Source organism: Procambarus clarkii, chromosome 49, assembly GCF_040958095.1.
Source record: "Procambarus clarkii isolate CNS0578487 chromosome 49, FALCON_Pclarkii_2.0, whole genome shotgun sequence".
In the NCBI taxonomy this organism is placed as follows: Eukaryota; Metazoa; Arthropoda; class Malacostraca; order Decapoda; family Cambaridae; genus Procambarus; species Procambarus clarkii.
The window spans coordinates 11,536,337-11,608,425 of NC_091198.1; the positions used below are offsets into that span (position 1 = coordinate 11,536,337).

The window sequence follows — 72,089 nt, forward strand, 5'->3', positions numbered from 1 at the left end:
AGCAGACACGTGATTAGAATCTTATTAACACTTGTTGCAACACTATCCAAGCCTTCTTCCCTGTGTGTGATGGGGAGTTTTTAGCAGCACCTAGTTAGCTTTTTTGACACACTGTACTCCACTTCATATAGTCTAGAGTAGCTGCACAAATGCAGATGTACCTCATGTATTAAAAAAAAAGTGTATCAGCAGCGTATAACAAAGATGTGACACTTGTTTCAGGAGCAAAAAGTTAGTTCAACAGAAGGAGTCCAACAGATAAGATATACCCCTTGTATCTTGACTGTTCCTCTAAGCTGTTTTAAGATATCACATCACATCCAGCATCAGTCTGGATGACGGCACCCTGTCAGGTTCAAATCTTTGCTATCAGACCTATCAGATGGTGAAATCTCAGGGAGAGATAATGAGTCTCATTCTCAGCCTTTCCAAGTGTGAGATAAAGGCATACAGTAATTAGGGCAGTGAAATCCTTTTTACCCAAAGCCTCAGTCATTTGGCCACTAACAGCACAGTGTACTTGGATCACCGTTGGGTTCCAACGCCAAGCGTACTAACCTTTAGGGAAAATTTAACAGCGTTAATAGGATGGAACAGAAAATGCTAAATTAGGATGTCATTACAAGGAGCAAGCAACGCTGCCGATCAGACTAAGCGGGTAACAGAACGCAAGGCAACGTAGATTTTTTTAAGTTCTATCGCCATTCATATCGTCGTGCATTGGTGCAAATGAGGTGGCGAAGAAGATTTTTAAGCAATTAATCATACAAATAACAATAGTTTGTATTCGTAAGAATGTATACAGTACATTATGACTAGGTTAGTCAAGGTGTCATGACTAAGCCAGTCAAACTTGAATGTGTTAATTTACATACGTAGTTTGCATACTGGAGAGTTAGTAAGTAATTACAGATGTTGTTATTAAGGTGACATTCTGAATGCAAATTATCATCTTGGGTATGTAAATGTAGGGTAAATATTGATAGCAATATATATATATATATATATATATATATATATATATATATATATATATATATATATATAATTATAGTTATATATATATAACTAATTATAATTATTTGTAAATAAATGATAATGGTATCTCGTATCTCAAATTATTGGGAACAGAAAGTTTGTTAATGAGGTTCCTCACGATGTAACCCAGAAGAGTTGCATAACCTACCTACTAACCTTTACTGCTAGGTGAAGAGAGGCATCAGGTGAAAGGAAACGCTGCCTAAACGCTTGTCTTGCCGCTATGACCCGACCGCGCTGACTACTATAGGTGCTCCAAGCTTACAAATTAAAAGAGCAAAAGATAAAGTTTAATAATGTTTTAAATATCTATAACTTGTATTGCCAGTTAAAGCCATTTAATTGCCAGTCAAATTGCCAGTCAAAACCTTTTTTTTAAATTTTAAACTGCACAAATTTCATTTATGTTACATTAACGAAGGCAGGTATTGCTAGCTGTATAGCATGCAAGTGTTATCGTTGATGGCAGCGGGAAGGATTCATGTACTCGTAAATTTTAAGTTTTAATAATCTATTCCAATAACGCGGAGTAATTTACCCGCCATTTTATGAATAACAACTTCGATTCAATTTGTCCGTCACAGATATGACCGTTGTTCGCGGGATCCAGTGGCTTCGATTACTGTGGGAGGGGAAGGGGGGTAAACCGGTTACATCCTGTTACGCCGAGGACTGACAACTAAATCCGCCTTGTGTTGTCGAGAACGACACAACATTTTATTTTATGAGTATATTATATATATGTGTATTATAGACGCTTTCGGGGATGAGTATAAATGTTGCTCACTCTCAGATTTAAATAAGATTTTTTTTCCATTATTCGTGAAAATCTAGTGTTATATTGCGTAGGAAAAGTCGGCACTTAATACAATCAAACTATTGTGAATTATTTTGTGGACAATTGTGAAGATGTGAGTGTGTCTTCCGGTGTATAATTGTAAGAAAGAGCAATACAATATTATATAAGCCAGCCCAGCCAGCAGGCGTCTTTGTGACCCCCCCCTCAACACCAATCTCCCTCCGCGCCATGGTGCCATATCGTTAATCCCAGTAATGAATTTACCGCGCGCCACTCGGCATCCTTACACTATATAACACCATCAGGAGAATTAGAGCTAAAATATTTTAGTATTAACATATGAGAAAGATAGGAAAGTTTAGCGAGTTTGATGATTTGTGTTAAAAAGTGAGAGGTGGCAAGAGGCAGGAAAAGTGGCGGGAGGAGGAGCGGTGTAGCGGCCCACTACGACGCAGACTCTCACACCGTCAACATGCCCACCACACGCAGCAGTGGACGCAGGAAGGCGCCAGAAGCCAAGGAGGCCGTTCCCACCAAAAAGGGAAGAAAGGCTCCTAAGGCCAGAGCACAAGGTGGGCACGACGAAGGGGTTTTATCCATTTGATTCGGCGAGCGCCGCCAGGAAAGTGTTAGTGGTTAATGATGTGAATTGTGGCGCGGGGTTTGCGCATGTGAGCGGGACGCCGCCGCCGCCGCTACTTGACGCACTAATATTAGTATTGGTACGCAAGTACTCACTGTGTTACACTGTGTGTTGATGGGTTTGCTACAGAGACTTATTGTTTTTAAACTCCATTGAGGATATTAATAGTGTTCCACTATAGAACGGGGGAAAAAAATACTTGAATTTAAGACTTAAAAATTAATGTGGCGGCGCAGCCGACTACTGCTGGCCAATATTACCCATTATCTCTACTTATTTATTGTATTTTACGCATCAAATACTTCAGTTCACTGTACTGATTGCTTGTGTATGTAATTGTGTAAGATGAAATATCAAATTGAACTAAAATCCGACGATTTATGAAATGTATCCAAGATGGCTACCTTGACGGAGGCTGGGGGGGGGGGGAGGGGGAGAAACGGTTTCCATTGTTCTTCAGGGATTTTTGCCGTTAAAAGTTAAAAGTTCAGGTTATGGTAGTTGATAAGAGCCAGGAGTGTGGTAGACTGTGGTGTGGGAATGTGGTGGTGGTGGTAGAGGAGGCCGGCCACCGCGCACCCCACGCCGCACACCCTCACTTACACTTATATTTTTTCCCATTTTTATGTGAAAGTACGCGATGACACGCTGTGAGAGCGGGGCCAGCGAGGGTGCCAGTGTGACTGTATTGTTGTTGTGTAAGTGTTGTTGTGAGGGGATTGTTTGGTGGTGAGATATAGTGTAATATAGCGGGTGTGGAGAGAGTACAGGGGCGGCCCCCCACGTGGGGCTGTGACCCTCGCCGCCCACCGCCACTCTTCCTTCCCGCCGCTTGCCGCTCTCATCCATTGTATTTCAAAAGTGGCTAGTCCAGACAGGCCTTGTTGGGCCGTTGGACTTGTTTTGTGGCCTTTTATAGTGCTTGGTGACGCTCTAGAGTAGTGGAAGTGAGTGTATTGAGGTGAAACGCAAATTTGCGTAAGATTTTTCCACGTGCATTTCGCCGCAAAACTTTGCAAAGTTTCGCGAAAGGCCTGTTGATATTTTTTTTTTTTTTAACGATTGGAATGGTTAAGCGTTGATGGATCCTTTATACTGTATTATGCATCTGAGAGGGACTGAAAGTGACCCATACACGTGAAGTCTCTTGTATAATCTGTACTTGTTTCAAGGTTTGTGTTGCATGGCAATCTTTTTTTTTTTTTTTTTTTTTTTTTTTTGGAAAGGAAACCTATGCATACTGCACAATGTGCCCAACCATTTGTCTCGCCTGGTTATTGAAGCCAACAGTATTGAGACTGATGCTAAGCCTGTGTTTTTTATATTAATTTTGTTATTGAACAAATCAAAAAGGCCTTGGCAAGGATTTGAGTATCTGGGAACTGAATGTTCCCAGATACTCTTGTCAACAGTACCATGACACGGTATATGAATTACAACCTGGAGTGCTACTGCCCAATTCTTATACTGTGTCATGGTACAGTTGACTAGAGTGCGTCTAGGAATATCCAGTGCATAGGTTCAAATCTTCAGACAGGCCCTTGTGAATTTGTACATTGATATCACATAATTGTGATTTATGTGAATTGCACTGAAACTTGTATCTGTAATCTACAAAGTTTTTATTCTCTTAACCACTGCACTTTGAATTTTTTTTAATTACGCTGTATTTTAATGTTTTCATCGCTCTGTTTTCGAAATGGAAATCGTTGAGTTTGGAAACATTTTGACATTAACTTTAACATTTATAAAAACAATAAAAATGTCCTTGCTCTTAAGAAGTTTGTCAAAACCAGGTTAGCAGTGCAGTGGTTAATTCTGGTAGCTTTGAACAGTTACCTTACCAGCTGTAGTCCTTAGCTTTTATACATTTTTTAGTTTTTTGCACCATTTTGCACTTTTGAGACCATTAAACCACTGGCAGGTATAAAATTCAAATGCAACAGCATATTTGACTAAGCTCTTGCCAGTAAAGTCTGGCCCTGAGCCAGGCTTGGGGAGTAGAACGCCACCCCAAACCCCATTTGGGTACAATCTAGGTACAAACACTGGCAGTTAAAATCAAATTATTTAAATATTTCAGACCCCTTGCACAAATATCCTTATTGCCTAGTAAGCAATTGTAAGAAGAGAATTTGTTCACTAGACTTTATATCCATATAAATGTATTACAGCCGTATTTATAACACTTGTGTAAATGTGGGTTGTTGATTTGTGGAACCAATTGCCACGTAACATTGTGGAGGTGGGGTCCCTCGATTGTTTCAAGCACGGGTTGGACAAGTATATGAGTGGGATTGGGTGGTTATAGAATAGGAGCTGCCTCGTATGGGCCAATAGGCCTTCTGCAGTTACCTTTGTTCTTATGTTCTTATGTTCTTATGTAAAACCTCAGTTACGATGAAAATATACAAATTTCTTTTTGCCATTTTAATGCAATTTATGACTAGCTGGTGACAGCTGGTTGCCTTATGCCCCATCTCTCCTAAATTATGAGATTAATTCAAAAATCACAATTAGTTGTTTACATCACTTGATCATACCTATGAGTTAGACTAATTTCTCTCCAAACTTGAACTTCACAAACTGAAGACAATGTACATTACTGAAAAAGAATTAAATTAATAAACATATTAGAGAAAGCATACCTGCAGGAAATCTGGTTCATCACACTCCCGGCATAGCAGGCTTACTATACGACACCTTCCTGAAGCTGCAAGAGATTGTGCACTCCCCACCCCAGTCTTGTTTACCCTAGTGTGGCTTGTCAATTGATGTACGAGGGTTCACAAGAGATCATTGTTGCATGCATCATTATTCATCAAACTTGCATCCGTTTGCTTTTTAATTAGAAATTTAGACAAATAAGGTGATCATAATTCCTATGATATGAATTTAAAATCTAATTTTAGACCATACCAAATATTTTTCTTGACTATTTACAAGCTTCATTGTTTTTTTTTTGTCCCCTATTTTTATATTTTGACATGAATCTAATCCTAAATGATAAATGTAATAATTGGTATCTAAATTTAAATATATAATGTGTCAAAATTTAAGTTATTTATATCAAGCATTTGTAGATTTTTAATTTTAATTTGGATAACATTCATTTGTTTAAAAAAAAATTTGTCTAGGGTGTACTTGGAGTTATTGAGGTTAACAAAAATTGTCAAAACAATAGCTTTCCTCCAAACCACTAGACTTGAACTAACCTAATAGATGACCAGTATACACCACAGCACTAACTTTTGAAGACTAGTGATTAGGTCGATAAGTGTTGCCTCTGTAACCCCATCCCTTCATTTATTTAATCTTTGGATCCCTTGAAATGCTTTCTTGCAGTGAATGATAATTGTACACACAATGTGCACAAGCATTTATTGTAATTATATACACAATCATTGATTTTTATTCCCACGTCTTTCAGAACCTGAAGAGAAAGAGACTGAGGTTGCTGAAGTTAAGGACAAAGACTCGACCAAAGATAATGGTAAATATTTTTGTCCGTTACCATTCATTTTGGTTTGTTTAATATGTAGTGTTACTGAATGCAGAATGTAAGATTTTCTTTTTGGAAATGTAGAATAATTGCATGAATGTATAATTAACCCCAATTGGGCTGCATTATATCTAAAGTTTTTCACTTAAATTTGTGGTCATCTAAAAAATGCCTTCTTGTACTGGCTTGAAACTAACAGGTGAGATAGATTATTTAATAATTTATTAAATAAATATAAGATCTCTTGTCAGGTGACTACCTGGTCAATAACAATTTAGAACCATTAGTCGTGTAGAGGTGCAGAGTACGTCTAACAAAACATACAGTAAGTGTTGCCGTTCCAAAATTTGTGACCTGATGCTGGGGGGGGGAGGGGGGAAATGATCTCGTTTGTAAATAAGCTAGGAAGGCTTCTTACTACCAGTACTATTATTTAACAAAAAATTTAGCCTATCACTTTTTTTTTCACAGCATTAGGCTTGAGAAAGTTTGCAAGTTGTGTCAATCTCTTGCCTCGGTGAATGATAGCATAGATTTGTCCTTGTCTATAAAATTGATAGCTCATATTTTTTTAACCACATCTGTTTTTGAACTGCCTGATTCAAATTAAAAAACTAGGCACTTTGTAATTTTTCCCATTCATTCTACCAGAACACACTTGTAAATTAATTTTTAAACATTTTATTTTCCACTTTTAGATTCTGCTTGTACCATTACTTACCAACCATTATTTTGTTATTCATTTTATCTATTCATTGATATTAAGATACCTCTTTCTCAAGCCAGACTAGTACTGTTGGCAGATCTTAACCCCTTAAACTGTGCACATGGCATACATATATGACAGGACCTGATGGTACCATGAGTTCAGTTTCTCAAACTTCCTCAAATGTTTTCCACTTTTTTGTGTATAATCTACTAGCAAATCCTGCAACTTTGTCCAAATGATCACAAACATGAAAAATAAGAAAATAAAAAATTATAAATTTAAATTTGAACACTTCATATTTTTAAATCTGCTGCAAAAATATAAAATATCACCAATTGTTCTTTTGGTGTTATTATGCTCTCAGAATAACATATGATCGTCATTTCATAGATTTATAATATAGGTTTACAGTTTAGTTTACTATAAAAAAAAGTCAATGTGGCATTTTAAATGTGCCAAATTTAGACAAATTTATAACCAAATGTTTAGTGTTTTGAAAAATACATTCTAATAGGATTGTAGAACAGACAGCTGTGCACACTGTGTAAAAATGGTGAGAATCAAACTGGATTTTTTAAACTGACAAAGTTGAAACTTGTTTGAGATAATTGAAGTTAATGTTATCGACAATGAATAAAGTAGTTCTAATTCATTAATTTTCTTGTATGTATTAATAAAGTGTTTGGCATTCATAGTCAAATATGTGAAAGTTGTAGGTCAATATGTTTGAATAAAGTCAAGAAAAAAATAACCCCCAAAAACAAAATGTAGGGATAATTATAATGATTTAGGGGATAAAGATGTGTACTTTGTGTGATAAAAGCCCTAATCTGGTACCTAATCATCAAAACAACTTTAAGAAACAAAAGTACAGTAAAGTAGTTTGAAATCAGTGAAAAAATCTGCCTAAATAATGCAAGTCCCAAGTTCAGCCAGTTGTGACAATGAAATTGGTCAACAAATGAATCAATCTTCCCATTGTTAGGGATGGGTATGCACTCTCCAGGATGTAGAGGTTACACCAAAATCAGGTAATAAGATAATAAAATGTAATAAGAAAAAATAAAATTGGACATTGGACAAAAAAAACTTTGGTGAAAGTAAGATACTAACATTGGGCATTGAATTTTTATGAGCATAGATAGAACATATGAGCATAAAAAAATAGAGCATATGTTTAATCATTATTATTATGTATTACTCTGTAATGTTTTAAAAGGCACCAGCTTCATATCCACTTTGTGGGCACTTCTTACTACTATTCTTTGTGCATTGGACAGGTGCTTGCAGCTCATTATTACTGCATTATCCCTTAGTTACAGTTAATAGGAGCTGTTCTCGTTAACAAAACGTTCTTCTTTTTAAAAAAAATTAGTCTAAAATCCATTTCTGAAAATATTGGGATGAAAGTTTCACGGCGCTGAAGCCAATAAGTTGGAGATTTGTTTAACATTTTTCATAAAATTTTCATAAAATTTGAATATTTTTTTACCCAGCCCCAGCTTATACCCCCATTTACAGCCCCGGCTATAGCAGCTTAAGGGCAATATCCCTCAAGCAACAAGATATTAACTAAGTTTTCACATGTAAATTCTCAGTACTGAGAATACCGAGTATATCTGACTCCCAGTCGGTTATACTAATGTTTAGGAATTAGCTTTTGTCGTAATTAATGCTTATTGAAAGCAAAGCGACTTACAAAGGTGGAGTGGGGAGTGGTTAGTAGATGGAACATTACCCAAGCTTGTGCAAATGGTAATTTGTATAACCTGTACTGTAATTTTTTTTATTTAAAGAATTTATATAAAACAAGTAAAAGTTTAGGAAAAATAGGCCAATAAATATAGGTACATTAGTTTCCCATGGTAGACTAAAAAAAAATTACCCCACTGCTATAAAGAAAAAGCTCCTCCTTCGGAACACCAAAATAAGGGTTTTGTTTTTAATTCATTTCTTAGCCTATTATGACTAAACTGAAGCATTGGATTTGCTTCATTTTCCTTTAACTTTTTCTCTACTAATTTATATACAAAGTTTGTAGTAAAATTGTTTTTATTCCAATTTGCTTAACTAAAGGTATAAGAAATTAAAATTTGTATTTATACGAGAATACAAAAACCGATTATGGGGCCTGGTGGATGTGCACCAAAACTTGCTCGCACAATTTATTTTTGTGCTTAATCTTCATGGTAAATGCTCCAACTTTTCCTAATGGATCAACATCATACCATGAAAAGAATGGAGAAAAAAAAAATCACAGCTTCAAATTGCTAAAACTATCTTACGTCACCAATTGATATTTTATTCATTATGGTCTCGGAATGGTATATAATGATCATTTTCCTTTGGGGCAATTTTTGTTTTAAGAGTATAGTTTACTGTAAAACATTTTTTGAATGTGGCCATCCAAATATGCCAAATTTCTACACAAAATATTTATAACTCCCAACTTTGTTTTATGACTAAAGGATTCAAAGGAAATCCTTAGACCTAAGAACTTTGCACATGTGTAAAAATGGTGAGAATGTCAAACTGAATTTTTAGTCAGGTCTCAAAGTAGAAATTCTGGTTTTAGAGATAAATGAAGTTATTGACAATATGGGTAGTTTTAATTAATGAATTTTCTTGTATGTTTTATTAAACATTGCTTGGTATTCATTCTCGAATGTGAAAGTTGTAGGTCAATGTGTTGAAATGGAGTAAAGAAAAACCAAAAAGAAGAAAAATATAGGGATAACTGTAAAACACACTGGGGCCCCTTAACTATATAACAGTAGGTTAGACACATGAATGAGATTGGGCAGCTATAAATAGAAGCTGCCTCGTATGGGCCAATAGGCCTTCTGCTGTTACCTTTATTCTTGCGTTCTTATAACAAAATATACATACTGTATTGCACTAATTTTATTGCCCATATATGTGATAAGGCCCTTATCTGGTCCTCATTCATCAATACAACCTAAATAGACAGAACAGTTTGAAATCTGTAAATAAATCTGCAAGAAAGTTATAATTTCTGCCACCTGTGGCTGATTAATATGTTGACCAATTTCATTCCAACTTCATATGGTTAGTGCAGGTTATGCATTCTCAAAGATGTAGAAATCGCAAGAAAATCTGCATAGAAAGATAAAAGGGGGGGGGGTTGTCAGCTTTTCACACAAAGGGACATAAGAAATATTGCCATTGGGCAATGTATTTATTATATATAAAATTAAATACAGCATAACAACATACTCATTGTGTGAAATCTGGTCCTCCAGGTGGCACCAGCTGCATATTTATTTCATAGACCCTCGTTTCTACTACTTGTCTGTGAATCGGACAGGTGCTTGCATCGCTTTATCCCCGATTGCCAGTGAAATGGTGTTATCGTTATCAGTACCAGTTGCTGCTCGTCGCGCACGCATTTATTTTTAAAAAATTCGTAAAAATCCATTTCTTAACCTAGTGGGATGAAATTTTCATGACGCTGATGCCAAATAACGGGAGATTTGTTTAACACTTCCGCTCGTTAACGACGCAGTATGGCATCAAAATGTTTAAAATTTTGCCAGCTTTTGACCTGGCTTTGGGAAGGGTGTGCCACGGTTTTGGACTGTATGCATATAGTCCAAAGCATATAGTCATGTAGAGAATTTTATTGCAAACACATTGATATTAAAATAAGACCTAGGACGAGAGTTGCCGTGACAAAATTGAAAGCGTGAAAATAGATTAGAAAATCGCGGAATGCGCGGCGCACCTTAGGGTGGTCTGGCACTCGCTTGCCCAGTGAGCGAAAGTTTTAAAAAATTTCACTTTTTCATACTTGAAAAAATACTCCTCATGCCCCTTGAACCTTAAGGGTAACTGATAAAAATCTAGTCGCTTTACTTTTTTTTGGTCTGAACATAAAGATTGTGTCTTGGAGAGACCAGGTAACTCCTTCCAAATCATGTTGGGCATATCACATTGCTACTTGCAATACAACAAATGCATTTGTTACCACTTGGCATTACATTGTCATTATTTTCATACGCACATTTAGAAGACGTCTCCAATAATTAAAAATCGGTAATAGCAGTAAACCATGACTAATTTTTGAACAAGTGTCAGGGTGATCGTTTCCCCTCCAGCAATTATAGGCCCTGATGGCTTCACAGATTTGTCAGAACAGTGTATTTGTCCCAAGAGATGCAGTGGTTGCAGGTGCAACAAAATGTCTGCAGACATTTGGAATTGCTAATATGTATGAAGAAGGAATGGTCCGTACACAACTAAAACTTGGTTGCTTTCAATAGAGGTTTGCAGTGGAATTGTACACTTCTCAGTTTTGCAGTTTCACCCCATATCTTGAAAGTTTTTTTAAATCTTTCAGATTTTACATTTCTATTGCTGCTTGCATGTTGAGCGCTATAGTCAACTAAACAAAAGTCTGCACTAGCACTTAGGCAGTCCTCTTGGTGCATTATAATTATCTAACAAGGATTTATTATATGATTTATTATCTATTCAAGATTTATTATTGCTAGTTTTTATTTATTGTTCGCCACTTGCCCTATGATTCTTTAAGTTCATATTTTCCCATAATTTAGAGGTATACTCTGATAACGGTAAGAATAATTTCCACCCAAAGCATTGGTTGTGGCAGGGGTGCCCATCTTGAAAGTAGCAAGCATTGCTGCAATAATTTCCTCTTCACTTCAATGCCATGCTTTCCTCTATGCTTAACTCAATGCATTCTTATTTGCTGCTGCTTGGGATGTTAATCATAATGCACTAATCTGTAAATGCACCGACCTCCCAGGTTTGGGTAGAGGTATTACAGTAAGGAGGAATGGGGTTCTTGTCTCCATTAAAATGGCGGATGTTGAATAATGTACAGTATTTGCAATTATTTTCACATAAAAATGTATGTAGGTTTGCCTGCAAAGTCATGGGATATGAATCCAGTTAATTATGCATTAAACATTCCAGTTTTGTTTTAATTAAAATATTGTATTGCCAATACCTACTTTGTTTAACTTCCGGGGATCAACAGCGCCGCAGCCCGGTCGGTCGTCTGGTCAACCAGGCTGTTCGACGTGGCTGCTTGCAGCCTGGTTGATCAGGTATTCTATAGAGGTGTTTGTAGAGTTCTCTTAAACTGAGAGGCCAGCCAGTTATACCTCTAATGTGTAGTGGGAATGTGTTGAAAAGTCTTGGGCCCCTGATGTTGATAGGTTTTCCTCAGTGTACCTGTTGCACCTCTACCTTTCAACAGGGGTATTTTGCACATTCTGCCATGCGCACGAGCGCACTAAATTTTGAAAAAGAAATTGAAAACATGCCCATGCACTCGGCCCCAGGTCCAGACTCATGGAATTCAATATTTATAAAGAAATGCAAAGTGCCGGTAGCACAGGCACTCAGTATGGTGTGGAGGAAGAGCTTGGACACGGGGGAGATACCAGATGCACTTAAAGTAGCAGACATAGCCCCTCTACACAAGGGAGGGAACAAAGCATTGGCAAAAAATTATAGACCAGTTGCACTAACATCGCACATCATAAAAGTATTTGAGAGAGTGATTAGGAGTCAGGTCACCAATTTCATGGAGACCAATGACCTTCACAACCCAGGCCATCATGGATTTCGAGCAGGAAGATCGTGCCTCTCACAGCTACTTGAGCACTACGACAAAGTCACTGAGGCATTAGAAGAAAAACAGAATGCTGATGTGATATACACGGACTTCGCAAAGGCTTTCGATAAATGTGACCATGGCGTGATAGCACACAAAATAAAGTCAATGGGAATAACCGGTAAAGTAGGACGCTGGATACTCAGTTTTCTATCAAACAGGACTCGGCGAGTAATGGTCAACCATATAAAATCTAGTCCAAGTGCAGTGAAAAGCTCTGTACCTCAGGGTACAGTCCTTGCACCGCTGCTTTTCCTTATTCTCATATCAGATATAGATAAAAATACAAGTCACGGCTTCGTATCATCCTTTGCAGATGACACAAAAATCAGTATGAAAATTACCTCGGCTGAGGACATTGAAAAACTTCAAGAAGATATTAACAAAGTTTTCGACTGGGCATCAGAAAATAACATGATGTTTAACAGTGATAAATTCCAGGTACTCGGGTACGGTAAAAATGAGGACCTTAAACATAATACAGAGTACAAAACACAATCAAATGTACCCATAGTAGGAAAACAGCATGTAAAGGATTTGGGAATAATAATGTCTGACGACCTAACGTTTAAGGAGCATAACCAAGCAAATATTGCAACAGCCAGAAAAATGATAGGATGGATTATGAGAACTTTCAAATCCAAGGATCCCATCACAATGGTTGTACTTTTCAAGTCACTTGTGTTGTCCCGTCTTGAGTACTGCTCAGTACTCACTTCCCCCTTCAGAGCAGGAGAGATTGCTGAAATAGAGGGAATACAGAGAACATATACGGCACGCATAGACGCAATAAAGCACCTAAATTATTGGGATCGTCTCAAAGCCCTCCAAATGTACTCGCTAGAAAGAAGACGAGAGAGATATCAAATAATATACACCTGGAAGATACTGGAGGGCCAAGTACCAAATCTACACAGTAAAATAACAACGTACTGGAGTGAACGACATGGAAGAAAATGTAGAATAGAACCAGGGAAGAGCAGAGGTGCCATAGGCACAATCAGAGAACACTATATAAACATCAGAGGTCCTCGTTGTTCAACGTCCTCCCAGCAAGCATAAGAAATATTGCCGGAACAACCGTGGACATTTTCAAGAGGAAACTAGATTTATTCCTCCAAGGAGTGCCGGACCAACCGGGCTGTGGTGGGTATGTGGGCCTGTGGGCCGCTCCAAGCAACAGCATAGTGGACCAAACTCTCACAAGTCAAGCCTGGCCTCGGGCCGGGCTTGGGGAGTAGAAGAACTCCCAGAACCCCATCAACCAGGTATCAACCAGGTATCATGCCTACTGGTCTCGTGTGATGTTATTTGTGTTCGTATTTTAACCAGTCATAATAGTAACATTTGACAAAATACCTATGTCTTTATTCATGGATGTCTAGTGCAAGCTGATCAACTATTCTTTAAAAAAAAAGTTCTATAGAAATTTTCCACTTAATTTTATACCAACATGGGATTTCCCAATGCATTGAATATCGTGTAGTAAAAACAATATATTTACTTCCCTGGGAGCTTTGTTACAAAATACAACCTTTTCAAATTTGAATTAATAAACATGCTTATTATATAAATACAATAGAGAGTTAGTATTTATTTAATAGCTCGGCTAGATATTTACTGTGACTTTGCTAGAAATTATATTTACCAGCCTACTGTAGTTCTGCAAACAGCTCTTGGGGAAGTCAGTATTGCGCAAAATATTTATTTCAACCTAAATGATGCACCGCTCCCACGCACCAGCCTTGAAACCTCAATAACAAAGGGGAAGGTGTATATGTATGTAAACAAAAAATGGTAACATCTAGAAATGGAAAAAGACCCATAGGATTTGGTTTGAAGTATGCTCAACTTTTCCAAAGGCTTTAACCCTTGTTAAATGAAATTGGATTAGAAAGTTATTTTCAATTAACGATGAAAACTGTTTAAATTGTTTTTGGAGTCGTATTATGAGTTGTTATTCATACCCCTGATGTTTCCCATGCTCTTGGCTAATTTTATTAATCAAAATTTAAATTTTAAAACCTCATTAAAAAGCAGAGGGAAAATAGGTACTCGAGAGAGCAACATCAGAGGTCTGAGACTGTTCAGCATGCTTCCACAACACATAAGGGGCATAACTGGCTGAACCCTCATTGTTTGAGAGAAAACTAATATAAACACTTCCAAAGGATATCTCATAAACCAGGCTGCGAGCAGTCATGTCCAATAGCCTGGTAGACCAGACCATCCATCAACCAGGAGGCCTGGTCAGAGACTGGGTCATGAGGACATTGATCCCTTTACAGCAAGGTAATCATACGATAGACAACTTTCTCATAGGTCTGTGAAGTCTGATCCTGCTTGCTAAACAAATGCCCATAAACTTCTTTGGCCAAGTGGGGGAGTAAATCTGGCATGGAATGTGCGTTACAATAGATTCATCGAATCGAGGTTGCACTGTAATAGGATACAAGTTTCTTGCCATTATTCAACAGGTGTTGCACTTTGGGGGGGGGGGACCAAATTATGGAGACAATTGTGTTCAGGCTACTTAAAAATCACTTGGCCAAACACATGACAGCATTGTCTTAAAGCTAAAATCTTCGTTGCCATTAGTGAATTGTCAATATTTGTGTGGCGTTTCCATCAATTCTACTTATGTATAAGGTGTTGTATATGCAATGAAAAGGATATATAACAAGTTTATGCTCGGTGATGCATTGGTCTTAAACTTAATTCTAAAATAATCTTATTTGAAAGTAATTTACAACCAGGCAAAAGATTGGAAACAAGTCGGAAACAAACTAAGCTTAAGGGGCATAGAATACCTGGTTGATGGGGTTCTGGGAGTTCTACTCCCCCAAGCCCGGCCCGAGGCCATGCTTGACTTCAGTGTTTGGTCCACTAGGCTGTTGCTTGGAGCTTAGCTTTGGCCCACATTTTCACCACAACCCAGTTGGTCTGGCACTTCTTGGAGGAAGCAATGTCGTTTCCTCTTCAAGATGTCCCCGGTTGTTGCGGCAATATTTCTTATCTTTGTCTTTGATATCTTTATTAAAAGTTAGAAATTTCTTCTGTACTATGGATAATTTTTGTTTCTATCTCTCCCTCCCTCTTCCTCTGTTCCCTCAACTATGTTGAAACTTAGGGGCAAGGCCTAGCATGTAGTCACGTCGACAACTAATGAAGACTTTAGATTTGGACTAATACTAAACATTGTTCTAGTGCCATATTCTGTGTAGTGACTAGCTTAACACAACCTAACCTGCTAGACATTTATTTTTATCATGTACATAATGTAATAAGATCCTTAATACTGTAATGTACAGAATCTACCACCTCCAGACATTTTAGACAACCTCTCTTCAAAGGTAAGTAAAATTAAAATTATGTACACATTTAGTTGTCTAAAAGTATTAGCCAAAACATTTTGTACTATTAAAAGGTCATTAATATGGCAATTTATAAACCTACACATTTAAAGGGATACAAATAATTACTTAAATATGTATATCGACACAAAATAGAACTCGAAACAGTGGACATAAATTGGGCAAGTTTAAATTCAGGAAGGACCTAATTTAGAAATAGGATTTTAGGTAGGAGGTGGACTATCATTGGAAAGTCAGGTAGGTGGGTGATTTCACATACAAGATTACTGTTTTTAACATGACACTAAGTATTGCTTAACTGCATTTTGTGATTCTGCTGTTTTGACCATAATGCAGGAGCTGGAACTTGAAGCAGCATTATTTCTCATTGAAAGACCTAGTTTACATTAGTTTCAAGATTTGTCCTCAATAGTTTCAAGTCTTAAATTTATTATTTTTAAAGGATGATAGCTAGGGGGGCTTGATGGCTGAGTGGACAACACTTGGGATTCGTAGTCCTAAGGTCCCAGGTTTGATCCCCAGTGGAGGCAGAAACAAATGGGCAAGGTTTCTTGAGTTAAACTTTGAGTTAACAAAGTTAATAACAAAAAGACCTGGTCGAGGACAGGGCCGTGGGGATGCTAAGTTCCGAAATCATCTTGAGATAACGTCAAGAAGATAGTTTTACAACTTGTCGTTGTGTATCAGATATAAGATAGAGGAAAAATACTTGAGCAAAAACCTGTACAGTAACCATTAGAGAAAGTTTTTTGGGTTATGATCTGACATTTACTTTAACTTGTTTGTTTGTTCATTAACAATGTAAAGTTTTATAATTTTACTTTGGCAGTTATTCTTTGCGCGCAATTATGCCATGGTCACATTTGCCAATAGTGTTTGCAAAGCCTGTTAAGTTCCATTTTCTAGGGCATCTAAAGCTTGTCATAGTAATCTAACAATTGTGACAAGCTTAACTCTGAAGCCCCATGTTGGCATGGCTGTGTTGATGTGACCAACATCTTCTGTTTCTTTTTATATGTAATATAAATAAATCTGTACAAGATGTAAATATATATCTAATAAAGCGCACGGGCTGGAGGGGGGGGGGGGCATGAGCATAGGACATGTTCATTATGGAAGCAGAATGTTTAAATATTTAGGTCTTGTTGCAAGTGCACATACATAACCCTACATCCTGGTGTGGGGACTTGTATATTTTATATATTTCAAGGTGAATTGGGGTTCAATGATGAAGCACAACACTGTTATTGTAGAACATCAAAAGTGCATGAGTGTATTTGATAAGGCATAAAGAAACTAGAGGTGTAGATTCTTATTACCTAAGCAACATCGCATGGAGCAAGAATATTGGCAGTGTTGACACGTGTAGTTTCTGTAATTTGCTTATTTGCCTCTAGAGGTTTGCCATTTTGTGGAGAAAATCTTCAAAAAATGGCAACTATTTAGGTAAACTAAGAGCTGCCGAGTGAATTTGACCCTTTCTTGGAAGAACATTTCAAATTGTATGGAAATCCTGGAAGAGGGATTTCTTATTAGTATTTGTGTGCAAATATTTGAGGAATTTATTGAAATAATGGGACATGTAGATTCCACTCCAGACATCTTGCACACAGATCAATTGACATTTACTGTTCAATACATTAAGGGGACGTTACTTCCAAATTTTCCCAAAATATGCAATGAAAACTCGTTCGATTTCAATCGAACTTTTTTTGACAAGATGTACATGAAAAGGGTTTCATCTGGTCCAAGTCTCCGCATTGTAGTATAAATAGGAAGGAAGAAAAAAATATCGAATTGTCAAAAATTTTCCAAAATGGTCAAAAACGATTATCAAACAAATGTCAACTGAAATCATGTCTGACTCAGCAATCACAATAACATATATTAAAAACAAATTATAATTAGTTTTATTAAAAAAAAATTTTGTTAAAAGAAAGTGCATTTTTTTTCTTTTTGTTTATATGGCAATTTGCATGAAACTTGTACACCCGACTGCACGTAAGCCTATCTGTAAGGGTGCCAATTTTGGAGGAAATTGGTTGATGTCAACATTGCCACAGATGGCAACACCTTAGACTTTATTTTTTACTTATTTGAATGTTTGTTACTTGAAAATAAATATCTGATTTTTTATTCAATTTACATGAAACTTACACCTTATATGTAAAGTTTTTCTCTAAAATCTTAAGGAAGCGTTTTTTCCTGAGTTCATTTATTGATTTTATAAATAGCAATAAACATGATATGTTTGCCTAATTTTGGGGGGAACTTTGACTATTTGTATTAGGAAAACTAAAGACGTTTTGGAAAATTCCTTCCTATAGATCCTATATTATATGCTAATGTGTCAGAAAAGTGTCATAGAATGATTATATCTGAAAAGTGTGGTTGTAAACTTACACTTGAAAAGGTGTAAAATTTGTTTAAAAAAAAAAAAAAAAAAAAAAAAAAAATCTCCCTTACTATTTAGGCTACAGTACTGAAACTTAAAAAAATGCAGCCATTTTCATATACAACTATTTAAAAAATAATGGTTGACATTGAACAACTTTAAGTTTCCATAAATAACGCCCCCTTAAAGGCTGTGATCCTGTGGAACGTTTCTTGATGTTCATCCTCATCTTTTCTCGTGGAGCAAAGGATCTAACTAGTGGATTTTCTCAACGAGAATAAAATTCCACCATCAAGCTGCAGTTATAAGATAATGACACAAATCCATGTCTGGATGATATACTGTACTGGATTGCAAGCATAGATTCATCTACTTAATGAGTTTACCATCTGTGTCCCATGTGATTTATATAGCCTGAACTTGGTGGTGGTGGTAGTTACTTTGGGCAAGAACCCCACTCTTGTTTCATGTTGGAGCCTTTCGGCTATTTTCCTCCTGCTGTGCCTTGCAGCGTATATACTTCAGATATACAGAATGCCGCATTTGACCATTCCCAAGGATGTGACCCAAAACAGTCTATTAACACAAAGGTTCATAATCATTGCTAGGTGAACAGATGTAATGGGTGTAAGGAGACTTGCCCATATGTCTCGCCCTGCCTGGGATTAAAAGCAGCAGTGTGTTGTCTACAGACTGTCAAATTCTGACTTTGTTCAGCATCTGTATTCATTTTTGCAGGTTTTACTCATTGCATGAATGTATTAGATTGCTGAAATAGAGGGAGTACACAGAACATACGGCATACATAAATGCAATAAAGCATCTAAATTATTGGGATCGTCTCAAAGCTCTACAAATGTACTTGCTAGAAAGACGACTAGAGAGATATCAAATAATATACACATGGAAAACACTGGAGGGCCAGGTCCCAAATCTATACATTAAAATAACATACTGGAGTGAACGATATGGAAGAAAATGCAGAACAGAACCAGTGAAGAGCAGGGGTGCCATAGGCACAAACGGAGAACACTGTATAAACATCAGAGGTCCACGGTTGTTCAACGTCCTCCCATCGAGCATAAGAAATATTGCCGGAACAACCGTAGATATCTTCAAGAGAAAACTAGGTAGTTTTCTCCAAGGAGTGCCAGACCAACCAGGCTGTGATGGGTATGTGGGTTTGCAGGCCACTGCAAGCAACAGCCTAGTGGACCAAACTCACAAGTCAAGCCTGGCCTCAGGCCAGACTTCGGGAGTAGAACAACTCCCAGAACTCCATCAACCCGGTATTAACAATCTCTTCCTAAAGATTGTGGTCAAGCATGTCAAGCAAAATGTGTTGACCATGTCTGACACATGGTCAGCACATTTTGATGCTGTTCATGCTTTGTATGGGGTTGAGAAATAAAACGTGCACTGTATTTGCTATCGGCTAATCATGAAACAATGAACAGTGTTCAAGGTGAGAGGCAGAAGGATTGAGCACAAAAAAAGGAAAACCTGGAAACACTCAATTCTTTGGGATGATATGCTAGAAGGAACAAAACAAAAAAAGTTCCTGCATTTAAGGATGTGAACATCCTTGTCACAAATCATCTGAAGTATGAAAACCTATCTTCAGGAAACTAGAGACAAATTTAGTGAATATGAATTCAATGGCAGGAGAATGTGTGTAGATAAAGATTAGTGATGGGGAAAAATGGGAACGAAAACAAAGTATGCATCTTATAAGATATGATGGATTAGCAATAGGTACTTCTCATTAAAACTGAAAAATTCAAGGTGGAAACTTTCCTCCCTATTTTGGACACTAATCTTTGAACTGATAAAATGGGCAGAGGCTTGTTCACAGATTGGAAGTCTGTTTTCTTTCTTCAGTGAATTGAAAACATGGCTTCTGATGCACTAAAAAAAGTGTGAACATCTGGCTATTATGCATCACAAAGACCAGAATTATGATGACCTTTTAAATGAATGTGAGCATGCATTACAAGGCTCTGAAAATTGACATCCCCCTGCACTGTACAGGAAAATAATTTTGGACAATTTGAAATTTGTATTCCTGAATGTTGAAATAAAGACTGAAATTTATAACAAAAAATCCTTGTAGCACAATGGGGCAGCATTGTTTGAACTGGGTTTGACTCGTGTGCATAGAAAATTAGCTCCTGAAGGCCACCGAATTCAAGCCGGTAATAAATAATCTCCAAAGAAATGCTGCAAATGCTTGTGTAATAAGTTTGTAGAAATTTCATACTGTACCATCAAATCTGTGAAGCTTACCAAGTATTGTGGTTTTCAAACCTTGTGTATTGTTCAAATGTATGTTACTACTCTAGCATGGGCTTTAATGTTTTAACACCTGGTTTTAGTGCCAATAAAATAAACGTTTAATATTATCGACCATTTACTTTTTATTCCTTTGAGTGGTTGTCGTAGGGGCCCAAGTACACAGGTTTGTCCAGGGACTCGTGATTCTGTTAGGACGCCCTAATTCTATCTAGGTAGTGTCAGGTCATATTTTTTTTTGCTGCCACCAGAGCAATTTCCCTCTAATGGCGGGGATAACTGTATCCATAGTCTCCAAATAATGATTAGAAACTTTTGAGTTGGGTGGGGACTGGAAGAAAAGTGGTCCTGGTGCATGGCTATGCTAATACTTCCATATACACACTGACAAAAGGTGGCAGCCAAAACTGCCAAAGCGTTGTATGACAGTGCTGGGAAGACTGGACACCACAAGGGTATCTCATCAGTTCTCAAAGAGCATCTCGTTCCCAGTTCTACATAGTGGCTTGTCTAGCTTGAAATCGTTCCACTCGCCTGAGCTATATGGGTATCAAACTGTAGACCACACTTGTCTGAAGTGCATGCACTATTGAATGGGCTATGAGCAGTGTTAAAAAGGAATGTTTCCACAGCAGCATCCTGTGCCAAACTGGAATTTTTGACTTGGAGAAAGTAGAAAATTCCAGTTTGGCAGCAGGATGCTGCTTTTGGAAACTTTACTTTTAAGCAGACGAGGAGTCACAATAACATGCCTGAAATATGTTGACCAAACCACAGTATTAAAAGGAAAGGCTGCTTAAAAGTTCCTAGTGTCGGCCTCACGTGCGTGTGGTCCACGATTCGAGATCCATATAGCCCAGGTGACTGGAATGTTTATTCCCACAGAAGTGTGGATGACAATTTCTTTTAAACTGTTGCTCCAAGTTGCTTACGTTTGACCTTTTGAAAAAATTATCCAGATTGACATCCTCCAAATTCACCAGTATTTTAAGTTTCAACGAGATCTGCCTGGTTTATAGTGCTAGCCTTGTGGCCTTCAACAGAGATGGCTGCTTTTGAATGATTTTTGTTGCTTGGTGTTGCACTTTCTCCAGAGTAGTTGAATCCTGAAGATCAGGTAAATGAGATTTTTACCCATAAATAACTGGTTGATACACACCCATAAACAACTGGTTGATTTAGTTGATACCCATGTCAATTTTATACTTCACGCAGACTGCCACACTTGTAGTTGCAGCCCCCTTTCTCAGGAGGCAGCAGATTGCCTGGCATCGTTGTCCTGCATTGGTGAAACCCCAATCTAGGTCTCCAAAAATGTGTGCTTAAATGCCAGCAGTGCCTCAATAATTTTGTACCATGTGACTGGAAGATAGGGAGTTAAGATGCCATAATGATATTAAATATATTAGAGGCCCAGTGCCATTCCATCCTCTAGATTGATACATTAATTGGATCCCCTTGTGGTCGTCGTGTAGTCGGCCTCTTCATGTCGGGAGCGCCTGACAGCTGGGTGGACAGTGCTTCGAATTCGTAGTCCTGAGGTTCTGGGTTCAATCCCCGGTGGAGGCAGACACAAATGGGCAAAATGTTTCTTTCACCCTGATGCCCGTGTTACCTACCAGTAAATAGGTACCTGGGAGTTGGACAGCTGCTACGGGCTGCTTCCTTGGGGGGGAGGGGGTAACAAAAAGGTCTGGTCGAGGACCAGGCCACAGGAACGCTAAGCCCCAAAATCATCTTGAGATAACCTCGAGATGTAGTTGAAATCGCTTTTAATAGTAAATCCCTTTAGTCTCCCATTTTGTAGAATGTGGGGATGTGTTCAGGAATGCATCCCCTCTCCTCTGCAATAGGTGTTGGAATTTTGGACATGGTCTCTTGCGGTGCAATAGCGAGGCGAGAGTCTACCCCATGTGTAGAGTCCCAAGTCATTCTAAGTGTTGTTTTTCTCCTCAGCCCCACTGCATCAATTGCAGTGATGCCAACCCTGCCTGGTTTTCCTCCTGCATACACTACAAATTTGAGAAAGCTATTCACAATTTAAAACATGATTGGATTACTTTTCCCGAGGCAAAACTAGGTTCAATGTTCTATCTTTTTCTCTGACACGATGTAATAGTGTGTTGCATCACTTTTCCCCACCTGTCACCCCTTCCTCAACTCCATAACTGTTTTCTGACCTTGGACCCCAATAACTTTAGCAGCTCCCAGTCTTTCACTCTTCTACATTCCAGACCCTGAGAATCTTCCTCACAGTTCACCACCTGGTATGTCCACCCTCTGCTCCCAGTCTTCTGCCATTCAGTGCAGTGTCACCTCTCCGCTTCCTTCCTCTTCTGTCCCTGTGGTCTTCCCTTGTTAACCCCTTCCCCGTCTTTTGGCTCCACAACACCTGCCTCTCCCAGCTGACATCATCCTCCCGTTCATTTTCACATTATCTGCTCTCATTCTTCCTCTCCTGCCGAGACTGTGGAGGCTGTTGCACAGTACCTTGATGCTGCTCAGTCACTTGTCCTTCAGTAGAATCCTTGGTGACGGATAGCTTTGATATCACTTGCCATATGCACTTTTGTTCCTGTATTGGCATCCTTAGTGATACATAGCACCTTTTGATTATCTTGCAACATCGATTTGATGGTGCTACAGTGTCTCTCCAGCTTTGTGCTTTCTTTTGATAACTACTTGTTGGGCCCACAATGTGTTCATATATTTAGTAGTAGGCATCCTTCAGTCTCGGGAGACTATGGAGTTGCGCCCTAGTTGTCAATTCTGGTGCAGCGTCTGGTGTGACTGATGAGGCCAATCCGAGAGTGGCAGTCCTTCCCACACCGAGCACAAACGAAGTGCGATTCTGGTCTGTCTTCCTGGCTACCGGCTTTCCTTCTCTGTCTCTTTGCCTCCAATTCCTTGGCAAGTGACTCCTCGAACTTGGAGAGACCTCTTTGAACAGCCTGCCTCCAGGCTGAACGGTCTGCAGCCTGTGTCTCCCATATAGCTAGATCGACGTCCATGGCTTTCAGGTCCCTCTTGCATACGTCTTTGTACCGTAGCTGGGGCTTGCCTGTTGGACGCTTTCCTTTTATCATTAAAGTGCAAATGGAATGGAGTATTTGGAACATGTTTGCTGAACATGTAGATACGTGAAATTCATCAACCAGCCATATGAAAGTTCTGGTACACATTTGATTCCAGATTTATCCCGTTAACAATATGATTGTAACTTGCTAATAAACTAAGTTCATTCCCAATATAAACAAATAATTTTGTCAAATAGGTTTCTGTGGTCAGGCTTCAGTTGAATTGATGTAGGATAAGTTCTTATTTTGGAGTGTCAAGTGGTTGACAAGTAGGAGCTGGTCATACAAATGTAAATTATTTCATGACTTGGATATGCTGCACATACCTAGCACTCACTCACTGTACAACTGTGGTTAAAGATGTAAAGAAATTGTATTAAAATAATTGTACTGTACAAGGTTTACAATAACATAATTGCTATCACCTGATGCTTTTGAGCTTGTACAATATGGCTGTACTGTACTGTAGCCCATTTATAGGGTCCTCACCTGGGTTGGTGTGGTTGTCCCAGATTTGAGGAGCCCACTTTAATCCAAAAGTTAAGCAAAATTTTAATCCAAATATGTGAATCGGATTCCTGATTATATTTACATTGTTTTGTTTGGCAGCATGTTTCCTGATTTTTAAGACTGCATAATTTGGTAATACTACTTGGGCATATGTACTGGTCTAATGGTTTTAATTATTCTTACTGTGCCATAGTAAGATTTAAGTTGCGAAGGATTATAAATGGTCAGCTAAACGGTCTCTTGTGTTGCTGTTCCTTGTTTCAAACAAAATGGATAGTGGATTTCATTCATTTCTATGCTTGATAAACGATCCTTGGCTGGACACTAAATATAAAACTTCCAGATAAGTATGGGTTGGGAATAAATACCCCATAACAGAAAAAGGTTTTATACAAGGAAGATGAAGACTGGGTGACGTCATTGACCATTAGCGATGTCTGTACAGGGTTATCTTGAGATGATTTCGGGACTAGTGTCCCCACGGCCCGGTCCTCGACCAGGCCTCCACCCACAGGAAGCAGCCCGTGACAGCTGACTTAACACCCAGGTACCTATTTTACTGCTAGGTAACGGGCATAGGGTGAAAGAAACTCGGCCCATTGTTTCTCGCCGGCGCCCGGGATCAAACCCGGGACCACAGGATCACAAGTCCAGCGTGCTGTCCGCTCGGCCCACCGGGGTAACGAAAAAACACAGCACATAACGTGTCCCTCAAAAAAAGCAAAGGGATCTGCACCGGGGTAACGAAAAACACACAACCCATAACGTGTCCCTCGAAAAAAGCAAAATGAACACGTTATATGCCTATTTCCACTACTGCTGTATGCTCGAATAGGTGGTAGTGGAAATAGGCACATAATGTGTCTGTTTTGCTTTTTTCAAGGGACACGTTATGAGCCATGTGTTTTTCGTTACCTCGGTGCAGATCCTGTCTCCCAAGCCTACCTCAAAGTGCACCAAGCGTTTCCTGTGAGCGCATGGCCAGACTCAAATCTGTATGCGCTTCAGTTTTCTCGCCTCGATATTTGTTACGGCTTTCGTTTTGGTACAGTATCTTTTTGTTAACAGTAGAATTCCCTCCAGGGATATATACAAACAAAGTCCAAATGCCCAATGTGCCACCAACACCACTCAAATTGGCCGAGGGGTGGTCGCGCTGTGATCGCGCACTTGCCAAATTTTTTTTATGCCTTTCTGGATTCTCACCTCAGTTCCTGTGTTATGTCCATTTTGGTATCAATTTGTTTACAATAGAATTCCCTACAGGGGTATATGCATATATATAAAGTATGCATATACATAAATCCCAGTACACCCCTTGCCGCAGTAAAGGTGAAAGTTAGCCAAGCGTTAGCTGCGACAGCACGTTTTTGCACACCCGCTACGCCTGCACAGAAATGTGTAATCTTTTTAGTTTGGCCCGTGCCTTGATGCCACGTGGCATCTAACAGAAAATGGGAAGACATGAGTTTAAAACGCATCCCAAAATGATAGGATATAAAATATATTTTAAACAATTATTAAATTTAGACGTCAGATACGTCCCTCCCCCACACCCGCAGTTAATTGTGGATGTCATATACGTACCTCCTGAACGAGTGTCAATATGTAAATAATTGATGAACAAAGTCGTATAAGGGAGAAAGGGTTAGGTCAAAGAAGTTTAAAATATTTCCTGAGTTTGTTGAACATATTACAGACCTATAATAAATAAAACTAACCCTTTTTGGCTATCAAAGTTATCACCCCTGTATGTATGTAGGTGGATAAAAAAGAATGAGCAAGAGTAGATCTATTCAAAGGTATCTAAACCTCTCATTTTGTCCACTGTCAAAGCCAAACAAATTTTGGCCTAGCCAGCGGTCAAAACATAATTAAAAAAATACCAAGATAAATGTACAGTGAAGATCTTATTTCCTAGGAATGCACTAGTCAGAGATGGGGCCAGTCTTGACTAAATTTGTGGCTTTCCATGACTGGTGTAGCTATCAGACCCATATGGGCAACATGGTTGGTATAGGTACATTGACAAAATGTAAATCATTATTTGATAGCATTGCACTAGCCAATCCACACAACCATTGCAGCACTCCTGGTGGATACATGGCAATCTCATAACTAGTTTGGCTGTAGGCCTAAACAAGTATGCTGCAGGACTTACTTGACCATTGATGTGGGGTGGGTCGAGATGGTTTGTAATTGGCTTACAAGAAAAAAATACACCTGCTATAGTAGTTGTGGGTGTAAAAACATGGAAAGTAGAAACTACATACAGTATTGCGCCGGTTGGATTTTTTTTTTTTTTTTTTTTTTTTTTTTTTTTTTTTTTTGTCATTGCTAACGCTCTTCGAGTGTCCCAAAAGTAAGTTTTGTCAAATCCAAATAAAATACACAGGAGCTAGGCTGGTATTTTGATTTAATTACAGATTTGTTATTGTGGAGAATTGCTGTAGTGCTTTTCTTTCATTGTGGGTTTTTTAGGGTGAATTTTGATTCCGTAATATTCTATTCTACTGTATAGTAGTAGACTTGATCTTGGTTGGTGAACTGTAATCAGTGTTTTCATTGGAGTTGTAAGTTAAATGTTACATTTATGGTTTTGTAATGCAGAAGAGTCTGAGGAAAATACCAAGGCAAATGGGGAAGCAAATGGTGTAGCTGAAGAGGAAGCAAAGGAAGAGTCGAAGGGAGATGGACCAGCCAAAGAGGAGGAAGCCAGCAAGGAGGGAGTTGCAGAAGAAAAGGAGAATGAACCTGAAACTAATGGAGGTATTGTCTTTCATTCATAAAAATCAGCTAGTGTTTGGTTTTAGCCATTTATGACCCATCTCTAGTAGCATTTTCCTGTAGTTGGTTTCCACTCATTGCAGCCTTGCCTAAGGTCAGGGTTCTGCTGCTGAGGGTAGGGCTTTGTGAAAATGCATCCTTAAATATTAATTTAAATGTTAGAAAAACTCATTATTTCAACCATTACAGTAAATGCAAAAAAGATTGGTTTTGAATTCATAGTGAAGAATCTTTTGTAGTGGGAAGTACATGAAGTTCTTTACAAAATGCAGAAAATAAATGGTTATGTGGGGGGGGGGGGAAATTATGAAGAGTATTCTGTGGAATTTGAGAAATCTCATGGTTAGGGCCTTGACTGGATTGGATATATTAGTAGTTCCTTGGTACAGTACATGTATAGAATTAATGCTTTGTAAAGTGCAGTATAAACTTCTCGATAAAAATTTATGCATGAGTCCCTGTGCCAGTGCATATTTTTTAAAAATATAGTTTGTGTATTCTAGTATTTGTTCCATATATTTGCAATGTTCTCTAATATATGGTAGTCTTCATTATCTGCAATGATTGATTCTGAAAATTTTCATTATTGATCCAACCCATCTTCTTATAAATTGTAGCTTTTTGCTCTGCGCTACGGCCAAAAATAGAGGTATTTGAAAATTAAGAATAATAAATCTAAAAATGTAGGAATTGTAGGCCCCCCCCCCCCTCCAAACAGCAAGTTAAGGGTCCTCTGGTCAGTGAGGAAGTTCTCGTAAGGTTTCAAAACGTCATGAAACTTGTTAATTGAAAGTTTTTTCTCCTAACCTAACAGAGTAAGCCAGAGAGAGGACTTGTATTTTTGTATTGTATATACTTGTATTATACCATCTCAATTGTAAGCAGATTTCATTTCAAACTACGTCCATTATTAGCCTGAGTATGTATACGCACGAAAAGCGACATAATTTGTAAGAGGACGGGTTGACTGATCAGTTAATGGTACACTGCCCTGCACGCTCCAACATAAATGTTTCGGGCATCTCTAGGCCTTGCTTAGCGATGCTTAATAGTTAATTTTATGTTTTTGGGTGGGTTAATTTGGTGTAACATTTCAAAGTGAATGTTTAGATGAAAAGGTATATTAAAATTTAAAGTGTGGTGGTGCTGAAGTGTGAACATTTAATTTTCCATATTTTTCAACATAATGTATGCACACTTCCATATTTATAGATTATGTAAAAAAAAAAAAAAAATACAAAAAAATGTATAGTACTTTTTTGTCATGGTAACTTGCAAACCATTGTGAAAATATACACGAACTGACAAGTTCCATTTTTTCCCTGATAAGCTTTACATCCACTGTGCTATGAAAGTGATTTTTGTAATTTCTGAAATATTTGATGTACAGTATAGGCCACTTGAGTAATAATCCTGTGGTGTCGTGCATGTTGTGGGGTTCAGCCCCTCAAATTAGTTCATTGATTTTTCGTAGTTGTATAAAGACTTGTTTACAATAAATTTCAATGATAAGCAAAAGTAAATGAGCATTTAAGAGTTGGTCAGCAAGCAATGAAGAATGAAAATTGGATGAGGATGAAATTTGTAACCTTTTAATATTTGCTGCCAATTTATTTTTTTAATTATGTAATGCAGTATGTAGGTAATTACCCAAAGTGTAATTCAAGTTTTGCTTCAGACATGACCAAAGTTCAATTCTCACTAGCACAAGTAGAAAATTTACAACCTGGAGGGTGAGAGCCAGGTAGGGGCAGGGAAAGGGTTTTGTGGGACAATGGGAGTTGAGTAAGAACGGACGGTGGGGCTAAGGCACTTTAATTCTTCATTTTAGCTTTGTCAATTGAGGTATAGGTTCCTCAGCTTATTGGGCTGTCACATCAACCTTTTGAAGCTATATATAGCTTTCTTCCATTTTAATAGTACATTCCATTAGTTCATTACTACAAATAAATTCTTTGCCAGGCTCACTTGGCCACTTTGATTTCCATTGTCCCTCTCACATTTCAAATATCCTTCCCTGCAGAGACTATTTTTCATTCTTCACCCCCCCCCCCCCCCCCCCTTAACATGTCTTCATCCTGTTTGTTCTACTCACCAAGTCTGGCTCTGGACCAGGCTTGACTTAAGAGCTTGGTACAACAGGCTGTTTGGGTTGGCCTGCAGACCCACATAGCCACCAGCCTGGTTGGTCTGGCACATCTTGAAAAAAACTAGCTAGTTTTCTCTTGGTGCCCACATTTGTTCCGGCAATATTTCTTATACTGTACTGTGTTCGCTGGTAGGATGTTGAAACAGCTGTGTACCTCAAATATTTATACACTGCTCTCTGATTGTGCCTATGGCACACCTGCTCTTTCTTGACTGGTTCTGTTCTACATTTCTTTCCATATTGTTCACTCCAGAATGTTGGCATTTTACTGTGTAGACTTGGGACCTGGCCCTCTTATATTTTCATTGTATATTATTTGATACCCCTTTCGTCTCCTTTCTAGGGCATTTGGAGAGCTTTGAGACTATCGCAATAATTTAGGTGATTTATCGTGTTTGTGCTGTACATGTTCTCTGTATTCCCTCTATTTCGACAATCTCTCGCTCTGAAGGGAGTCGGTATCAAGCAGTACAAGACAGGAGAGCACAAGTGATTTGAATAGTACATCTAGTGATGTGAAGGTTAGCTCATTTTAGCCGTTTCTTGTAACTCAACGTTCTGGGAAAGGAATAAAGATGTTTAATAAAAAAAAATCTAATGTTTAATATATCTGCCATTGTGGCTAGGGTGACATCCAATCTTGCTGAAGAGATTTAAACACTGTAGTTGAAGCGTGTTCTTTTTTATATATTTTTTCTTTTAAAAGTAAACAATGACCCCATGGATGCAGGAAGATCGGAAATAATGCATTATGTTTTGGGACAACGATGCTTACAATTGTGGAAGATGTGGTTAATAGTTTTATATGAATGCTAATCTGGCTACTTTTGCCATATTTTCTATAAGAAAATGGATCCAACATTTTTCTTCTTTATCAATATGGTTGAACTGTATTTATATTTGCTTGCTATGTGATAAGGTTAGTGCTAAACCCTAACCTGGGTGACATTCCTCATCAGAATTTTGTAAAGGTGTGGTTGTAAAACACTTACTTTAGCTGTGCCAAGAAAAGGAGTAGAAATTAAATTATTGCTTCTTAATACTGTAGTCAAACCTCGGTCTGTGAATTCAATCCGTTCTAAGAGACGGCTCATAGAGCGAAATAAATTTTCCCATAAATAATTTAAATTTAATCAATCCATTCCACACCCCGAAAATTTTAACTTAAAAATATTTTATACAGAACACTACTGTACTAATATTTTTCATACACAAAACAATCATGTATAAATATAACTGTAAATAAAGTAAGTGCATGTTTAACTACATATTACCTTTACTGAGGACTCTTGTTGATGTATGGAAGATGGGGGGGGGGAAAGGCAGAGTGGTGTTGGTGTATGGGATGGGTGAGGAGGGAGTTACGAGTTAGAAGGGGCATCCCTTTCAATTATAACATCAAATCATCCCCTACTTGCCTTAAACACATTTCATATCTGCATCACTGGTTCCAGATTTTCCTTTCACACATTTCATTGCATCTGTTATGTAGCAGTTGCACTTGTAGCAGCAACCAATTAAGACATTTGTAGTCACAACAAAAGTTATTCTGGCAAGCATTGACAGGTAGTCATAACCAAAGGTTAAACATTTCACATGGTTAGGCATTTATAGTCAGCCAGGCACTCGGGCAATCTGCCTCCTGATCCACCAGCTGGTAGCACACTCCTGACTCCCGCCCATCCACCTATTATGCCACCCGCCCTGCTACTCATCCATCCAGTCTTCCATCTGTCCACCCACTCGCCCTCTCGTGTATTTTTCGCTTACATGATTCTGGTGTTAATGAAAGATTTTTTCTAATCACCCCCACCATCCATCCACACACCCTCCCAAATATGACTTAAAAAGTTAGTGACATTTTAACCCCTTAGGATAATAGCAGGTCCCATATAGGTATTTTAACTAAATAGTGGATACTGAACATGCCCTTCATACACAAGTCAAATTTTACAATGAAATTTACTACAGACACCGAAAAAATTGTACACTGGGGGCATTCGTAGACCGAGGTTCCACTGTTCACACTTTTAAATTGTGTACATAGTTATCTAGTTGTTCAACATAATATCCATTGTGTAAGCAATATAGCATGGTGGTATCAAAAAGTGATCACACCACAGGTTCCTGCTTCAGCTCACACAAAGACAGGGAGGGTGGTTCCATTTTGCATGCCAATGTATTATACTATGAACTAAGTGGTTATTTTTTCTGCACAGGCCAGATGTCAATTTTTGAGGGTTAATTGTTTGTGCACTTCATCTTCTAACCCTAGCATTAAGTTATTGTATAGTGATGTCAGTAGGCAAAGATTTTACCTTTTTTTTCCCCCCCCTTTTTGCACAGAGGAAGCAGAGGAGTCTGAGGCACCAGCACCACCAGCTAAGGGTCGCCGAGGTCGGAAACCAAAGAAGGTCTCAGTTGAGCACTGGTGAGTAAACAAAGCTCAATAAAAATTTAAGAATAGCTGATTGCAGCTCAATAAGCTTGTTCATACTTCGTAGGAAATGGGGTTAAAGACTGGTTAGTTGACTAGTGTACACCTGACTTTGCATTAGAACTGGCATTAAACATAACTGTTTATTGCTATGGACACTTTTAGCTCTTCAAGAATACTTTTCTTTCAGCAAATCATGAAGTGTTTTCAAACGGAATGCCGTTCAGGTGACCGACGGTATTCGAGCTGAGTTCCCTGGTATTGAGGTGGAACTCAATCCTCAGAAGCCTCGCAGTAAAACCTTTGAGGTATGTTCCGTTTGATACACAACAAGTACCGTTACTTAACACAACATGACTGCTTTTAAGGATAGGCGTGTAAATGCCCCATATATTTTTAAATTGCCAGTGCCAATTCGTTTGCTGTAATGTCTGACACTGTCCTGATTAATTGCAGTATCTTGTAAAACTATATAGGTAGTGTTTTTTAATTAATAATTAATGCAGGGATTTAGTGTTTATGCCCATCCTTATTAGGTATACCTAAGGATTCTGCACTCTTTCTATTCGGTGTCTGAGTGCCTCACCATATTAATTGTAAATAATCTTTAAATTGGAGTTGAATAGCTATTAAAGTTAAGGACTGTAGACTTTGCAGTAATTTTTTTAATTAAGGCTCTAGTTTTTTTTTTTTTTAGGCCATGCTTCATATTGTACTTAAAATTAAGAGTTGGTATGTTACACCTATATTTGGGTAAAATTGGTTATAAAAGTTGGGAATGGCAAGATGGATAAGAGGACATGACACCAAGGTATTTTTACAATTTTACTGCTAAAGTCAATCAGGGATGGCCTCAGCACATCTGACCAACCTGTGCCAGTTGTCTAGTGATTTAACACAGTAAGATTTAAAATTCTGGTACCTACAGGTACGTAGCGATCACATCGACTTTCTTGGTCCTAGTGTAAACGGATGCCACTGAAAAAGTGGACACCGTTCATGGCTGTTAAGGCCTTAGTGCAGTGTGATCAATCAACTGTAGCACATGCAGCCTAAATTAACAGCATATCTTATGTGGTATATATACAATATATATATATATATATATATATATATTCACTTAAAGATTATTATAAAGTACTGTACTGTAACTGCTGCTTTTGCGATTATATAGTATCATAGAAGGATCCTGATTGTGATACTGTGTTCAATGCTAGTTAGGATGTTCACAGTGCAACGCAGACAGCCACAGCACATGCTTTTGTTTGACGCATCTATGGTCCTTAAAGGAACTGCTACATTTCTTTAAAAAAATACACGTGGAAAATTATTCCTTTTCAGGATTTATTGACCTTGATTCTGATAATACTCTGAGCCAGGCATGGGGAGTAAAAGAACTACCAGAACCCCATCCAGGTACAATAGTAGCATTTTGCCTAGGCTTAGTTATGTGCATAGCACAGTATGATGAAGAGAAATTTTGCAGTCAGGTGGTGGTATCAGCTGACTAGCCTGTGGTGGTGCAATGCTGTTTGGACTATACAAAACAGCTTGGTTTGACTTGGTGCACAAAAAATGTACCATGTGGTTGCAAGAGTTGCAACCACAACAGTTCGGCTTCAGTGGAAGCCTCAGGACCCTCGTGGGTGCCATAGCACCCGCGAGGTTGCAATTCTTTTACCATGTGGTGATGCAGTTGACTAGAGTGCATTTGGAAACAATCAAGGCTCTTGTGGATTTGTTCAATGGTGATATCAAATTTTGTTAAGGCTTTTTTTGTGTTCAACTTTTTCAATTTTTCTCCTATCAAATAGTTTTTCTTTTTCAGATCACAATAACCTTTGATGATGGAAAGTCAGACTTGATATGGTCTGGTCTCGAGAAAGGGCCCCCTCGCAAGTACAAGTTCCCTGATCTTTCAGTTGTGCTTGAGAAAATAAAGAACCAAATGTAAATGGGACACTTTTTATTGATGTAGTTTAGATTTGCAATCCTTTGCTGATATGAATATCATTCTGGAGTTTGAGCTCAAATGTTTTGCTTCCTTTTTATAAAGATCATTAATTTTGCAAATTTCTTGGCATAAATTTCATTACAATGCCGTTATGTTGATCATAATATTGTGTGGAATTATTTTTCATCAAACCTGTGTTATTCTGTCAGCAGAAGGTTGCATCAGGAAGTCATTTCTGGATTACTCTAGGATGAAATTGTCACTTGGTGATCTATATATGAAAGTCAGAAGGTAAAAGCTGTGCTTGCTTTAGACTGGATGCTCCAGAACACAAGGTGATGATAGTTCTCCTCAGAGTATCTACTGATGATTTTCGCATAAGCTGATAAGTCCCTAACTGTAATTTTAAAATATGTACAAAGTTCACTGGTGCTGGCAAAGGTCTTGGATGTAGATATTGGCCATGCCACTACCAGTATTGAGGCTTGAAGGTAGAGAACTTCACTTCCTGGAGCTGTATATTGTGTGGTATTAGGACACTTCTCATCCTTATCTTTCTGCCTTCTCCTGTGGACACTGCATAATAGCCCAGCTACCATTTTTTGGAGGATTTAGAATTTCATAAATGTTTCATAGTACTGAAGTAAATATTGTGATTTTTAGTTTTCAATAGACTTTTAGGACATTTTGTATTTTCTTTATAAATAGTTTCATGATGGCCAAAATCTGTTATTCCCACTAAGTGGTGCTAATTTTTATTTCACTTGTGTAGCTGGAAATGGTTTTTAAAGCATTGCTCAGATTTATTTTATTATTTCTATCACCTGCTTCTGTATTTTTAGAAATAATAAAGTACACAAAAACCTGCTGGTTCTCTTTTATACCTTTGGTTATTCCCAGTTCACTTTCCATGTGATATTTACAATTCCTTATTGCTTAAACTTGAAAAAAGTGTAAACTCCATTGAAATGGGCAGTTTTTGGACGGTGGCAGTTGACCAGTTTATTTAATCATTAATACCACTGGTTAGTTTATATAAGTATACTCAATGTAGAAATACATTTGGTCTTTGCAGTAGCTGTTCAGTCTCCATCCAGTTTAAACAAAAATTACCACTAGGCAGGACTCTTATCCTGCACATAAAATATTGAACAAGAGAGGCAAGGAAAATAGGTTTAAGATTACCATATCTGTAAAAACTGCACACAAGAGACTGGAGGTCTTGTTTGGCATCCTTAGTCATTTTTTAAGTCTTGAACAACCTGTCCTCTTAAAAATGTCGCATTTGGCCGTTTACCCGTGTGGCCGTAATTTGAAAACAAGAAAAAAAATGAAAATAAACGGGATTTTTTTCAACAACAGTAAGTTAAGGGTCCTGATAGGTTAGGTGGGCAGGAAATTCTCATACAAAGTTTCAAAACGTTAATTGAAAGTGTCCTTTTTTAACCTTACCGAGTAAGCCGGGCGACTCGCAGAAAACGGGTATAGTACGTCACTTTTGTGAGTATTTCATTTCAAATTACGTCCAAATTTGGCCATAGCGCGCATACGAGCGAAAAGTGACGTTATTTTTAAGAGGACGGGTTGTGTGAACATGGTGATGTAATCTAAACTTGATGCCTCATTTTGATAATTGCTTGATCCCAACTCTTGGAAAAAGTGTTGATTTCTCTTTCCCAAACAAAACAAAAAAATTAAACAGGTAAGCTTTTCTTTTTAATATGACCAGACTGCTGTTCAATTACTAGCAATCTTGTATGTACAGTATTGTGTTGTCTTCCATAGACAGGGGTTAGAGGCCTGTCCTATTATAGTTCAGTGGTACAGCACCAAGATGTTGAACACTTGACCAAAATGATAAATTTATGTCAATTATAATTATTGCATAATATGGTAAATAATACAGGTCCAGTATATAGTTACCCAGGGGTGCCTGTTAGCTGCCTTGATAGGTAGTACCCTGTATAGACCCCCTTCAATTTTTCCCGTTCACTAAATAAGATATCTCCTTTCTCGTTTAAAGGAAAAATGGCTTTATCTCTAAATAATTTTCTCAACCGTGTTTGTTTCTGAAGAACTTGCTTGCTTCATGGCTTAAACCTTTTCCTTGACTGAATCAGTCTACAACTTTACATGACCCAGGTTTCTTCCCACCCATTCTTTATTGCTTGAATTATAACGCCCAAGCCTGATTTCACAGATTTCCTTTGTCCTCTCTTTATTGTATAATACTTTTTTGCTCCAAACCTTTTTTTCTGCTTTGAATGTATTTAAAGTGGAATATACAATACTTTAATTCAAATCTTATTGAACTTTAAATGGATGTCCAGTTGAAAAGTAAGGAGAAAAAAGGATAACAAAGGCAAGACCACAAGTGACCATCACTAGTCCCAATTAGCACTGGACACTGGTAATAATTATCTGAAGAAAGTCATACAGGTATAGTACTCAAGTTACTAATCTCCAGGAACCGATGCTTTGTGTTCGTCATACTCTTGTGGCTATACTTTTTAATGTTACTCCCCTATGTAATGGCTGTCCTAATACTATCACTTGTTAATCAAGCATTCTTATTTTTCAGTAAACATGCATGTCTTTGCTGCTCGTGTGTGTGTGTTACTGCCTCTAAGCTTTTTAAATTATTTCAAAAGCTGCTGATTCTCTTGGCTAACTCATTGACCCTTACCAGCACTGATATCTATACCTGGATTGGCAGGTTTTTTATCCACCTCCATTAGTGACTACATACTTATCCCTAAAATAATTTCCTCGTGCTCTTTCTTCCAGATGTATTTTAGCAAATCTGATCCTTTGCTGCCTGTATAGTCTGAATCATTTAAACTACTGGAGCCGTTCCATCTCGAAGTATTAAAGTTACTCATGTGAATGGAGACCAGAGAAATGTTAATTAATATTCACGCGAAATACCAAGGAGTGCCGGATCAACCGGGCTGTAGTGGGTATGTGGGCCCTGCGGGCCGCTCCAAGCAACAGCCTAGTAGACCAAACTCACAAGACAAGTCTGGCCTCGGGCCGGACTTGGGAGTAGAACTCCTCCCAGAACCCCATCAACCAGGTAAATACTGTGAACGGAGGTAATTTTTTCATGTTTGAAAGTTCTCATTATGTACCATCGCCTTTTCCTGGTGGTTGCTATGGCAATTGTGCTAAGTTTCGAACATCATTATTCCTGTCTGACTAGTTTTCTCCTGTCTATAAGAATATATATGTTCTGTCCCATACTCTAGGGTTTTTTTCCATTTTGAAGTAATTTCTGTGCATGGAATATGTCGTCATTGAACGTCATGATTTAACATTGTCAACTGGAAGCGCTTTGTAGTATCAGATAGGAATTTTTCTGCAGTTTTTTTTTTATCTTTTAAGGTGTCAGTTAAGGAAAAAGCTGTTTTCCCGCTTGTGTGTAGAAGAATAACTGCGAAGACCGTACTTTGTGTAACAGCTTCACACTACTCTGACTGGATTTTTTGGTTCACTGTCACTGTTATGTACGACAACTGGGAATCTACCTTTATTTTACCCGAGATTCTGCTTGCGGTCATTTTATGGACTAGACCAGGGTCACAGATCCAATACAATCTCAAAAATTAGATGTGCGTTTTGGTAAGTACAATACAATTCTTTCAGTAAACCCCACATTTTGAAGATTGGTACTGTAATCCAAATTATATACATCAGGTATTACCCTAACCCCATTCGACTTAAAGCAGCCATAGACAGTGCCTATGCATGTCCGAATTCCATATTCATTCGAAATTGAAAAAAAATCGTATTAATTGGAGACTGAGCTTATATACTTTGACAATCATAATTTAAAACAGCGGGAATATTGCCACCTCACACGAGGAAATAAAAACAGGACAATTTGTATATACCAATAGCACAAACATTGTGCATAAAGAATTTTTTGTGCAATAAGATCACAAAATGCATGGAATCACCAGATTCTACATAATCCAGGGGCCGGATTCAGGAAGGTACTTACGAAGGTTTTCCCTCTTAGCGCCTTCGTGGCGGCTACGTCCGTATTCAATTAGCTACCCTAAGTGGAAAAACCTTCGTAAGTTCATTCCGGGATTTAAGTGTGGTTTCGACCACTCGTAGCTTTACGTAAACTGGATATAACTCAATTACAGAGCTCAAAGTACCTCATACCATTTGGTATGAAGTCACTGATAACAGGGCAATCACAGATATAGTATTGGAGTGTATGTTCTCTCAAGTAGGACTGAAAACATGTTTTTTCCACCAAGAGGGCTATAAACCCATGGTACCGCCTACCCGCTGAAGCCGTAAATGCCAAATTCCAGCTAAAAATATCATTAAGACAATTGGCGGGCCCTTTAACAAGCCGCCGGCTTTCTGTCCTCTTCGAGGCCACTAGATAGTTAGTGGCCCTTGGGTAAATTCAGTAAATATATACAATAATTGTCAGCGCATCTTCCGAGCAACAAGGACAGCTACTCAGTATCTCTTAGAATTACGTAGGTAAACAACAAATGCAACATATTTGTTTACTACAATGTCGGTGCTGGCTGTAGAAGTTGAAAAAACATAGTTTTACTTCGAAATATACTAATTTTATACGAAAATTCTACGTAAATAGGAGGCAGTAGAGCTCCGATAAGCCAGCGCTAAATCTTCAATATGAAGAATGTTGCCTGCTCTCTGATTGGCCAAACGACAAATATCTTCCTAAGTGGACCTTCCTGAATTGCACCTAAGCATCTTCTTAGGGCTTACTTAGGAACCTTCGTAGCAAACCTACTTACGAAGAAATACATGGAGCTTCGTGAATCTAGGTCCTGAGCTTGAGACGCTCAGGAATCTACACCAGTAGATTGACGGTTGGGTTTCGGGGCCAAAGAACCAAAGCTCAACCCACCTCAAGCACAACTAGGTGAGTACACTATATAGTACCGTATCATACTTTGCAGATGACTACGATTTTTGAGAGTCGGCAATATAGAGAAGTCAGCAAGCTAAATTATGTATTTCGATGGGCCACAGAAAATATGATGTTTAATGAAGATAAGTTACAGCTCCTGCACTATGGAATAAATGAGAATATCAAAATGGAAACCACATATCAAATGCACTCAAATTGCATTAGAATGAAAAAGCAATATCAATAATTTGGGAATAACTATGCCCGAAGACCTTACTTTTAAAGAGCATAATAATATAGCTGTCGTAACTGCAAGAAATATGACAGGTTGGATAACAAGAACCTTTCAAACTAGAGATACTGCATCATTTATACTTTTCATGGCAGTAGTTGTGACAGTCCCCGTGGTAAAGCACTCACCCGGCCCCTTTGGCCTGGGTCCGTATCCTGTCCGGGGAGGATTGACTGGGCGGCAATCCTTAACTGTAGCTTTTGTTCACTCAATAGTGAACTTTGTACTTGGTACTGAAGTGAAGGGTACTTGGTTGTTAAACAATTTGGCGGGCCGTATTCCTGGGGAAAATTTGGATTACGCACCTGCCCGAAACGCTATGCGTGCTTTACAAGAATGTAAAAACTCGTGTATATATAAATAATACAAGAAAGTAGTGTTCTCTAGGGTAGAATATTGTTGCACAATAACAACGCCATTCAAAGCTGAATAAATTGTTGATCTGGAGATTGTGTACATATATTAAACTGGCCGAATCACTGAAACTTCTAAATTATTGGAACCGCTTAACATTTTTAAAGTTGTGTTCCCTAGAGCACGGTCGGGAGAAAGATATAATAATTTGCAATCGAAAGATTAGATATTGGTTATAAATCTGCACGTGGAAATAACTACACGCGAAACCAGTATAGGCATGGCAGGAAGTGCAAAACAGTGCCATTGAAAGCAGAGTTGCTTTCAGTGGCACTGGTACACGTACAATTTTATCAATATCAAGGGTCCAGGACGTTTCAGTATTCCCTCTAAAAAAGGGGTATAGAATAAGCCGACCTCTGGTGTTCAAATGAGAACTTGATAAACGCCTCCAAAGGACACCTGATTAACCGGGCTGTGATTCACGTGTTAGGCTGCGAGCAACTGCATTTAACAGCCTTCTTGACCAGACCAGGAGGCCTAGACAGAACTGAGCCGCGGGAACATTGATCCTCAGAACCAACGAAAGGAAACCGAAAAGGTATGGCATATTCTTTTTACCTTTATTAGTTGTTTATTTTGTCCCAAGTTAATGCCCTGATACTTATATTAATTAAATGCTACCCTCCTTTGGATACTATCTAAATATATTGTTTTTCTTTCATTGATGTGGTCCCAGTAAATTTTATTGTTGATAGTAATGTATCTATTTAGTTTTCATTAATCACGAAGATAACATCAAGTTGACGCTCTCCACAGACTTCTTTTTTTTATCAGATTTGTACAGGAACAGACCTTAGGACACCAATTAGGCAGTTTTCCCTTCCCATAGCTCATGGTAAGCCTCACCCATTAATGTTCATTGAACATGCCCGGCTAACTATTTTTTTTTTTTTTTTTTTTTTTTTGCAGGGATATTCCTGCGCAGGCCCTAAGCCTCTGGCTGGCCCACTAAGTGTTACTTGTTTCTGTTTTACTTGGGCGGAGTATGAGTATTTATGACTCGTAAGGCCAATTAGTTAATAATCAGGTACTCAATTACCAGCCCGTCCTCCAGACAAAGACCCAAAAGTGATTCCATGCACCCGCCAAACCCCCTGTTTATGAATGAAAAATAGTTTACCAACCCGTCCTCAAAGTCCATTCCATCTAGCGGTCGACTCCACAGACGCATTTATAAATTTTTACATGGTGTTCATTCAAAACGGGAATTTTCTCAAGTATAAACTAATATTATAATACATTAGCATATTGTGCATATGTACGCATAGGTTAGGTGTTTAGGTTCTGTTGGCGATTATTTGTATTCGTAGTACGTGTGTGAAGCATTTATAGCGTTGTGGTTCGAACAAAATTCGTCAGTGAACAGCCCGTCCTCCAAACAAAGATCCAAAAGTGATTCCATGCACCCGCCAAACCCCCTGTTTATGAATGAAAAGCGGTTTACACACGACTCACAACTGCTGACGTTCGAACATATCCGGAACAAGTGCTTCACTGACGAATTTTGTTCGAACCACAACGCTGTAAATGCTTCACCCACGTACTACAAATACAAATAATCGCCAACAGAACCTAAACACCTGACCTAACCTAACCTATGCCTATTTATACACAATATGCTAATATATTATAATATTAATTTATACTTAAGAAAATTCCCGTTTTGAATGAACAGCATGTTAAAACTTATGAATGCGTCTGTGGGGTCGACCGCTGAATGTAATGGACTTGAGTCGAGGATGGGTTGCAGTGAAGCACTTGTTCCGTGTTCGAACGAAATCAGTTGTGAGTCGTGTGTAAACTGTTTTTCATTCATAAACAGGGGGTTTGACGGGTGCATAGAATCACTTTTGGGTCTTTGTTTGGAGGACGAACTGTAGTTTACACACGACTTGCAACTGATTTCGTTCGGACACTTCCTGAACAAGTGCTTCACTGACGAATTTTGTTCGATCCACAACGCTATAAATGTTTCACCCACGTACTACGAATACAAATAATCGCCAACAGAACCTAAACACCTAACCTATGGCTATATATGCACAATATGTTAATAAATTATAATATTAATTTATCTGAGAAAATTCCCGTTTTAAATGAACAGCAAGTTAACATTGATGACTGCGTCTGTGGGGTCAACCGCTGGATGCAACCCGTCCTCGACTCAAGTTCATTACATCCAGCGATCGACCCCACAGACGTATTCATAACTTTTTACATGATGTTCATTCAGAACATGAATTTTCTCAAATATCAATTTATATTATAATAGCCGGTCGGCCGAGCGGACAGCACGCTGGACTTGTGATCCTGTGGTCCCGGGTTCGATCCCGGGCGCCGGCGAGAAACAATGGGCAGAGTTTCTTTCACCCTATGCCCCTGTTATCTAGCAGTAAAATAGGTACCTGGGTGTTAGTCAGCTGTCACGGGCTGCTTCCTGGGGTGGAGGCCTGGTCGAGGAGACACTAAAGCCCTGAAATCATCTCAAGATAACCTCAAGATAGCATATTGTGCATATATAGGCATAGGTTAGGTTAGGTGTTGACCAGACCACACACTAGAAGGTGAAGGGACGACGCCGTTTCGGTCCGTCCTAGACTATTCTCAAGTCGATTGTGTCGACTTGAGATTGGTCTAGGAAGGACCGGAACGTCGTCGTCCCTTCACCTTCTAGTGTGTGGTCTGGTCAACATACTTTAGCCACGTTATTGTGACTCATCGCCTGCATAGGTTAGGTGTTTAGGTTCTGTTGGCGATTATTTGTATTTGTAGTACGTAGCATTTACAGCGTTGTGATTGGTACAAAATTCGTCAGTGAAGCACTTGTTCCGGAAGTGTTCAAACGAAATCAGTTGAAATCTTTTTGTATAATGAAATTTTAAAATAAAGTTAAATGTATATATACACACGTTCAAAAAAAAATAGGGGGTGGTAGGAGAAGAAAATATAAAAGTGTTCAGTGAGGATCCACAAGATCTTCTCTGAGTATTCTTTATTTTCTTCTCCGAGGCTATGGGTCCCTACACTTGCACCAGAGTTAGTTAGTTTAGTTCATTTATTATGCACCCCATACCCATCTTGTGGGCGGTAGTGGAAAGGGTTACAGAGGCACATAATGGGCTCAGGGACTGAACCCCACAATTCATTTAGCTAAGCAAGTTACAATCTTGATGAGCTAGTTACAAAATTCAATATAAGTCGTCACATCAACAATGGGTTCGAGATCGACCTCAAGTACAGGTTCTAAATTAAGCAACTGACATATGTGGAGAGCTAGTGTCAAAATTTATATGTTTGTCCTGCACACCGCCCCCCATCCAGTGGGCAGCGGTGGATAGGTTACAATCACTTAGTTACTACCTACAGTTAGCAAACTGGGGATATTTGGCTAAAATTTCTGGTAGCAGATCATTTTGAATGAAATATTGACACATCGCTGGAACATTGGTTATAGAATTGTCTCTAAATTCACGTATCTTTTCGCACTCCATCACATAGTGACGGAGGGTGTCCGAATAATTTTGTTGACACAGTTTACATTTGGTCAGGTCTACATCAGCAGATAATGAGAATTCCCAGAGATACTTGTAACCGAGTCTAAGCCGAGCAGTAGTAACATCTAGAAGTCTGCTGATTTTATTGGATGATCCATAGATGTGTGGCTCCTCTTGCATGATAGTATGATGATAGATGGAATTACTGGTGTCAATTTCACTTTGCCTCAGATCTACAAGATCTTGTTGAAGTTCTCGGTGTACTGCTGCTCTCAGATTGCTCATTGACAATCCAAGGTTACACTCAATGGCTCCTTTAAAGGCAGATTCTTTGGCTAACTTATCAGCTCTATCATGCATTCGGAGGCCAACATGAGATGGAGACCACATGAAATGGACTCTGTTACCATCCTTAATAATTTTGTTGTATTTGTGTCTAGCTTCGGACACGAGCATGTTACAGTTATGTCTTAAAGAGTAGAGAGCATTTAAGGATGATAAGAAGTCACTTACAATTAATGTATCAAGTTTGGAGACTTGTACACATTTCAGTGCAAGGATCAAGGCAAATAGTTCAGTCTGAAGGGTAGAGGCCCAATTGTTTATACGGACTCCCCACTCAAAGTACAAGCCATCGCCCATTGTCAGAACAACTGCACTTCCAGCTGCACCCGTGGTTCGGTGTAGGGAACCATCAGTGTATATGATTTGAGAGAGAGAATGCTCTGTGGACAGAGCATCAATATGGCTTAAGGCGTTGAGCTTTGCCTCAAGACGAAGCTTGGGCTGATCTCTAATTTGCTTCTTGGGTGGAAAGGGAGGGATTAAAACTGGAAAGGGTGTAACCTCCCACGGTGCAGGAAAGTGCCGTTGTTGTTTCTCTTGGTACATATCATGAACCTGATACATTCTGAGTTGAGTTCCAGCTTTTGTTATCCATTTGGAACAATGCTGATCTTCAATAAAGAAATTCTGGAGGGCTTCTGTGCAAGGATTAGGATGAGTTAGCCTAAGTATTATTATACCAATTTGATAGTTACATATACATAAAACCTAAAAGGGGTACCACCTCTGGTGCAATAACTGTCAAATTGCACCAGAGGTGGTACCCCTTTTAGGTTTTATGTATAGATATATAATTTTTTTAATTAAACCAACAAAGTTGATAAAACCTAACCTAACCTACACGTTCTGTCTTATCATATCCTAAACTAACCTAAATCAATAATTCATGTTCGTAATATATAATATAATACTATTATTTGGAATAAACTAATTTGAAAATAACGAAAATTATTGTCTGATAGGTAAATCGGCTCTTCCATACTAGGCCACTCTTCCTTTTGACGTTTAATTACATCTGACACTGGTTTTATTTATTTATTTATAAAGAAGAAAAGATACAATTGGTTGTGAAAGTACAATGGTGTTTGAGTATTACTCTTGCAAAGCCGCTAACATGCATAGCGTGTTATTTTGAGCCCTCCATAAAACTTTGATCGCCAACCCAAGTACATCCCTAAGCGTTCAGGCTACCTCTCCTCATTCCCAACTCGCCCATCTTTTGCCAGGTGAAATGACCTTTGCTCTCCTTGCAATGGATATTTTTACATGCACAAGAGTCCCACAGCCATAAATTATTCCGTACAGCCAGCCAGCGGTTGTTCCCGCTTTCTGTGGCGGAGGGTTGGCGGGCAGAGCCATCTCTTGGCGGCAGGGGGAGGCTGCTCCCGGGGTAAACACGGCCAGACTCCCGGTCAGCTGGCCAACCCAGTGCTGGTTCAACCTGTGGTGTGAGTGTGTGTGTGTTTTACCCCGCTCGAATGGCGATGACTTTTGTGCTTTCCTAGTGTTGTTTGTGCTCAAAATTTGGATTACGTCTTCCGCCATGTTACCCGCCGGCAAAGAAGGTAAGAATTTGAGGCTATCATTGCACGGGTTGGGAAATAAAAATTGAGGAAGTGTAGGCTATGGTACGGGAGTGTCGTCTGCTAACAAGCTCAGCTGTGAGTTGCGAGCGTATGTGCGTTTATGTGTGTGTTCGTGAGTGTGTGTGTGTGTGTATGTCCAACGCCAGGCTTTTACCTTGTTTTGACTGCCGTGTTTAATTTTTAGTGTAATTATCATGCCGGTAAAGTGTGTGCGTGCCAGCTACGTAGGAAGCCTTTCAGGTTATGCACAATTAATAAAGAATGATTACAGTTAGACTATTTATTACAACACTGAAAATGCTCGAAAACTTAGATTTCGGTTCATTAATGTTGAACAGCACATCATGCAACGTACCTATATTTGTTTCAATGTATCCAGAGATTTCTGGAACCCGTAAAACTGGTTTTGTTTGTGGCTTTTCGGTGTTGGACGACCCAAAAGTTTTGGGGGAGTATTTAAGATATATGCGAGAGAAGCTCTCACGAGCTCTTTAAACCTTGTGAGGTGTCTTAACATATAGACGAGGCTTATAGTGAGGGGGGGAAGGGAGGGAGGGAGGCTTATAGCACGCTCAAAAGAAAAATTCAACTTATTCTATGCCAACAATCCTGTTACCACAATTACCTGCCTAGTTATGGTCTCTTCCCCGCGCCCGCGGACTCCACCGTTAGTGTCCGTGAATTTGATATGCAACCAACTTTCTTTTTTATTATAATTGCTGTTTTTATTATGGTTAATATTATATAACATGTACTCTGCCGGGGTTATTGTTGCTGCACAGTTATTCCTTACAGAGCTAATGGTGGTGTTGCATTTACTGCAGTGTTATTGATGTTGCTTATAGTGTTGATGATTCCTCTGCTATTGATGCTATTGCTGTTGGTTGTGTTGATGATGTTGGTTCTTGTCTTCGTACTTGCACATTATACTGGTCCTTGTGGCGGCAAGGTGTGTGGATGTCGACAGAGCGGCGAGTGTGACTACAACGACCACATCTAAATATTTAGCGTGAGGTTGATCAACAGCTTCCCACCAGCTGGTTGTGTGTGGGGCCCCCTACTGTACGCCACAACTGGTAGCTAGATTATTGAATTGTACTCGGTAGGGTTTTTTGTTTTATTTATTTATTTTTATTATTTTCTGTCACAAATGTGGCCATACATTTACAAGGCTGACCATCATATATACATTTTCTTCTGTCCTACAAGGACAGGGTTAGAGGTCTATTAAACATATAGTTCAGTGATTTAAAGATCAACCACATATGGTGATTGTAATGCTTTTAAACAGAAATACTTTTATATAGAAACACACAGATTTACGTCTGTCCTACATGAACAGTGTTCGAGTTATATATTTTTACTTAATGTTATATAATGTTTACATAATGTTTACACCAGAAGGTTGATAGGTTGAAGACCCCACTGGACACCACGAGCGTAGCTCTCATCCTATAACTGCACTCGGGTAATTACAATTACACTGAATCATTCCAGCCACCTGGGCTCTAGGAGACTCGAACCGTGGACCCTATGTGTGAGACCGAAGCTCTAGCCACTGAATTTTATTTTACGCTGAATTGTGTGTGCAGACTTGTGCATCGCCGAAACTAGCTACAAATTGTATACCTGTGATAAATTCCCACTTGTCAGGATATGAGTTTGTTATAATTGTGCGAATAAACAATATGAAATATAATAATAGTACTAGATTGTTTATGCTATTTGGCACGTAATAAGGTATGTAAGAATGTTTAATAATAACAATCATTTGATTTCAGAATTGCGCTAATGTAATGTATTTAAAAATGTAAACATTCCACTTTTTTATCAACAGCCCTGTTAAGCTATCAAAATCTTACCGGGTCAGCCTCAGCATTTTTTTATTATTATAATATATTTAGCTGAATTTACTTGAGGGCCAAAACACTTAAGTGGCCTCGATAAGGACAGGAAGCCAACGACTTGTCATATGCCCCCCCCCCTCCCATTTGCCTTGATCTTTTTCGGTTGAATTTTAAACTTTAACAGTTTTGGCATTAACGGCTTCGGCGGTTATATGGAAATATAGATAAAAAATAAATTAATAAATTATATATATATATATAATATATATATAATCACTAAGAACTCTTATTTGACCCTGCCAGGATTCGAACCCATGCCGTCTAGGATCACCCCTTAACGTACACAGTACCATGACCACCGCACCAATGATCTTCTCTGGACCCGAATCCTGGCCGGGTCACACACAGTTCTTAGTGATCTATGACTTACGTGTTCATGCAGCTTTCTCATATATATATATATATATATATATATATATATATATATATATATATATATATATATATATATATATAATTAAATATGACCGAAAAAGTAAGATTAATAATTCTAACACGAATTTTCTCAATATTTCTTATATTTCTTTTCACTGATGATGGTAATTGAAAAATCAATTCTCCAAAATTAATTTTTATTTCTAGTCTAAAAATGAATTTTGGAGAATTGATTTTTCAATTACTATCATCAGTGAAAAGAAATATAAGAAATATTGAGAAAATTCGTGTTAGAATTATTAATCTTACTTTTTCGGTCATATTTAATATATATATACTCCTCTGAATACTTTTTATTTTCTTCTCCGAGGCTATGGGTCCCCACATTGGCACCAGAGGTGGTACCCTCACAAACTTTCTTATATATATATATATATATATATATATATATATATATATATTAGTATATTTTGGTAGCAGTCTTTCCTGTAGACATATTTTATTAAATATGACCGAAAAAGTAAGATTAATAATTCTAACACGAATTTTCTCAATCTTTCGTACATTATGCTTCACTGTTGGAGGTAAATCAAAAATCACTTCTCCAAAATTCATTTTTATTTCTAGTCTGACGCGACACGGGCGCGTTTCGTAAAACTTATTACATTTTCAAAGACTTCACAAATACACAACTGATTAGAACTTGCGTTTCCCTGATTTTATATCTACATTTGAGTGAGGTGGGAAGGGTGATGTGGCATTACATTTGAGTAAGGTGGGAAGGATGATGTGGCATTAGAGGATATTAATAGGGTATTAAAAGTATCAACACAAGACAGAACACGAAACAATGGATATTGAATAGAAGTGTTTGTAGAAAGCCTATTGGTCCATATTTCTTGATGCTTCTATATTGGAGCGGAGTCTTGAGGTGGGTAGAATATAGTTGTGCAATAATTGGCTGTTGATTGCTGGTGTTGACTTCTTGATGTGTAGTGCCTCGCAAACGTCTAGCCGCCTGCTATCGCTGTATCTATCAATGATTTCTGTGTTGTTTACTAGGATTTCTCTGGCGATGGTTTGGTTATGGGAAGAGATTATATGTTCCTTAATGGAGCCCTGTTGTTTATGCATCGTTAAACGCCTAGAAAGAGATGTTGTTGTCTTGCCTATATACTGGGTTTTTTGGAGCTTACAGTCCCCAAGTGGGCATTTGAAGGCATAGACGACGTTAGTCTCTTTTAAAGCGTTCTGTTTCGTGTCTGGAGAGTTTCTCATGAGTAGGCTGGCCGTTTTTCTGGTTTTATAGTAAATCGTCAGTTGTATCCTCTGATTTTTGTCTGTAGGGATAACGTTTCTATTAACAATATCTTTCAGGACCCTTTCCTCTGTTTTATGAGCTGTGGAAAAGAAGTTCCTGTAAAATAGGAAATCCTGTAAAATTTTCAAAATAAAAATGAATTTTGGAGAAGTGATTTTTGATTTACCTCCAACAGTGAAGCATAATGTACGAAAGATTGAGAAAATTCGTGTTAGAATTATTAATCTTACTTTTTCGGTCATATTTAATAAAATATATATATATATATATATATATATATATATATATATATATATATATATATATATATAAACGTGTGTGTGTGTATAATATATTTATTCAAAATAACCAGAGGGAAAAATTTGAAAGGATAACAGCTAAACGCTTAACGAGGTTAACCTTTAATTTTTCGCTGTAGTTATTCTGCAATATATATGTTGTATCTAATAGCCAGAACGCAGTTCTTTGCCTACTATGCAAGGGCCGATATGCCTAATAAGCCAAGTTTTCCAGAATTTCAATATTTTTCAAATTTTTTTCTTAAGAAATGATAAAGCTCTTCATTTCATTATGTTTGAGCTAATTTTTTTTAAAAATTTGCGTTAAAACGAACGTAGATATATAACCGAACCTAACCAACCCTACCTAACCTAACCTAACTTAACCTAACCTAAACTAACATAACTTAATCAATAATTTATGTTCTTAATATAATATTAATATTTCAAATAAACCAATAGGAAACAATTTATTGAAGATAAAGAAAATCACTCGGCCTATTAGGCAAATCGGGTCTTGCATAGTAGGCCGAGAAGTGCAATCTCGCTACTAGGTACGACATGTATAATCACGAAAACTACATTTGAAAATGTAAAGCAAGTCTTTTCAAATATGGTTGTACGTCAGAGTGATATGCGTATATTGTTGGCCATTATCCTCCACCACGACCTCAGGCGCGAGCAGAGAGGTGACACGGGCTGGGAGATATTCCTGACTAATACCCACGCTCGATATCCACTTAAGAGCTTAACACACATGCGTGTGCACTCATCTTTGTGTGAATTCGTCATTCGTAGTGGATGTAAAATACAATTACACAGTTTAAAAAAACACAGCAAAATTGTGATACAAGCTTATTTTTTGTGTTGCTTTATTGCCTTGTTGACGCTTTAGAGATTTGTTTTTAATATATTTTCTCTGTTACTGTAAGTTTGTATTACAGCATTGGGTGTGGGTCTCGGCCCACTCACTGTACGTCAAATTTATGTAGGCTACGAGTATGAGGTAAATTGTTGACTTGTGTTTACGTGACATCACTTTGGAACGGTCAGGTGTTGTCCCAAAGTTTAAAAACACTTCTGCCTAGGCTTTGCGTTCTCGTTCAAACAGGAACTGGCGTCGCACATTTGGATATTGTCAACAAATTTATGGTTAGCATTCGAGCACATTTGTTGTAAGATAACGAACACATTTGCCACTAGAATAATTACTGCTTTCTCGAGCATTTCTCTCTCACTACGCATGCTATGTTGTCATTAGATAGGTTATAAAAGTCATCCTAGCAGTCAGATGTTGTCACCCAAATGGTTGGATGTAGTGTTGTTAGGACCCGCAGTAATATGGTGTTCAATATCATTCGACAGGTATGCTTAAGTATATTGCAACATCTCTATTACTTGCCATTAAAAGGTCACAGTACTATCGAGTCTTATCATTTTTGTCATGCAAAGGTTATAGTGCCTGCTGTCAAGTGTTGTAGTGCCTGCAGTCAAGGTTATCAGTGTTACGCTGTCACTCATGTTTCTTTAAGACGTCAGCAGTTACTTGACACTGTGGGTGTGATCAGCGATGAGAGTAATCAGCGCCAGTGGAGCAGTTTTTGATCGGCGTGACTTTTAAGTGTGACAGTGGGCGTTGTCAATGAGAGGGTGTATGTTGTTTGTAAATCGGTAAACGATGTCAGCGAGGTGGTGAGTGTTTCAGGGAGGTGATGGATGTCAGTGTGGTGGTGAGTGTTGACAGCGAGTGGTGTCAGTGAGGTGGTGAGTGTTGTTAGTAAGGTGCTACGGAAGGAAATGCAGAATAGAGCCAGAAAGGGGTAGAATGGGTACCTGGTTGTTCGAATGATTTGGCGGGTCGTATTCCGGGGAACATGGGATTAAGGACCTGGCCGAAAGGCTAAGCCCCGAAACCATCACAAGATAGTGGCTTTACAAGAATGTAAGAACTCTGTGTGTATGTGTGTGTGTGTGTGTGTGTGTATATATATATATATATATATATATATATATATATATATATATATATATATATATATATATATATAATACACACATATACAACAAAATAATAGCTATGTGCCTCTCTGTGCTCTTATATTTCTTTTGCCCCATTGTGTTTTTAGTTTTGTTCATTATTACTTCAACCTTTTTTTCTTTTTATGTCTACTCTTCTTCCATTTTCTGCTTGCTTTGTTTAGTTATTGATTTGTTCTGGTGTGAAATTTCCGTTAGCTGTTTAAATTGTTTAAATTTTGCCCCGAGGGGCGAGTTTATTGGGCAGCGCCACTCATCTTGTGAGTGGACACACCGCCATAGCAGCATGTACAACACTCCCAAAAGGAAGAAAACCCGCTGGGTTGTTCATCCTGTCATTTGTACCTAGACACAGCTGGGACTTGCTTAACTGGCTCAAGTGAACAGCTCCTCAAACAAGAAGATTAACATCTGTTTCTTGCTTATTGTTCCACTTACCCTCCCACCTCACCTTGTATTGGCTCCCTTATTTTCGACTTAATAAGGGCCCACAAAGAACATAGACATCGTCGCTTTCATTTTATATGTGTGGGTTTGAAATACAAAAAAAAAAATAGTGCTTTCGTGTACTTAACGTCTCAGCTGTTGAGACCAAGGAGTCCAAAGAGTGGAGGAGGAAGGAGGCGCTGCAGTACCCAGACAGGAAGCAGGAAGCGAGATAAGACATAGAGTTGGCAACTAGTCATTACGATGACAGTAAACACTGGCAAAAAATGTAAATATGAACGAAAATAAAAATAGAAATTAAACAGAGGCCGATAAAATAATACTTTGTCTATAATATTGCAGTCAGATAACAAAATATAAGTGATGTGAAATAATTTGAAACGAGGAACGTTATGTAATGAGAAATTAACACAAACAGGGTAGCTCATATGTACACGGAAATGAGTCATGTAAGGCTATCTTGAGGTTATCTTGAGATGATTTCGGGGCTTAGCTTCCCTCCAGCGCGGTCCTCGACCAGGCCTCCTTTTTGTTACACACCCCCAGGAAGCGGCCCGTAGCAGCTTTATAACTCCCAGGTACCTATTTACTGGTAGGTGAACAGGGTGAAAGAAAGTATGTCCATTTGTTTCCGCCTCCGCCGGGGTTCGAACCCGAAACCCTAGGACTACGAATACCAAGCGCTGTCCACTCAGCCTTCAGGCCCTATAAGTGTGGCTAGACCACACATCCAAAATCTTGGAAGTGATTTTATTGATTAAATACTTTTCGATGTTATAGAAACACCTGACTCGCATTCCATGTATTATCACTATTTCTAATTAGACGATTTAATTTTGTCAATAAATTACCTTTTATAGGACAAAACCTTTGTTCATTATTCCAGTCCACGGGATTATCAAAATCCCGCTGGTAAACAATGTATTAGACACTTGCCCTGATCTAACAGAATACTTGTTCAGACCGACACATTTGGTCAGGGATTTTCCCAGTTAGCCGATGTACTAAACTTTATCACAAATCTCACAAGGTTTCTGGGTTACACATCCACCGAAAACATCTAGGGAATATTTTGTATGGATACGTTCGTTTCTTAACATTTTAAACAATATTAATTTAAAATTCCAGAAGGGTGTGTGAAATTTGTGTTAGGTTTTCAATGTAAGGGAGAACGAACATATTTCTAAAAAGACGATCTTTATCGAGAAAATCTATCTGGGACAAGGACTACAAAATGTTAAGCCTATTGTTAAAATATTAGGGTATTGCAATCACAAAATGTTCGACATTTTTTCTTCCATGTATTCTGGACTACACACCAGCAAACACTAAATAAATATTGAATACTGAATGCTTCACCTTAATGTGTTTTTTTGAATAAAAACGTATACATGAGCTGACGTTAGTAAACGTCCGAATACCAAAATGTAATGTCTAGCCTATCTATGAATCAGCGTATCCAACAGTTCCATGGTTTTCTCTCAACTGTGAATTTAATAGAAGGAACCAAATGATTAAATTTATCCATAAATTTATTACGTTCTAGAGAATTTGGCGACAGGCGTAAATCATCATCCCCAATTTTTGAGTTATTTTTGTGATTATATAATATAATAAAAAAAAAAAAAAAAATATATATATATATATATATATATATATATATATATATATATATATATATATATATATATTATATAATTTTGTTATTATATTATTATACTATATTATATATAAATAAACTGAAAACTCTACACCCCAGAAGGATCGAACCCAGACAGCCAGGAGCACTATGCACCATGGCTTATCTGGTTCTTTAACCACATAAGTGGTTATGTAGTTAAGTGGTTAGTCTGACGCCTAAACGCGTTTCGTAATTTCTTATTACGTTTTCAAAGACCCTTTGAAAATGTAATAAGGAATTACGAAACGCGTTTAGGCGTCAGACTAGGAATAAAAAAAAATGAATTTTGGAGAGTTACTTTATCAGTTACCCTTAACAGTGAAGAAGAACGTAAGTAGTATTGAGAAGATTCGTGTTAGAATTATTAATCTTACCCTTTCGGTCATATTCAACAACATACACGCATATGTTAAACTCAGTGCGGCCCGTGCATGCGCTAGAATTTGACGAAAAACTGTACCCAAATGGATCCATGAGTGTCGTCGGGGGTTAATCAGTCAGGGAGCTTGGTTAATAAGCACCACGACTGACCAATCCTTATAGACGATCATTGGTGCGGTGGTCACGGTACTGTGTACGTTTAGGGGTGATCCTGGACGGCATGGGTTCGAATCCTGGCCGGGTCAAAGAGTTCTTAGTGATCTATGCTGCGCGTTCATGCAGCTTTCTCATATATATATATATATATATATATATATATATATATATATATATATATATATATATATATATATATAATATAACTAAGTTGCATATAGGGTTTTCAGTTGCATATAGTCCTGGGGACCATTCAGGCTTGTTCGTATATATATATATATATATATATATATATATATATATATATATATATATATATATATATATATATATATATATATATATGTCGTACCTAGTAGCCAGAATGCACTTCTCAACCTACTATGCAAGGCCCAATTTGCCTAATAAGCCAAGTTTTCACGGATTAATTGTTTTTCGACTACCTAACCTACCTAACTTTTTCGGCTACCTAACCTAACCTATAAAGATAGGTTAGGTTAGGTAGGGTTGGTTAGGTTCGGTCATATACCTACGTTAATTTTAACTCCAATAAAAAAAAATTGACCTCATACATAATGAAATGGGTAGCTTTATCATTTCATAAGAAAAAAATTCGAGAAAATATATTAATTCAGGAAAACTTGGCTTATTAGGCAAATCGGGCCTTGCATAGTAGGCTGAGAAGTGCGTTCTGGCTACTAGGTACGACATATATATATATACAGGCGATGAGTCACAATAACGTGGCTGAAGTATGTATGGACCATTCTCAACCGACTTGAGAATGGTCCAGGACGGACCGAAACGTCGTCGTCCCTTCAACTTCTAGTGTGTGGTCTGGTCAACACACACATATATATATATATATGTTAAACATATATATATATATATATATATATATATATATATATATATATATATATATATATATATATATATATTCATTCACTTGGATCCTCGAACCCGGGACCATATTTAATATATGGTATTGTGCATTTTTCCTCTGTATTGCAACACTGAGGTGCTGTAAAAACAGCTGCTGCTATTTTAGGCGGGAGAGATGCATAATAATTTACACGTGGAAAATATTAAGAGGGGCTGGTCCCAAATCTACATGCAGAAATAACAACAGGAGACCAGGAGGCATGGCAGGATGGGCAGAATATTCCTGTTGTACAGCAGAGGTGCAACAGGTACTGAGAGAGAACTCTATCAACATCAGACTCCCTAGACTGTTCAACACGCTTCCCCTACACATAAGGGGGAATAACTAGCCGACCCCTCGGTGTTCAAGAACGAACTTGACGAACACCTCCGTAGGATACTTGACCAATCAGGCTGTGATTCATATGCCAGGCTGCGAGCAATCGCGTCCAACAGCATGGTTGACCAGAAATTCAACCAGGAGTCCTGGTCAGAGACCGGGCCGCAGGAACCATAACCCCGGAAATCAAGGCAAGGTATGCCAAATATTGTTAATTAAAAGTTAATGTAGGTATCGGTCATCGTTGATATGTGACACCAAATGTCTTATCATTCTTCCAGGAGCACATTGTAATCTTGTGTGGGTGACCAGCAGGATTAGCAGAGTTGCAGGGCATAAGGAAACTGTATGCTGGACACACAGCTGTGATAAGGCTCCTCATGACGATAATACTTCACAGTACCTCGGGGTGCCAGCCCCCTATACCTCAGCATATCAGGCCATGCTCACTCTCTGGCTCTCCACAAATACAGGAATATTCGGTCTGGATATGGGCGACAAGTCAACCGCTGCAGTCCAGAGGACTTGCTGAATGTGACGCATGTCTGTTGCTGACATGACGTCGCTAACAGGAAGTCAAGTGCACGTGAAAGGCTCCACCCGCTATGAGGCGAGCAATCTCACGTGGTGTTGCTGTAGCACCGACGTAGACAGTTGACAGTTGCTCTGTCTACGATATGCTGTTGAAGGTGGGGGTACTTGGAGGCTTTGGAAGGGTCTAGTTGAAGTGTTAAGAGCTGCGAGAGAAACCCAATGAGATGTGCAGTGTATAAAACTGGTGTCGTGTATCCTTGCCAAGTTGCCTATATAATCTGGTAGTTTACCTTCACCAGATTATCAGATGCTGAGGATGAGGAGAGGGAGGCAGGTAGAGTGATACGGGTGGTTGTGCATGCCCCGACGCCCCTCCAACTCTTACTAGAAGGTTTCCGTTTTTTTGCATTGCGAGTCATCATTTGAAAAGTTAAGAGCCATTTTTAGCATTGGTTTCAATAAGCCGCCATATTTATCTAGCTTAGAGCTATTGTGTGGTGGTGAACCTTCCAGAAAGTTCTTTAGCTTGGGGAGGGACGAGCATCTGGGGAGAAGGTAAAGGGCATCGATGTTTTCAGTCGTCTCATCCATTCTCTTTAGGCAAGTGGTTTTCTTAACAAGGGGCTCGACGATGGCATTTAGTGTAACAGGAGCTCCTAGGAGCATGCTGTCTTCAGATGTGACTATCAGCCAAAATGTCTCTTAATTGAACCATATTTTACACTAGGAGGGATTCAGTGTGAGGCTCAGGTTGACTCCTTGCTTCTGAAATATATTGATGTTCTTCAGTTGGGAATTTGAATGTCCAGTCAAGTACCACCACCCAAGAGCCACCTGTTAGGCTCACTGGACAACCTTACGGTGAATCTTTTTGATAACTAAGAAGAAAAGCAGAGGAGTAAATGAGTCACCTTTACACGAGTTTATTTCGTAGTCTCGGAAAAGTAGCTCCCAAGTCCTCATGTAGCACGGATGTACAAATAGGTAAAGGGGAAGGAAATAACAACGGAGTATGGAGTACTGCATCCTTTTTGGTGAAAGTTTGTAATTTTCAATCCAGTTTCCTCAGGGCCTTATTATTGGTAATGTTAACGTGAATGCGCTGGCTGCATGGCTTGGCATTTCAAACAGCTGTGGAATGTGAAATCCGAAATGTTGTATTTTCAGCGTGTCTCCCGCTTCCTGGCTGGCTGTTCTCACCGCGTATTCATCACAACATATTCATCACAACATATTCATCACCACGTGGGTTCTGTCCTGGTGACGACGACTGTTAGGACACTGTTCACCTGTGGTGTATCAAAGAGCTTATGCTGTACACGTTTTATTTTTATTTATATATACAAGAGTTATTGCATTCTTGTACAGCCACTAGCACGCGTAGCGTTTCGGGCAGGTCCTTAATTCTATGTGCCCGGGAATACGACCCGCCAAATCGTTTAACAACCTGGAACCCATTTTACTGTTGGGTGAACAGAGGCAATAGTTAAGGATTGGCGCCCAGTAAATCCTCCCTGGCCAGGATACGAACCTAGACCAAAGCGCTCGCGAAACGCCATGCGAGTGTGTTATCAATTCGCCACAGGGACTGCTTATCAGTGTACTCACCTATTTGTGCTTGCAGGGGTTGAGCTCTGGCTCTTTGGTTCCGCTTCTCAACTGTCAATCAATTGGTGTACAGATTCCTGAGCCTATTGGGCTCTATCATATCTGCACTTGAAACTGTGTATGGAGTCAGCCTCCACCCACATCACTTCCTAATGCATTCCATTTGTCAACCACTCTAAATCTAAAAAAGTTCTTTCTAATATCTCTGTGGCTCATTTGGGCACTCAGTTTCCACCTGTGTCCCTTTGTGCGTGTGCCCCTTGTGTTAAATAGCCTGTCTTTATCTACCCTATCAATTCCTTCGAGAATTTTGTATGTGGTGATCATGTCCCCCCTAACTTCTGTCTTCCAGCGACGTGAGGTTTAATTTCAGTAGTCTCTCATCGTAGCTCATACCTCTCAGCCCGGGTACTAGTCTGGTGGCATACCTTTGAACCTTTTCCAGTTTAGTCTTATGCTTGACTAGATATGGACTCCATACTGGGGCTGCATACTCCAGGATTGGTCTGACATAGGTGGTATTCAAAGTTCTAAATGATTCCTTACACAAGTTTCTAAATGCCGTTCTTATGTTGGCCAACCTGGCATATGCTGCTGACGTTATCCTCTTGATATGTACTTCAGGGGACAGGTCTGGCGTGATATCAACCCCCAGGTCCTCCTCTCTCTCTGACTCTTGAAGAATTTCTTCTCCCAAATGATACCTTGTATCTGGCCTCCTATTCCCTACACCTATCTTCATTGCATTACATTTGCTTGGGTTAAACTCTAACAACCATTTGTTCGACCATTCCTTCAGCTTGTCTAGGTCTTCTTGAAGCCTCAAGCTGTCCTCCTCTGTCTTAATCCTTCTCATAATTTTGACGTCGTCGGCAAACATTGAGAGGAACTGTGTCCTCGCAGGTGGTACCTCGTGCTGCGCCTGTATTGGTTTCTCTTGTTATCTGCACTCTGATCTTGGAGGTTTCGGATTTGCTGTTATTCTGCGGTGGATGCGTTTTACTCGAAGGGGAAGGTGGATTTAGTTGTCTTCTACGGGAAATGTGTTTGTCTTTAATGACTAAATGTGCTAGTGTTTTGTCGCCTCTTACAAGGACATTTAGATAATTATTGCCGACCTACACGAGGTTGTTCCATGCCGGGGTGGTTCCCGGGGAGTCATTTACCTTTTTCAGAAGGGTGAAGAGGTTGGGTGACGGCCCCATCACTCACCGTCATGCTAACAGCTTCATATCCCCTGGAGTAAATAGGTGGGAAGATTTGGCAAGAGACCAATCTCTAACCTTCAACCCACCAAGGCAAAATGGGCCTCAAGATAGAGGGCGCGTGCCTACCTGGTCCACAAAGTAAATGTGGACCAGGTAGCCATTCCAGGTAGATGTGGACCAGGTAGACCATCCCTCAAAACCTTCCTCAGCAAGGTTTTGAGGAATGCGACGGAAGTGAAGAACAAGGAAGGATGGAATCGGTGAACGTTACTAAGGAGGATAGGTTTGACGTTGACCAGACCACACACTAGAAGTTGAAGGGACGACGACGTTTCGGTCCGTCCTGGACCATTCTCAAGTCGATTGTGATGAGGAGGTAGAGACAGGCAATAAATAGGCAAGAGAGAGCTGAAGGGGAAAGTTAGGTGTAGGGGATAGTAGTAATAATGAGAACTGCAGAAGGCCTATTGACCCATACGAATTTGACGTGCTTGGTTCAAGCGAAACAAAACTGGCAGGATGTGCGAATGATGGTGAATGACGTCTTGTACAAGACAATGAATGCCTTCTCGTGAAGCAGTTCAAGGTCCTTGGCTGTGAAATTTTAGTTTGAAACAGTGGTGATTGTAGTCTATGCTCCACGTGTTAACAGAAGAGAGAGTGAGGAATATCATTTTTGTGATAGTTTTAGAATTTAGAGAATGAGAGTGACATGACACCAGTTACAAAATCATTGTTATTGGGATTTGAATGTTAAAGTGTGATATCCTTGGAGAACAACATGACTGCATGGGGTACATAGTGTGCAAGATGGAAATTATTATTATGGATGCACATTGAGAAAGATATGTAATAAATATTATACATATTTTAATTTATAAGTAACTTAATGGTATTCATAGTCTAACTACACCTGGTAGGCCTATTGTGCATGTGAAGAAAGGGCAGAAACGAGTCCAATTGATTATGCACTTGTGGAAAAAGTATGCCGGCATGTGTTAACAAAACAATGAGGTACACATGTGAAGGGTTTGACAACAGTCATGGCCTACATTGGATACCATTGAATGGTAAATAGAGGATGGTACATGACAAAGATTCAAATTGAAAAGAATACAAGTCGAGAAGGTGAGAGACACTAATCTGACTGGAGAGTTCAAAAGAGTAATTTATAGTGAGGTTATCCAGGATCAAGAGACATTAACCACTGCACTGCGCACCTGTTTTCTGCAAAAACTTCTTAGTCCAATTGTCAAGGACCTATTTTAGTATCCTGATGAATACATCTCCCACACTACATCAGTATCCTGATGGATACAGCGATAGTTCCGGGGATCAATGTCCCCGGGGCCCGATCTCTGACCAGGTCTCCCGGCTGGAGGTCTGGTCCACCAGGCTGATAACAATAATTGTATTATGTGGATACAACCAGGAAAAAAAGGTTGAACAGAAAATGATAGCATAATAAATTGGAAAAGAGGAGTAGACGGAGAAGCATTTGGATAACCACTTGTGAATGGGTACATAGGGCACCCCGGCCACTTCCTCCCCCCCCCCCTCCCACCTTTTGGATCGCAGAGAATAGGAACGGAAAAAGGTGGCATCCCTTGGACCTCTAGGCTAGATAATTCAGGTGGCCTGTTGGGGCTGGGAACAGCTGTTGTCACTTGACAACAATTTATATAGAATGCATGTTTACGTGTACTCACCTAGTTGTGTTTGCGGGGGTTGAGCTCTGGCTCTTTGGTCCCGCCTCTCAACAGTCAATCAACAGGTGTACAGGTTCCTGAGCCTATTGGGCTCCATCATATCTACACTTGAAACTGTGTATGGAGTCAGCCTCCACCACATCACTTCCTAATGCATTCCATTTGTCACCCACTCTGACACTAAAAAAGTTCTTTATAATATCTCTGTGGTTCATTTGGGCACTCAGTTTCCACCTGTGTCCCCTTGTGCGTGTGCCCCTTGTGTTAAATAGCCTGTCTTTATCTACCCTATCAATTCCATACCTGGAATTGATAGGGTATCAATTCCTATACCTGGAATTGATACCAATTCCATAGGGTATCAATTCCATACCTGGAATTGATAGGGTAGACACACACACACACACACACACACACACACACACACACACACACACACACACACACACACACACACACACACACACACACACACACACACACCTTGTTAATAAAGAGGCTTCATGTTTGGTCAAACTGTGTTAAATTCAATGTTTACAGAAATCAGGTGGTAAGGGGGAAGCGGGTGTTGGCCAGGGAGGTGGTGTAGGGGGAGTGTTGGCGAGCAAGAAAGGCCAGACGGGTTAGTGTAGTGTTGGCCAGCAAGCCACGGCAACACAAGCCATGTGGCTTATGTTGCCATGTAGCGCATGTGGCTTCACCAAGTTTAAACGCTGTGTGTGTTAGTGACTTTGTCAGAATGTAACGTTCAGACACCACATTACGCATCCCTCACAACCCAGTGTGCCGCCTTGTATTATAAATTAATAAACAATAAACAAACTAGGTGAAGTTCACTATGTTATAGATTCAGCTACTAGGGTCAAGTTCCAAGTAGCACGGGCTATGGTGAGCCCGTAGCTTACCTGGCACAGGAGCGGGGCAAGTAGCACGGGCTTTGGTGAACCCGTAGCTTACCTGGCACAGGAGCGGGGCAAGTAGCACGGGCTATGGTGAGCCCGTAACTTACCTGGCGCAGGAGCGGGGCAAGTAGCATGGGCTATGGTGAGCCCGTAACTTACCTGGCGCAGGAGCGGGGCAAGTAGCATGGGCTATGGTGAGCCCGTAGTGGACTTACCTGGCACAGGAGCGGGGCAAGTAGCATGGGCTATGGTGAGCCCGTAGTGGACTTACCTGGCACAGGAGCGGGGCAAGTAGCATGGGCTATGGTGAGCCCGTAGTGGACTTACCTGGCACAGGAGCGGGGCAAGTAGCACGGGCTATGGTGAGCCCGTAGTGGACTTACCTGGCACAGGAGCGGGGCAAGTAGCACTGGCTATGGTGAGCCCGTAGTGGACTTACCTGGCACAGGAGCGGGGCAAGTAGCACGGGCTATGGTGAGCCCGTAGTGGACTTACCTGGCACAGGAACGATGCTGTCCCGTGGAAGTTCACTAGCTAAGTGTATCTAATAGGACGGTCAATGGTGACAATCCTGGACCAGGGTGTCGAGCAAATACAACACCCTCTTTAGGCACCTGTACACCCTTCAGCTATCGTGGCACCTTTGTGTACACTTATTAAACCGTTTAATAAATTTCAATTTCTTTCCTTATTACGCACCCCATACCAATCCCATGGGCGGTGGTGGAAAGGGTTACAGCTGCGGGCCGCTGCAAGCAACAGCCTGGTGGACCAAACTCTCAGAAGTCAAGCCTGGCCTCGGGCCAGACTTGGGGAGTGGAAGAGCTCCCACAACCCCATCAAGCAGGCACACAATCGGTTCAGGAACTGAACCATAGTTCGTTTAGCTTAGCAACAACCCTGGAAACACAAACCGAAACTGTCTCTATTTTCCGCTCGTTACAACTTGTAATACAGTTGTTACATCTTGGCTTAACGTGTTTATGACGTATTCGAACGTTGTTACAACTTGCTATATTGGTTGTTATACCTGGTTAGGTTAGGTTAAATCTTGTCCGAACGTTGTACCAACGTCGTAGTTTCGGTGTGTGTTTGGCGGGAAGAGCTTCACAATTTCACAATCCAAGGTTATGATTGTTGTTAAACAATCTAGTGCTTCGAGGCTCTTAAACTGTTAATAAATGTTACCAAAGCCGCAATGATTGAGGCAAGATCTACAGGCTTCATCAGTGCTTACATAAATACTTGATGAATCTGCCTCCCTCTTGTCATCCTGTGGTCCAAAGGGTACCTGATTAAACAGGCTGTGACTTATACGTCAGGCTGCGAGCAGCCGCGTCCAACAGTCAGGATGACTAGTCCAGCAACCAGGAGGCCTGGTCGAGGACCGGGCCGCGGGGACGCTAAGCCCCGAAAACACCTCAAGGTAAGGTGGTGTAGGTTTGTTCCCAATCCGGCCAAATAACACGTCGCACGTCGGTGTGTGGTGTAGCGTCAGTCCCCAGGTGTGTGGTGTAGTGTTAGTCCCCAGGTGTGTGGTGTAGTGTTAGTCCCCAGGTGTGTGGTGTAGTGTTAGTCCCCAGGTGTGTGGTGTAGTGTTAGTCCCCAGGTGTGTGGTGTAGTGTTAGTCCCCAGGTGTGTGGTGTAGTGTTAGTCCTCAGGTGTGTGGTGTAGTGTTAGTCCTCAGGTGTGTGGTGTAGTGTTAGTCCCCAGGTGTGTGGTGTAGTGTTAGTCCTCAGGTGTGTGGTGTAGTGTTAGTCCTCAGGTGTGTGGTGTAGTGTTAGTCCCCAGGTGTGTGGTGTAGTGTTAGTCCCCAGGTGTGTGGTGTAGTGTTAGTCCTCAGGTGTGTGGTGTAGTGTTAGTCCCCAGGTGTGTGGTGTAGTGTTAGTCCCCAGGTGTGTGGTGTAGTGTTAGTCCTCAGGTGTGTGGTGTAGTGTTAGTCCTCAGGTGTGTGGTGTAGTGTTAGTCCCCAGGTGTGTGGTGTAGTGTTAGTCCTCAGGTGTGTGGTGTAGTGTTAGTCCTCAGGTGTGTGGTGTAGTGTTAGTCCCCAGGTGTGTGGTGTAGTGTTAGTCCCCAGGTGTGTGGTGTAGTGTTAGTCCTCAGGTGTGTGGTGTAGTGTTAGTCCTCAGGTGTGTGGTGTAGTGTTAGTCCCCAGGTGTGTGGTGTAGTGTTAGTCCTCAGGTGTGTGGTGTAGTGTTAGTCCCCAGGTGTGTGGTGTAGTGTTAGTCCCCAGGTGTGTGGTGTAGTGTTAGTCCCCAGGTGTGTGGTGTAGTGTTAGTCCCCAGGTGTGTGGTGTAGTGTTAGTCCCCAGGTGTGTGGTGTAGTGTTAGTCCCCAGGTGTGTGGTGTAGTGTTAGTCCCCAGGTGTGTGGTGTAGTGTTAGTCCCCAGGTGTGTGGTGTAGTGTCAGTCCCCAGGTGTGTGGTGTAGTGTTAGTTCCCAGGTGTGTGGTGTAGTGTCAGTCCCCAGGTGTGTGGTGTAGTGTTAGTTCCCAGGTGTGTGGTGTAGTGTTAGTTCCCAGGTGTGTGGTGTAGTGTTAGTCCTCAGGTGTGTGGTGTAGTGTTAGTTCCCAGGTGTGTGGTGTAGTGTTAGTCCCCAGGTGTGTGGTGTAGTGTCAGTCCCCAGGTGTGTGGTGTAGTGTTAGTTCCCAGGTGTGTGGTGTAGCGTCAGTCCCCAGGTGTGTGGTGTAGTGTTAGTCCTCAGGTGTGTGGTGTAGTGTTAGTTCCCAGGTGTGTGGTGTAGTGTTAGTTCCCAGGTGTGTGGTGTAGTGTTAGTTCCCAGTTGTGTGGTGTAGTGTTAGTCCCCAGGTGTGTGGTGTAGTGTTAGTCCCCAGGTGTGTGGTGTAGTGTTAGTCCCCAGGTGTGTGGTGTAGTGTTAGTCCTCAGGTGTGTGGTGTAGTGTTAGTCCTCAGGTGTGTGGTGTAGTGTCAGTCCTCAGGTGTGTGGTGTAGTGTTAGTCCCCAGGTGTGTGGTGTAGTGTTAGTCCTCAGGTGTGTGGTGTAGTGTTAGTCCCCAGGTGTGTGGTGTAGTGTTAGTCCTCAGGTGTGTGGTGTAGTGTTAGTCCTCAGGTGTGTGGTGTAGTGTTAGTCCCCAGGTGTGTGGTGTAGTGTTAGTCCTCAGGTGTGTGGTGTAGCGTCAGTCCCCAGGTGTGTGGTGTAGTGTCAGTCCTCAGGTGTGTGGTGTAGTGCCAATCCCCAGGTGTGTGGTGTAGCGTCAGTTCCCAGGTGTGTGGTGTAGCGTCAGTTCCCAGGTGTGTGGTGTAGCGTCAGTTCCCAGGTGTGTGGTGTAGCGTCAGTTCCCAGGTGTGTGGTGTAGCGCCAATCCCCAGGTGTGTGGTGTAGCGTCAGTTCCCAGGTGTGTGGTGTAGCGTCAGTTCCCAGGTGTGTGGTGTAGCGTCAGTTCCCAGGTGTGTGGTGTAGCGTCAGTTCCCAGGTGTGTGGTGTAGCGTCAGTTCCCAGGTGTGTGGTGTAGCGTCAGTTCCCAGGTGTGTGGTGTAGCGTCAGTTCCCAGGTGTGTGGTGTAGCGTCAGTTCCCAGGTGTGTGGTGTAGTGCCAATCCCCAGGTGTGTGGTGTAGCGTCAGTTCCCAGGTGTGTGGTGTAGCGTCAGTTCCCAGGTGTGTGGTGTAGTGCCAATCCCCAGGTGTGTGGTGCAGTGTCAGTCCCCAGGTGTGTGGTGTAGTGCCAATCCCCAGGTGTGTGGTGTAGTGCCAGTCCCCAGGTGTGTGGTGTAGTGCCAATCCCCAGGTGTATGTTAGTGTTGCAAATTACATTATGCAAGATTTTCATTTGCAAGCTCGCTACCCTTCAACAAAACAAGATTTTCCCCATTATGCATAATCATCAAGATGACAATGCCTCTAGTCATCACTAGACGACAATAAGCCATAAAGAGTCGTGCTTGCGTGAGGAACACGACCGTCGCACGCACCCGCCGACTGCACCCGTCTCGGTTGTTGCACGACTCTTCTTGTGCTCATCTCTCGGCTGCCGGAGAAACTCAAGTTCCTCCTGACATACATACACAGTCCTCGCGTGTGTGTGCGCGCTCCTATGTGTATAGATGTCCTTTACTCACGCACTCGTGCACACACGCGTGTGTGTGTGTGTGTTTTCGGATATATGAAGGGAAAAGGATGATTTGTTTTGCATGAGAATTAAAGACGTACCACAGTGGCCCTGCCGGTAATGCTGGACACGAGTGGAAAGCGAGAAAACTTGTATCATTGTGGAATTAGTTGAGCCTCTCCTCGAGCAGCGTCCTCGGTTAAACTCCGACGAGGCAACTGAACCCGCACCGGTGGCAGGGTTGCCGGATTCTCCGGACTCCCTTAACGGCCCACCACCTCCCAGCCAAGTTTTTTTTTTTTTGGCCAGCAACTCTGGCCAATTTCTGCACCATCTCTAAAATTATTTTGGCTGGTCTCATTGTGCGATGGAAAAATTCTGATTTTTAAGCTACACTTGGGAGCTTCGGTTTTTTTTTTAGGGGGGGAGGGGGGTGATCTGAGGATGAAAAACGGGAATGTGAGGAGAGTGACAGAGCCGGATGACAGTTGTGGGAATTTATGTCCAGTTGGAGTAGCGAGGTAACATTTTTCCCTAGCCTCGGTAGGAGGTTATGGCTACTTTATTCTGCTTATAAATGAGGACCACCAGTGTGTTGTGTGGGTGTGTGTGGGTGGGTGGGTATGTTGTGGGGTGTGTGGGTGTGTTGTGTGTGTGGTGTGTTTGGGTGGGTGTGTTGGTGTGTGTTGTGTTTGGGTGGGTGTTGGTGTGTGTTGTGGGTGTGGGTGGGTGTGTGTTGTGGGTGTGGGTGGGTGTGTGTTGGTGTGTGTTGTGTGTGTGTGTGTATTGTGGGTGGGTGTGTGTGTGTACTCGCCTAGTTGTGCTTGCGGGGGTTGATCTTTTGTCCCGCCTCTCAACTGTCAATCAACTGGTGTACAGATTCCTGAGCCTATTGGGCTCTATCATATATACATTTAAAACTGTGTATGGAGTCAGCCTCCACCATATCACCTCATAGTGCTTTCCATTTACTAACAACTCTGACACTGAAAAAGTTGTAACGTCTCTGTGGCTCCTTAGAGTACTCAGTTTCCACCTGTGTCCCCTTGTTAGCGTACCACCCGTGTTAAACAGTTTAATTTTATCCCTGTCAATTCCTCTTGATATTTTTTTTAGGTAGTGATCATGTCTGCCATAACTCTTCTGTCTGCCAGTGTCGTGAGGGTTAGTTCCAGTAATCTTTCCTCATAGCTCATTCTCATTCTTGTAAGCTCAGGGACGAGTCTGGTGGCATACCTCTGAATCTTTTCAAACTTCGTTTTGTGTTTGAGTAGATGTGGACTCCGCGTTGGAGCCGCATATTCCAGTTGTTGGTCTGACATATGAGGTGTACAAGGTTCTGAATGATTCCTTACACAAGTCTCTGAAGACAGTTCTTATGTTCACCAGCCTTGCATACGCCGCTGATGTTATTTTTTTTATATGGGTTTCAGGGGAACAGGTATGCTGTGATATCAACCCCCATATATCTCTCTCGTCCAGACTCATGAAGGATTTCCTCTCCCAGCTAGTACCCGTGTTTGGCCTCCTGCTCTTTACGCCTATCTTCATCACTTTGCACTTAATTGAGTTAAACTCTAGTGACCATTTGTTGGACCATTCCTTCAGTCTGTCCAGGTCATCCTGTAGCCCCTTGCTGTCCTCCTGTCTTAATCCTTCCCAGAATTTTAGCATCATCAGCAAACATTGAGAGGAATGAGTCTATATCTTCTGGAAGATCATTCACGTACAGTATATCAGAAACATGATAGGTCCGCGTACAGAACCCTGCGTGACACAGCTGGTGACATCACACCAGGCTGAAGTCTCACCCTCCTTACAGTAACTCTCTGCTTCCTGTTGTTTAGGTGCTCCCTTATCCATTGGGAGCATCCTACCACGTACTCCAGCTGTGTAGCTTACCACTTACTGTGTGTGTGTGTACTCACCTAATTGTGCTTGCGGGGGTTGAGCTTTGGCTCTTTGGTCCCGCCTCTCAACTGTCAATCAACTGGTGTACAGATTCCTGAGCCTACTGGGCGCTATCATATCTACATTTGAAACTGTGTATGGAGTCAGCCTCCACCACATCACTTCCTAGTGCATTCCATTTACTAACCACTCTGACACTGAAAAAAATTCTTTCTAACGTCTCTGTGGCTCATCTGGGTACTAAGTTTCCACCTGTGTCCCCTTGTTCGTGTCCCACTCGTGCTGAAGAGTTTGTCTTTGTCCACCCTGTCAATTCCCCTGAGAATTTTGTAGGTGGTTATCATGTCTCCCCTTACTCTTCTGTTTTCCAGGGATGTGAGGTTCAGCTCCTTTAGCCTTTCCTCGTAGCTCAATCCTCTCAGTTCCGGGACGAGCCTGGTGGCATACCGCTGAATCTTCTCTAACTTTGTCTTGTGTTTAACTAGGTATGGACTCCAGGCTGGAGCTGCATACTCCAGGATTGGTCTTACATATGTGGTATACAGGGTTCTGAAAGATTCCTTACACAAGTTTCTGAAGGCAGTTCTTATGTTGGCCAGTCTAGCATATGCCGCTGATGATATTCTTTTGATATGGGCCTCTGGGGACAGGTTCGGTGTGATATCAACCCCCAGATCCTTCTCTCTATTTGACTCTTGCAGGATTTCCCCTCCCAGATGATACCTTGTGTTCAGCCTCCTGCTCCCTTCGCCTAATTTCATCACCTTACACCACCTGTGTGTGTGTGTGTGTGTGTGTGTGTGTGTGTGTGTGTGTGTGTGTGTGTGTGTGTGTGTGTGTGTGTGTGTGTATTCACCTAGTTGTGCTTGTGGGAGTTGCGTACTCTTGCCCCCCCCCCCCCCCCCGGTGCATGTACTCTTGCCCCCCCCCCCCCGGTGCATGTACTCTTGCCCCCCCCCCCCGGAGCGTGTACTCTTGCCCCCCCCCCCCGGAGCGTGTACTCTTGCCCCCCCCCCCCCGGAGCGTTTACTCTTGCCGCCCCCCCCCCCCCCGGAGCGTGTACTCTGGCAGTACCGCTCAGAGGATGGGTTTAGGGATGGTCGTAGCCGTACTCCGGGAGGGTCGTTAACGCTGCAGTGTGTAGACAGTTAAGGCGTTATGTTGACGTGCAGCTTGTGGACCACCTGCTCGGGGCTCCGGGGACAGTCTTCGGGGCGTGGTAGACAAGTCAGTCTGGTAGTAGTAGACATTGTGAGGGCAATGACTCCCTGCGGCCGGGAGATACGACGTGTGGTAGATGTCGTGGAGGGGGGAGGGTAGATGTCGTGGAGGGGGGGAGGGTAGATGTCGTGGAGGGGGGGAGGGTAGATGTCGTGGAGGGGGGGTAGATGACTTGGAGGGGGGGAAGGGGGGGAATGAGCACTTTAAAACATAAATTATGTAATTTACATGAAGCGCGTTCACTGTTGCGTACATGCACTTGAGCAGCCGCACGTACATACACGCACACTCACCCATGCAGACAGGAAATGAGCATGAAGTTTGTGAGGAACTAAATGCCAGTTCCCCCCCCCCTCCCCCCCCCCCCCAGGTATACCTCTAGCTCTGGTCACTAATGATTCAATTGCGAAGGAAGCTGCTGTGGAATTCCTGAAACATTGGTCATCTTCCAGCAGCTTGGAAGATGGTAAATGTTGCACTGCTATACCAGACACGGGGTAGGAAGGAGGCACTTGACTACAGACCAGTGTCACTGACAAGCATCTCTTGCCCCCTGCAAGCTACTCCAAAGAATAATAAGACTAAGACCAGTTAAACACCTGGAAAGTCTTAAGTATGTAAACAAGCATCAATATGGCTTAATGATGCCTAACAAACCTACTGAAGTTCTAAGGAATAAAAATGAAAATAAGGATAGAGAAGGATAAGGGGGATTGCATAGTTCTCTGCCCAAATTCTTCTTGACAGTGTTCCGCATGAGAGACTATTACGCAAAGTTAAGAGGCAGAAGGGAATAAGTGGAAGAACAAGAGACAGATGAGGATTGTAAAATACTCCAAGATGTCTTAGACAAGCTTCAGAGTTGGCTGGAGAAATGGCTACTGAACTTCAACACCAGCAAGTGTAAGGTGATAGACAAGGAAATAAGTGCCAAGCACCAGAAGAACGGTACACAATGAAAGGAAATTACCTCCCAGTAGCAACTAGAGTAAAAGACTTGTGTGTGTATATAACACTAAGCCTAACCCCAGAGGCGCGTATAAAGAGGATAACAAAAGCAGCATACTCTTTACTAGCAAAATTCAGACCATCATTCAGGAACCTAAATACGGAGGCATTCAGATCTCTGTACACCACCTACATGAGACCAGTCCTAGAGTGTGCAGCCCCATCGTGGAGCCTCCATCACAATAAGCACATAAGGACACACGATGAGGTACAGAGGTGTGCAAGGAGACTCATCTGGGACTCGCGAGAGGGATGGGTTGTGAAGACAAGATGAAACAATTGGACTTAACGTGTCTAGAAGAGAGAGAGGAATAATGAGAGTGACGTCTAGGGGACCTTCAGCAGACACTCCTCCTGCCTCAGTGACCTTCACCAGACACTCCTCCTGCCTCAGTGACCTTCACCAGACACTCCTCCTGCCTCAGTGACCTTCACCAGACACTCCTCCTGCCTCAGTGACCTTCACCAGACACTCCTCCTGCCTCAGTGACCTTCACCAGACACTCCTCCTGCCTCAGTGACCTTCACCAGACACTCCTCCTGCCTCAGTGACCTTCACCAGACACTCCTCCTGCCTCAGTGACCTTCACCAAACACTCCTCCTGCCTCAGTGACCTTCACCAATCACGACTCCTGCCTCAGTGACCTTCACCAATCACGACTCCTGCCTCAGTGACCTTCACCAATCACTCCTTCCTCAGTGACCGTGACTGGAGTAGCCATGAGGTCCTCTAGGAGTGCAGGAACTCGCTGCCACGGACCTGGACGACGATCTTCAGGTCGTGGCTGGGATAGGGGGGGGGGAGGACTCACTCACTCTGGTCGCGACCGGTAAGAAGTCGAGGTCAAATTTGCTCAGAATGTCTGATATCTTTCCGAGTGGTAAAATAGCTGCCATTGTAATTCAGGAGCTGCCGTGGCAATAGATTTTTGTGACTGGCAGAGGGAGAGTAAGTGTTAAGAAGTTGGGGTGATGTTATCACTTCTTTGTACCGCCGTGGGGGACTGGAAGGAGCTCAGATGGTGAGTCAATCTCTGTTGTAGGACAGAGACGTTTGGGCAACGTTTCCTTTCACCTGATGTCTCATTTCAACGAGTAGTAAATAGGTACTCGTGATTTAGACAGCTGTTGTGGGATGGGGACGTCGGTACCCTTAAGAGGCTTCCTATTCCCTACTGTGGCAAAGCAAATCATCAATAATATGGTTAAAAAAGCATTACATTGTCGTAAGAATTTGACTTTGATTAAATACATGATAACTTCAAGATGAAAGTGGAAAGGAGGAAGATACTGTGACCAGGAAGGCAAGAGGGAGGTGACTCTAATATCACCATAACTCAAACACTTGTGTATTAGTGATAAGACCTACACATGAACAAATCCACAAGGGCCGTGATGAGGGTTCGAGCCTACGTCCGGGATGATCCCAGACGCTCCGTAGTCGACCTACAATTAATATATAATGATTAACTGTAAATATATAACTATAGAAATAGAACATTCTCTGTAACTAGCTGACATAATTATAAGGTGTGAAGGATAGATTAAATTTATGTAATAATCACCGTTGAGGTCTGACAAAGACCTTTTGTCTCCTCTGTAATCCTTTTTGCGCTACCGCTCACAGGATGAATATGGTGGGTCACAATAAACTAGCCGCCTCCGACGGCAACAATAAAAAACAAGGCGGGACTTGAGCTCTGTGACTTGCTCAAGTCCCGCCTCAAGGTGGAAGGGGAAGTGGTGAGTCACGACTCACTGAGTTTGGTCCACGAGGTGAAGGGTTTACTCGTAGGCACACAGCACCGTTCTTGTGCCAGGTGAGTCCACTACGGGCTCACCATAGCCCGTGCTACTTGGAACTTGTTCCGAGTAGCTGAATCTATAACAACAATAATCATAGGCACATGAAGCCAGCCGAGTGAATGTGATAGGTTGCTTGAGTGCCACACTCGCTCAGGGAGGGCATTATCGGGGGAAAGCGCCAAGTCATTACGACTATATAGCACTAGGAAAGGGTGTCAGGATAAGGATTTGGGATGGGACGGGGGGAAAAGAATGGTGCCCAACTACTTGAACGGTCGGGGATTGAACGCCGACCTGCATGAAGCAAGACCCTTACTCTACCGTCCAGCCCAAGTGGTTTGGTTACACTCGCTGAGTAAAACCTTACATGAGCATACCGGATCATTGACACTTTATTGCATATTCTTTAGTTGTTCTTTGGGGCCATGTTATGGTAAGCAACCGGATCTGTGTTCTTATTTAAGAATTGAGCTGCTCTCTCCTGTAGCGACCCTGACACAGGGACGTGAACTCTGCCTCGCGGCTATGACATGACCCAAGTGGGACAACCCTCACACACCTGGGGCCAGATTCACGAAGCAGTTACGCAAACACTTGCGAACCTGTACATCTTTTCTCAACCTTTGGCGGCTTTGTTTACAATTATTAAACAGTTAATGAGCTCCGAAGCGCCAGGAGGCTGTTTATAACAATAACAACAGTTGATTGGCAAGTTTTTATGCTTGTAAACTGTTTAATAAATGTAACCAAAGCCGTCAAAGTTTCAGAAAACATGTACACGTTCGTAAGTACTGGTGTAACTGCATCGTGAATCTGGGTCCAGGCTCGGGGCACCCAACCTTATATATATTGAAAATAATTATATCAAACCTTTTTTTCCCGAGTGAATCTCGCACTTCAGTCTCGAGTACCACAAATGTATTCATAGATGTTTGTTGTTATTGGTTCAGCTACTCGGAACAAGTGCCAAGTAGCACGGGCTATGGTGAGCCCGTAACTTACCTGGCACAGGAGCGGGGCAATCAACATTCATAGAGTATAACTTACTAACTTCTACATACGTCGACATTGTAACTCATCCCTACCACCTCATTCACTCATTGTTAGTTTCCGTATCGCTTTTTTTCAGAACAAACTGTTGTTTTGGTTACACACAGAAATCATAATTGCGTGATGCATCAAATGAACAAATCCACAAGGGCCGTGACGAGGATTCGAACCTGCGTCCGAGAGCATCCCAGACGCTGCCTTAATCGACTGAGCTACGATATGGTCGTAGGTTTGTGTCTCGGAGAGGCTGCAGAATCCAGGAAGTTCAGTAGAACTTCGGTTTCAACTCCTTTAGACCATGTCGTAGCTCAGTCGATTAAGGCAGTGTCTGGGATGCTCTCGGACGCAGGTTCGAATCCTCGTCACGGCCCTTGTGGATTTGTTCATCTGGCGTTTTGGTCTGTAACTGGGAGGTGACCTGCGCATATTTTCGGGATTTGGGCGTCATTATTTTCCCCGCAAATGAGGTTACTGTTGGAGAAACTCAGCGGATGTTGATCACATGCTGGTCGACGACCGGGCCGCGGGGACACTAAGCCCCGGAAGCACCTCAAGGTAACCTCAAGGTAGGTAACCACTCTTGTGAGGTGTATATTAATCCTGGGCTCGTGTAGGTGCTTGTAACGTTGTGTTCGTCGTGAAGAGGTATGAACCTTCGTGATACACCAGTAGATCATACACTGACGATCCACGAGAGCATACAAGAGTAGACACACAAGTGACTTGAAGAGCACAACCATTGTGATGGGATCCTTGGATTTGAAAGTTCTCGTAATCCATCCGATTATTTTTCTGGCTGACGCGATATTTGCTTGGTTATGCTCCCTAAACGTTAGATCGTCGGACATCAT

The 72,089-nt window shown here is 40.6% G+C and overlaps 2 protein-coding genes across 2 annotated transcripts in view; both read left to right on the plus strand.

Annotated features, from left to right (window-relative positions):
* The first annotated feature begins 2,249 nt into the window (after positions 1 to 2,249).
* LOC123763316 (neurofilament light polypeptide) lies at positions 2,250 to 34,196 on the plus strand. Its single transcript, XM_045750469.2, has 6 exons — positions 2,250 to 2,409; positions 5,911 to 5,973; positions 26,615 to 26,773; positions 31,287 to 31,371; positions 31,568 to 31,685; positions 33,206 to 34,196. The coding sequence occupies exons 1-5, from the start codon at positions 2,310 to 2,312 to the stop codon at positions 31,575 to 31,577; spliced, it is 417 nt and encodes a 138-aa protein (XP_045606425.1). The 5' UTR covers positions 2,250 to 2,309; the 3' UTR covers positions 31,578 to 31,685; positions 33,206 to 34,196.
* A 10,000-nt stretch (positions 34,197 to 44,196) lies between these two features.
* The window catches only part of LOC123763412 (uncharacterized), a 605,113-nt gene continuing 577,220 nt past the window's right edge, over positions 44,197 to 72,089 (plus strand). Inside the window, exon 1 of the mRNA XM_069303202.1 lies at positions 44,197 to 44,350. Coding sequence (XP_069159303.1) covers positions 44,329 to 44,350 — 22 coding nt within the window. The 5' untranslated portion in view covers positions 44,197 to 44,328. The remainder of the gene's footprint in view (positions 44,351 to 72,089) is intronic.

Excerpts from the sequence above, each read along its gene's own strand:
- LOC123763316 (XM_045750469.2), top strand. The coding sequence starts at position 2,310 with ATGCCCACCACACGCAGCAGTGGACGCAGGAAGGCGCCAGAAGCCAAG. Across the intron at positions 2,410-5,910 it reads TCCTAAGGCCAGAGCACAAG|AACCTGAAGAGAAAGAGACT; the intron begins GTGGGCACGACG and ends CACGTCTTTCAG. Across the intron at positions 26,774-31,286 it reads TGAACCTGAAACTAATGGAG|AGGAAGCAGAGGAGTCTGAG; the intron begins GTATTGTCTTTC and ends CTTTTTGCACAG.